General features: G+C 36.1%; 1 pseudogene across 1 annotated transcript; it reads right to left on the bottom strand.

Moving 5' to 3' along the window:
* Window positions 1–6,662: 6,662 nt before the first annotated feature.
* On the bottom strand, window positions 6,663–57,626 carry LOC149554046 (CDT1-like protein a, chloroplastic; annotated as a pseudogene). The gene is made up of 7 exons (XR_016353434.1): window positions 57,207–57,626; window positions 56,829–56,948; window positions 10,469–10,718; window positions 9,982–10,366; window positions 7,090–7,291; window positions 6,912–7,002; window positions 6,663–6,818 (listed from the first exon to the last, which is right to left on the bottom strand). The product of XR_016353434.1 is annotated as a CDT1-like protein a, chloroplastic (transcript).
* Between the last annotated feature and the right edge of the window lie 14,463 nt (window positions 57,627–72,089).

Here is a 72,089-nt window from a genome sequence, read left to right on the forward strand (position 1 = left end):
TACTCTTCTTTAGTCGATACTTCCCCCTTAGTGATTTTTCTCTTCCCTGCAACCTTAGTAGGGGTCTTTTTAGGGGTTTTACCTTTGCCTTTCCTCTTAATTATTTTCCCCTCTTCATCTTCCAACTCAAAACCCCGACTCATATCATTGTTGAAGAAATTCTCATCATCAAAGAAAACTAAATATTTTGTTTCCTTACCAGAGTCATGGTTCTCAAGAATGTGTATCCCAGTAGAATTAGCCTTGATATGATCTTATATGAGAACCATTAAGCCATTATGCAATGGGGGATTAGTGACGTCCTAAGACCAGATACCATTGATGCAAGCATTAAGCGAAGTAAACAGGTAAAATGGAACGAAAACTTTCTTACTGTGCCTTAAATGATTTAAAAGCACAAAAATAAGAGGAGCAAATTCTGGAAAAACTTCCATCCAAAGTGATATAGTACATTATCGCCCTCAACACTATCCTCTAAATTTTCTTAATTGAGCTTAGAGAATAGTAAGGCTTACCCATTTTAACCAAAGTTTCTTTCTCCTCTTCATTCTTGGGAAAGAGATTGAGCACAACCTCAAATAGTTTCCTGTCTTTGTAAAAAAATTATCCATTGTCGGAATGCCAATGACCTATGAGATCAAGTCTTCATTGACACTAACCTTCCTCACTTGGAAAACTAAGGACTCCTCATTCCAATTTTTATGAAAGAATTTTGTAACCATAGGGTTGCCACCATGCAACCTCTCCATAAACAAAGTAAGGCCCCCCTCCTCCAAAATCTCCCAAAACCTGTTGTCACTCATCCACTTCTCACAGGAAACAGGTTCCCTTTGCCATCTCTTCCCTCCCATGTTGATCCTATACCACCTCAAAGCTTTCAGAGTCTTCTTGCACTCAAACGTAAAGACATCACAAACCTAGAGCTCACAGTAAGAGCAATTGCAAAAAGCACAGTGAACAACCCAAGTTAAAAGAATGAAGCTAAGTTTGCTCCATAAAACCCAAAAAATGTGTAGATGAGAAGGGTAATAATTATCCCAATTGCCCTTGAACTCGCAAGCTTGCCTCGTAATCTTCAACATAGCACATCCAAGTACTTAATCACTCATTTCGTAGTGTTCCTTCTTTCCCATTACTCTTATCACAATTAATATGTGGCATAATCTTTAATGGAAGATTAGCCTCTTCTTGCCACCTCATTTGTCGATTAGATCTCATTGCAACATTGAAAGAGTTAACCATTGTATTGGATTCTCTAAATGTATGGAGAACATGGTAATTTTCCATAGTATTGAAAATGTCCTTAGCTTTTGATACAATGTTGGCAATGGTCCATGAAGGGCTAGAAAAACCATTAAAGCATCTCACTATATTATTTGAATCTCCCTCAATCCAAAATTTCCTAGGCCCCATCTCATTAGCTAGTTGAATAACTTGAAGGGAAATCATAGCTTTTGCATAGTGGTTGGTTTGATTTCCCAAGGGGAACACCACAACAACAATGCACTCGCCAAAATAGTTCCTTAACACTACTCCACACCTAGCCAATCCAGAGTTACCCTTATTTGCCTCGTCAAAGTTGGCTTTAAAGTAGTCCATAGGAGGAAAAAACCATTTACTCTTTTGTCTACTATTGGACATGGTAGAGAGAGAAGAAAGAAAGTTCCACCAAGAGATCCAAGAAGGAAGAGTGGGAAAACTAGAGCAATTATAGTTCTCATAATAGCCCGCTCTATTTTAGAAAATACAATTTGAGAGTTATTGGTTTTATCCATGAAAATTCTATTATTTCGTTCCTTCCAAATACCCCATAGAATGTGAGGGAGGGAAAAGGACCATGATCTTTTAGCCTCCTTGGAAGAAGAGAGAGGATGAGCCCATTGAGTCAAATAATCCAAAATGGCCTGGGGAAAGACCCAATCTGCACCAAAGCAGTTGAAGAAAAAAGACCAATGCTTTATGCTAATGATTTGTTTTCATGTGGTAATGATGATCTCATAGTTAAATGTAAGGAGTTAGCTTTTGGATTTGAAATGAAAGTTCTTGATCTATTGTGCTACTTCCTTGAACTTGAGGTACAAAAAATAGCAAATGAGATGATGCAGGGGACTCCCCTTAATACCATAAACTCATAACAAAAACAAGAAACAACAACAAATGCAAGAACAAAATATAGAGTTCTTATTATCACCGCAAATGCAGAATTACAGAATTCTCATTTACAATATGCTAACCCCAAATGGGCGCCTTCATTATAGTAATCTGCAAGACAGTGCTACGAACTATCACCTCGAGCTCCCCTAGACAATGTTTAGGCCTTTCTTAAATAGGCAGTTTTATGAGGCTCGAGAAGGTTCTAGATGCTCAAACTTAATACTTAGGGCCGACAAACCCTAACAATACACATAGACTCGACAAAATACATTTTTGACAAATTATTTTAAAAATTTTGGTAGCCCAACTTCCGAAGGCCATAACTCATGATTGTTGCTCTGATTGGCTATTATAACCACTTTTCAGAAACACCAGCTCCTAATCTACACACTTGGAACAATGCTAGCGCCCTTCCATCGAGTTTTTGGACCTCATCTGGGCACTCTAAGGCCTCCAACGATGAGCCTAAAGATTTTTTTGCAAATTTTTTCACCAAAAATCCGCAATAACTTCTCTGATACTTAAGTTGGAGAAATGAGATTTTTATGGTAGGCTTATACCTCTAAAATGAACCTTTTTGTAGAAAATGAGAATATTCCGAGCGTGTATGACAAACTTACTAAAATAGCAAGTTCCCATAAATAGTAACCACCCTATTTACTAGTCCTTATTAAAATAGAAAAGATTGAAAATAAAATATTTTTGGGTGATTCAAGATTGCCCTTACACTAGGATGGTCCTGCATCATGAGATCATGTTAGGTCAAGAAAAATATGCAATTGATATTTTGAAGAGATTTGACATGTCAGAGTGTAAATATATGGTAATTCCTATGGAAGCTAATATGAAAAAACAACACAAAGTTACAACCACTTCAGATTTCGTTGATCCTACTATGTTAGGCTATAAATAATATATTTGGTTAATATGAGGTATGATATTTGCTATGTTTTTAATACTTTGAGTCAGTTCATGTGAGAACCAAGTCAAATTCACCTTGTGGCAACCAAACACATAATGAAATATGTTCATGGTACAATCAAATATGGTTTAAAATATTCTTCATTTGTGGAGTTCAACTTACAAGGGTGGTTTGATTCAGATTGGGCAGGTTGTGTGCTTGATAGGAAGAGCACTTCAAGATGTTGTTTCAACCTAGGTTTAGCTATGGTTTCCTAGTGCAGTAGGAAACAATCTTGTATTGCACAGAGTACAATTGAAGCAAAATATGTTGCAACTTGTGTGGTTGTAAGAGAAGTTGTGTAGCTTCACAAATTGCTTGCAGGTTTGTCTGGGCAACTTTTGGAACCTACAATGATTCTTTGTGATAACCAAAGTTGTGTGAAACATTCAATTATGGTTCAAAAGAAAGCAATTGAGCTGAAGTACATTTCGATAGAGAAGTGGACTGCAAGCATTCTCACCAAGCCTCTTCCGAGAATGAAATTTTGTTACTTTTGAGATAAGCTTTATATCATGGAGAATGATGTTCTTGTTGAGAGAGAGTCTCAACTCTAACAATTCTCTGCATATGATTAATGAGTTCTTCTCTTTGTGTGATAGAAGTTTGAGGTTCAATCCCTTATTAATGAGTTTTTCTTTGTGAGAGAAATTCGAGGTGCAATCCTTCGATAATGAGTTCTTTGTGAGAGAAGATTGAGGTGCACTACCTTGTTACTGAGTTCTTCTCTACGAGAGAAGTTCAATTTGTAATTTCTTGTTAACAAGTTCTTCTCTAGGAGAGATGTACAAAATAAAATCTCTTATTCCACCCTCTAGGAGTAGCTATGGTGGTTCACCCTCTAGGAGAAGCCATGGTAGAATTCATGTGTGTGACTCCATGACTTAACTCTGTTTTTCTAATTCAACCTCTAAGAGAAGCTTTGGTGAGTATTGCTATATGCTGAGATAACATTTTTTATTGAGAAAATATATGATGAGATGTTTGTTGACATTCTTTTTATTTGCAAGTACATGCATTTGTCATGAGATGACAAACTGAATATCTCTCTTGCTAAGGAGTGTTAAATATGGTAGTTGTGATAGAGGTCATCTTACCTATGATGATTGCCTTTGATTCTATTCAACGATGTCTCTCCTCTCTGGTTCCTGTTGTTGATGTCTTCGTTCCCTTAATTGCTTGCTTTTGATGATGTTCGTGATCTTGCTCGATTTTGTCTCCCTACCTTGAGCTAAGGAATATGGCGTATGTTATGTGCTCCTTTATTTTTGATCATGTTCTTACTTTTGGTTTCGTGTAGTTCGACATCATGGTTTCTATATCTTTCATATGGATGATGACATGGCATAGTGCGATCTCAATTGGCATTGCTGGCAGGATGTGATGCAAAGATAAACTCAACGAAAGTAAAAACAAAAGGAACCAACACCAAAAAGAGATAGATAACAATATTCTTCTAATTGATTCATCAACTAAACAGTATATACACTTGCTCTCCTAAAGATTTCTTCTCCCTGTAACTTCATATCCAAAAACTTGACTATACCTAAACCTAAAAACTCTATTTATACTTGCTAGAATGGTCTACGAAACATTCTAGATTATTACAAAATAGGAAAACCGACCCAAAGAGATCTCTTGCCAAAACGGCTTACAGAATGTTCTAGATCATTATAGAATAGGAAAACCGACCCCACAATGGTCTGGGTACATCCCAAGAAAAGATCTTTATGTGAAAATGATGTAGAGATAAACTCAACGGAAGCAAAAACAAAAAAACCAACACCAGAAAGAGATAGATAACAATATTCTTCTAATTGATTCATCAACTGAATAGCATATACACTTGCTCTCTTAAAGATTTCTTCTCCCTGTAACTTCGTATCCAAAAACTTGACTAAACCTAAACCTAAAAACTTTATTTATACTTGCTAGGATGGTCTACGAAACATTCTAGATTATTACAATATAGGAAAACTGACACAAAGAGATCTTTTGCCAAAACGGCTTACAAAATGTTCTAGATCTTGCCAAAATGGCTTACAGAATGTTCTAGATCATTATAGAATAGAAAAACCAACCCCACAATGGTCTAGGCACATCCCAAAAAAAGATCTTTATGTGAAAATGATGCAGAGATAAACTCAACGGAAGTAAAAACAAAAAAAACCAACACCAAAAAGCGATAGATAACAATATTCTTCTAATTGATTTATCAACTGAACAGTGTATACACTTGCTCTCCTAAAGATTTCTTCTCCCCGTAACTTCTTATCTAAAAACTTGACTAAACCTAAACCTAAAAACTCTATTTATACTTGCTAAGATGGTCTACGAAACATTTAGATTATTACAAAATAGGAAAACCAACCCAAAGAGATCTCTTGCCAAAATGACTTACAGAATATTCTAGATCTTGCCAAAACAGCTTACAGAATGTTCTAGATTGTTACAGAATAGAAAAACGTACCCCATAATGGTCTGGGCACATCCCAAGAAAAGATCTTTATGTGGGTGCTCCTCCACCACTATGCTTCGTCAACTTATTGACAGTTGTCACAATAAAGGCCTCAGATTTTATTGTTGATGGTTGCTTCATCAATGTTGACTGCTGAAGGTGTCACTCCATTATGAACGATAACGTGTAATTTTTGTAACGCACAACAGATGCTCTCTTCGCTCTTTCCATGCAACGATTGGGAATTTTGTGCAACTGGCAAAAAGACATATCGTGTGCGATAGACTTGCCTTTTGTATGTCAAGATTATTTGTGTGTATTCTCATTCTCGTGTGGAGTTTTATGTTCTACTTTTGAGTTTGTGGCATTCATTCAGCAGCGTGTATTTACTGGAGGGTTCGTCTATTATTATTATTACTGCAGACAGTTTATAGTATACTCTCTGTGCGACCAGAATTAAGGAGATTCTCTGCGTTTTGTTTTGTATGCAATCATCTTAGATATCTGGGTATTTTGGTTAATTGTAGCTGGTCTCTGTTGTTTATTGTATATGATAATTGTACAATCATTGAACATTTTGGTTGCCAAGTTGATTAAGAGGCTTATTGACTGTCAAGCTGAGACATCAATAAGGAGAGATTTTGTAATTGGTATTGAACCTGAATAAAGGCATCATCGATTTCTGGGCTGGATTATTTCCCCCCGAGAGAAGAGGTTTTCCGGATAATTTCTGTGTTATCTGTTTTTTTTGTTTTTTTTCCCCATATGTTACAACCTCATATATTTCTGGATCTTAAATTTAACACAAGTAGAACATCAAACACTTGCCCAGTGAAGTTCTTAGATCTGAATTGTTTTTCACCTGTGTTCAAATTATCAAACAAATTGAGCTCATAATGAACTACAGCCATTTGGGTTTTACTTATCCTATCTTTTTATTGGAACTGATCTGTATGTTTGTTATAAATCATGGTAACAATATTCTATTGATTACAAATAAAGCATTTTGTTGAATAATTTTGGATATACTTTTTGAATTCACGGCAGCATCTATAACTTAGAAGATTGATTTACTGCCAAAAATCCACCGGTAGCTGGAAAATCAATAAATCAATGTTCCAATAAAGCCGTATTTTATGTGGGTTTACTTATTCATCCATATGAGCCTTTTGAGCTTGCTTTTCATCATACGTAGACAACACAATTTTTGAAAGAATGGTCCGTGAATCTATATTACTTTTTATGCTGCAGACAACCAAAAAAGTCGTATCAAAACACCGTCCACATACACAAATACAGAAAAAAAAAATCTGTATTTCATTTCACAAAAGAGCTTACCTATAAAGAAAATCACCACTAGCAGCTGTCCTTCCAGAAATCCATTCAGGAACCAATTTTTTAAGGAGCAGCAGCGGCTCCTCAACTTCACCTAAGGAATTTAAAACATGAAATGAGACACAGTATGCATTAGATTCCTTGCAGCATAAGAGCAAAATTTAAGAAAAAGACCACTCACTTCTATCAGTAACATCACAATGATTTGATATTATTTTGTGAATAAGTTCTTCCTGTGTGAGGACCGAGCGCTTGCTTGAATGAAATATATCACATATCATGTTAAAGAGTTTGGGCAAGCATGCAAGAATCTGCTGCTGACGCCTCTTAGCAGCTGATCCACCCAACCTACCCTCTAGATTGTTTACTTCTCTCTCATGGACCTGCAAATATATAAAGCTTCAATTGTTATCGTGAAACAGGATCGGACAAAAAAAATTAGGCAACTGATTAGAGGGTACACATAGCCAAAACAGACGTCAGCAGAACAGCTGAATATGTAATAACTCAAAATATGACCAAAATGTCTTTCAAGTTCATAAAATTAAGGTTTATATAATTGGAGCAAAGTTGGTAACCACTCGCAAACACAAAATGCACATTAATCATGTCAACAAACACATAAAAAGGTATAATACTGTCCTCATGCACCAATTTTTGGCAAAGTGTCTGTAGAATTTCTCACTCCGATTGGTTCAATACATGAAGTCCCTCTGAATCAGTGTTACAAGACTATGACTTGGTGCCCAGACTCGGCAAATTAAAAAACCCAAGAAATCTAGAGCTTTTAAGTATTTAAAACCTGCTTCATACACCTTTAATAAATAAACCTTAAAGACACAATATTGTCATCAAATAGAAGCTACCTTGATCACATACACAAGTATACATTGATTAAATAACTATAAACACAACTTTCAGCAGAAGGAAATAGCATAGATATGTATACAAAATTCATAAAATGTGAAATCCACGGCATCCAAACATATATCAAAACTAAGATTAGATGTCTATGGCTTAGTAGGTTGCATTACTTATCCCAACATCATGGCAAGTAATGTGCTAGCATCTAAGATAGGTTCTAGATGATAATGTAGTTGCAATATTTGTTTGTCTCAATGATTGGTGTACATATTCAAGTGAGGAATTTATTATTATTATTCATAAACATAGTTTGGAGACTGGACTTGGAGAGTACTTGGCAAGTCCAAAATTTTATCAATTCGAGAAAAATTCAGAGAAAACTCGACAAAATCTCGGCAAAAACTTGGCAACATAGAATGAACTAAACATTAAAATCTCTTAAAGAAGCATATTTGTTTCGTAAGACTCAATTACAAAATGAATTAAATTAAAAGTTGACTTCTTCAAGGAGAAAGTGCATGGTGCATGGTTTAATAGAAATTCAGCATGTGAAAAACACATTTTAACTAGCGTCTTACATGCATCGGCATTGTTATCCATGGTTTTTTTATAAAAACACGGGAGTTTTCTTGTGGGTACTCGCCCAGCAAAAAGATTAGAGTACTTGGCAACTCAGGGAGTACTCAGAGACTTTGCAAACTACATTTTTAACCTTCAAGGCTGCATCTCATTAACAAAGAGGATTGATTAAATAGAAATGGAATTTCTCCTATGCGTTGTCTATGTTGGGTGCGATTGATTCATTTTGCATTATAAAAAATGACATTTCTTGTCAACTCTAACTTAACTTGTATTAGCAAGACAAGGATTGTAGCATGCCAACTTTGCCTCTAGCAGTCCTTGTATATTAAACAAGTTTTCCAATCTATGAAACAAGATAGTCCTTGATTGTGGGTTTGACTACTAATATGAAGAGATTTGCAACAAGGGACATGTATTTTATAGATTTTTATGATCATGATTCATCATTGGCCTAACACTTGCTTAGAGTCATACTCTGACGGGGGTTCTCAGGCAACACCAAAATGGGGTTGAGGTATAGCACCCCTCACAGAAGTCTGCCCCAACAGAATAGAGGGACTGTGCCACTTGAGGGGTCTGGAGGTAGTGCACATGAAGCCCAAATGAGGACCTTCAAAACCATGTAGACCTTAATAGTGTACACCATTTTCATATTCTTTAAGAATCCTAGATAGACATGTCATAAACCAAACAAGCATTGAGTTTTGGTATGTTTTCTTTTAAATAAAATAAAAATTAGTGAGTTTTAGGCTCAAGACTCACTAAGACAAGTAGTCTGGTGAGGCTTGTCAACTGTCTCTGCTAGACTTAGTGAGAGTGCCTTGCTTCTGACTTGCCAGGTCTGTGCAAGCTTGGGCGATTCTCGTTTCTATTCTTGGAACACAACCCTAGGTAATGACACCTCCATTCTCAAGTTGCTTTGAAACCTAAGATGCTTAATCAACATCTACCTTGCAAGGATCAATGTTACTGTCCTTGAAAATGGTTGCAATCAACAAATTGATCTATTCTTTCCCACCTCCGTCAAAAACTTTGAGCTTGGAGAAAATTGAGGGGGACATTACTAAAAAGAAAAGTCTTCCTCTGCACTTCAGGCTTGCCCACTCCCAAGATTTGTAGATTTCATGCAAATGAAGATACTACTCATCAAATAAAACAAAAAGCAACACAGTTTTGCTCTCAAACATTCACAGCAAGTTTCCAATCTCTAGAATAAAGTGACATTGATCCTTGCAAGGTAGATGTTGATAGAGCATCTGATTATTAAAAGCAACCTACAAATGGAGGGACTTGATGTAATAAATCAATTAGAGTTCTCAAAACAGAGAGACCTTCTACTGCTGGAACTCTTATTGCTACTATTCTGGTTGATCTTGATTGCAGTTGTATTGTGATTCCAGGAAACAACAGAAAACGATGAGGGAGTGGAATTAGAGGAAACCCCAGGTATTGTAGGGGAAAAACAATCTTTACATATGGTGGAATTTGTATTCTCAAACTCTATGACTATTCTGCAGCGTTTTTATTCTGCAGCAGTTATTGGTGATAGACACCCTAAGAGTCTCAGATTGATCAAAAGGAATGTTTTCTGTGGCATGGGAAACTTCAAAATCAGGGAACAATCTACCTTGTTTGCTTTCTTCAAGTCATTGCTGATTTCAGAAATTTTAGTTTGATGAAATTCGGCTGCAAAACTACTCTTAAACCCTGCAGGAAAATGTGAAGTGGCAGAGCAGATAACAGCAGCATTAAACCCGTCTGATTTTCCTGCTTTGGAGATTTCAGAAGGCTTCAAAGTTTTATCTTGATCAAGAATACATGGTGAGTTTGAGAGATGCTTGTTCTGCAAGGATTCTTTTTGAGAAATGCATCTGGAAGCTTTTGGGGAAAAGAGAAGGCAAGTCTGAAGAAGCTACATATTCATCATGCACTGGAGGATGATTAGAAGCAGGAGTCAGCTGATATTTTTTATTGAAAGGTTCTGGCAACATTCCTTCTGGAACATCATCACCCTGCATTAAATCAAGACTGAAAATCATAACCTGAATAAAGTACAACTTCAAGAATTTTGACAAAACTAAGAAGAAATACACAAGTTCCATTATTATTGTCACCTCAGGATGTGATTGCACAAATTCCACCAGCTTTGTATGAAATGTCTTCCGCATATTTGATGTAGTAACTTTAGAGGCAGATGCAAAAACCTGTCTATCCTTGGCAATATTTAATGCATCATGCAAGAGAGAAATTTTTAGGTCTGCCTTCATGCAGAGAGTTTTCTCATCATGAATCATAGTATTCTCAAGCAACAGCCCATCTGGCAAAATGTATTTCATTTGTGCCACATGTGCATGTGTAAACTGCCTGAAATAGGGAAAGTTAGTTAAAAAGTTGAGCCATTGACAATGAACTAAGTTTTAAAAAAACCTGTGTTTCACAGTACCAAGCTACTTTTTGCTATTGCAATACTTGTTATAAATCCATTAAAGATAGCTTGAGGTGACATGCATTTCAATATGATTCATAAATCAGTCATATTACTTAGATTAATCCAGTGACTTGTTAAACCATTTACAACTTAAGGAAATTATAGAGGGTTTGATAAAAGACACCTAAGCTTGTTTCCATTTTAAAAAAATGCAAAACATTAAAAAATTTGATAATTTACTAATTCATAACCATATATTTGCAGGTCATCAATGAAAATTCAAATATAGAATTCATTACTTTTAATTAAGTTAGAACATTATTTGCATCTAATTTAAGTAACACATGCAAGAATTGTGATATTGCTATCAGGATTTGACTATGTGATTTTGAGTCAAACTCATTGACCCATGTTTCATGAGTTGATTCAACATGAATCCATCTCTCATGAGAATAAATGGAACCCTTAGCACTCATTGGATCTAGGCGATGTTCACAGGGGTGAAGCACCAGGACTTCCTAGGAGGTCACCCATCCCAATACTACTCCAGCCTAAGCATGCTTAACTGCGGAGTTTCCTCTATGGTTAAACCCAAAGCTTGCAACCCAATGTGCAAAACCTTTACCAAGTGTTATGCCTTATGAACCATTCATTAGAAAGCCCCTTAAACTCATCAATTGATAAGTAGGAGATAATTTCCATAGCAAGTCAAATTGTGATATCGCTATCAGGATTTAACTGTGTGATTTTGAGTCAAACTCATTGATCCATGTTTCATGAGTAGCGATTCAACATGAATCCATCTCTCATGAGAATAAATGGAACACTTAGCACTCATTGGATCTAGGTGATGCTCGCAAGGGTGAAGCACCAAGACTTCCCAGGAGGTCACCCATCCCAATATTACTCCAGCCTGATTGCGCTTAACTATAAGGCACAACACTTGGTGAAGGTTTTGTAAATGGGGTTGCAAGCTTTGGGTTTAACCATGAAGGAAACTCCGTAGTTAAGTGCGCTCAAGCTGGAGTAGTACTGGGATGGCTGACCTCCCGGGAAGTCGGTGCTTCACCCCTGTGAGCATCACCTAGATCCAATGAGTGCTAAGTGTTCCATTTATTCTCATGAGAGATGGATTCGTGTTGAATCACTACTCATGAAACATGGGTCAATGAGTTTGACTCAAAATCACATAGTTAAATCCTGATAGCAATATCACAATTTGACTTGTGGAAATTATCTCCTACTTACCAATTGATGAGCTTAAGGGGCTTTCTAATGAAGGGCTCGTAAGGCACAAAACTTGGTGAAGGTTTTGCAAATGGGGTTGCAAGCTTTGGGTTAAACCACGGAGGAAACTCCGTAGTTAAGTGCGCTTAGGCTGGAGTAGTACTGGGATGGGTGACCTACCAAGAAGTCCCGATGCTTCACCCCAGTGAGCATCACCTAGATCCAATGAGTGCTAAGTGTTCCATTTATTCTCATGAGAGATGGATTCATGTTGAATCACTACTCATGAAACATGGGTCAATGATTTTGACTCAAAATCACAGTTAAATCCTAATAGCAATAGCACAATTTGACTTGCTGTGGAAATTATGTCCTACTTATCAATTGATGAGCTTAAGGGGCTTTCTAATGAATGGTTCATAAGGCACAACACTTGGTGAAGGTTTTGAAAATGGGGTTGCAAGCTTTGGGTTTAACCATGGAGGAAACTCCATAATTAAGCGCGCTCAAGCTGGAGTAGTACTCGGATGAGTGACCCCTTGGGAAGTCCCGGTGCTTCACCCTTGTGAGCATCACCTAGATCCAATGAGTGCTAAGTGTTCCATTTATTCTCATGAGAGATGGATTCATGTTGAATCACTACTCATGAAACATGGGTCAATGAGTTTGACTCAAAATCACACAGTTAAATCCTGATAGCAATATCACAATTTGACTTGCTATGGAAATTATCTCCTACTTATCACATGCAAGAATACTAAGAACAATGAGGCAGGGTTGCAAACCTACCAAGGTGAGATGTACACTTGATAATTTGTTACAATACATATACACAAGTTAGATAGGCAAGAACGAGCAAGCACACTGAATGGTTTTCATTCATAATTAGAAAATCTAAAATTACATATAATGTATTATTAATTGGGGAAGTTTGTAGTTGGGATCTCAACCTAAAATTAAAATACCAAACATTCTCATTTTCTTTTTTCAATTCACATAATGGTGGGAAAGGATACTTGTGCATCCAGACCCAGTGGTTTGTTCTGTAAACTTCAATGGATTAATGAAGTCGACTACAACAATACACTTTCCTTCCCAAACAACTACCTTTGGCATGCACTGATTAGTCATACAATAGCAAATAAATTCCTTATATGCATGAGCCATGAAATTTTTGGAGTTTTATGCCATGTTTTTCTATGTGCATAAAATTAGATACAAATGAAGCAACAGAATAATACACACTAGGAGAAAAACATCAAAACCAACTTCAAAATAATAAAAAGAGTTAAACTAGAAAGAATAACTGTTTGTCATTGATTTAAAAATGCAAGGATGTTTGGAGGCACCTTCAATCGCTAATCCATTGGACTAAATGATAGTGCTCTTTCTTCTGACAACACCCTCTGTTTGCCCTATGCTCTCTAAGAAGAGCCTCTGAAAGCAGATTTTCAAACTTTTCCCAGCTTCCAGCTAAGCCTTCAGACTAGAACTCCGTGAAGATTCACTAAAAGATGGATATCCATTTCCTCTTTCTCTTCTCTGGGTGCTAAAATTGAAACCTGCAATGCAATTATATTATATTAAGAAAAGTCGACGTGTTTATTACAAAGATGTTCAACTCCTTATAATTAATGTGCAAGATGTAGTTAACAATAAATAACCAACCTTTATAATATGATACAAAAGGTAAATCTTCTAGCAACCCCTCTTAAAGCATATAGTACTTATTGAAAGTGAAAACGAGCTCCACGTATTCTCCAAAAGCTTCTCTTTAAAGAGTTCTTGGATAAAATAGAACTCTGTCAACTCATCTCATAACCCTTGTATTGGTTTAGCTCCTCAGCTGAATTCCCCAAATCTCATATTCCATCTTGAAGCTCCCAAATTATTGGACAGCCATCCACATTGACGTACATCCTCAATACTACATCAAGTTGTCTCATGACTCTCATAAGGGTATGATGTCCAAGATACACAAACTCTTAAACTATTTGGGCAGATATTCATATTGGGCTTTATCCACAATAGATTCCTTTTTACTTTCAAAGTCTAGTCTTCTTAATATATTTATCCTCCATCATGAATTCTTCACACCTGTCAACAACTAGGAATTTCAATGATGGCTACATTACCCACATTTGTCTTACTTTTGAGTTCTGTATTGAACATCATTGGCTCGTCTTCTACAATTCTAGGTTGCCTGACCTATTTATTTGGAATATAACAATTGTTCTTCTCTTTGATTGTATCTAGTCTTCAATTAGTATTTTTTGAATATAAAATATAATCAAGTTGAAAAATGTCTTTTGTAACTAATTTAGTTGTACCCCTTGCTTTTCAGCTAAGAGGTCTGAAATCATATATCCCAAAGTTTGATAAGGCATCCGATTGACAGTAACTGTGAAAACCCTAACCCAACTACTACTTAAACAACTCCAATTCCCTTACTAATCAATCATTTGACATTTTGTCAAATACTTTGCAAGCAATTTCTGTCACTACTGAAATAATTCCAAGTTGGCTCCAATTGATAATGCTGAATGATATGCTATATGTTTTTCAGTTTAATGTTTGTTCCAAACAGGTTTGCAAAGCCAAACAGACAAATATCAATGCAAAGACTGTTAATGGTTTTACAATAAAGTGCTACCTACTAAACACAATATCAACACAATGATTGATTGCAATGAGTAGTTTGCACAATTGTTATTTCTGATTACTATCTAGACATCAATTAATTTCGCATGAACTTGGGAAATGAATAATTGATTCACAACAGGCCTGTACAGATCAAACTTCTAAATTCCTTGTCCAATCTACTCACGCACCTTGCAATTCGCAACTCTCTTCCCAATGTCAGTGTTGGTGATTTGAAACGCTACAGGTTTCAAATTACCCCAATGAGAACAAGACACATCTAGAGGCAGCTAACTCCCATCTTCAACATGCTATTTCATACATCAAGCGAACTATAAGGCTAGACCCTTCTTCTACTTCAGCCTCTGCAAAACCTAGGCGGGTGGACCTCAAATTCAATTATATGGTACCAGTGCAAAACATATTCCTGAATCTAATAAGCAGATTTAACCCTTATTTCTCCTATTAACTCATGCAATGACATAGATCTGCAGTAGCTAAATGCAAGATAATGAAATTCATAAGTTGAGTGAGGGCATTCTGTTCTAGCTCTTTAACATGAAAGGGAAAAGCAATTGATTAATGATGTTGATCTCAACAAAGCCCTAAATATGCAGTAGTAAGAACTAATTGATCCTATAACTGATCAGTACCTAATTCATTAGGCAATTCTTTGAATCAAATACATACATATGGATACCTGAGACATATTCATATATTCAGATATCTGATCTATCCATTCACCTTGTAAATAGACATCTATGTTCATAAAGATCTCACTACTTACTGAATATCCTCCTGATGAAACCTACAACCTTGTCAAGGTAAATAAGCATTTACTTGGCTCTTTGTTCCAATAGCAAATTTATCCTGACATACAAACTTAAGAGATTGCAAGTGAGTTTAAGCTCTTTGTTCTTAAACACAAAAGATTGCAGATAATAGAGGAGGGAGATGAGAATCAGAATGAAACTAAAGAGATTTCTGCTCAATTGTATTCATTTCTTTGAAATTATACATTCATATGCATGAAATCAAAACATAGAAAAACCTAATAGATCTGAACTTTCTGTATTTATCTTCACTACTGTTGTTCATACAAGAGAAATTGCTGAAAAAAATGTGGTGTCACAGTAATGAAAACACATCAAAACTGGAACCATTGGTTTCACAGATCTGAGAAAACTCAAGATTGGAACCCCTATGGTATCACATCAATGAGTCTTTTTCTCTCCAAAAACTAGAACCCTTACAATGAGAAAGAAAGAGAATGATATAGAGGAGGAATTCCTAGATCTGTTCTACATCTAACATGTGTCCACTTGAAAAACCTCCTGAAAAAGTGAAAAGAATCTCTCTAATCTCTCTTTGCAACTGGTGAATCAAATCCTCCATCATAACTGAAAATTGGAGCCAAATTATACCAAAAAAGGCATAATATTCTCAAAATTGACCCAACAAACCTTTTACCATGCCTGTAACTTCATCTTCAATTTTTGCCCATTTCACTAAGAAGGCCCAAAATTTACATTTCTGCCTATAACTCGAACTAGTGAGCACCTGTACAAAAACAAACTCCATAATCGGAAAGTTCGTCTTCTCCCGGTTCCGACAATATATAATAAGCCTATATCCGCTTATCGGGAACTCCCAAAATCTTGATTTGAACTAGGCTTCAAGGTTGCATTTGCACAAATATTTGACTTTTTCAAAGGTTTGAACTATATTATAAATTCAAGTCTAATTTAAAATTTGGTTCTGCACGTAGTTTTGAGGAAAAATGAATAAAATATTAAAATTTGAAATTTTTAAAATTTTCCACCATTCTCCTTCGGGTCAAACCTGTTGACCAACCCTCGCCACGTGTCAACATGTGATTGGGTAACTACTGCTTCATCATCACACCCCTTCCATATGGACGCCACATGGCATCATTTGATTCGTCCTCTATTCTGCCATGTCAGCACACCATGTCATCATGCTACGTCGTCAATCGCTATGTCGCTATCCTAGTCAGCATTCTGCTACGTCATCAGCGACATAGCGACCTTGTGATACGTGTCACTCTGCCACGTCAGCACCTTAGTAAGCGTACCACATCAGAAGCCTTCGTCACGTGTCACTTCCTGACTTGTCCACCTTGTTGCCAACTCACTGCCACGTGTCAACTTTTTATTGAGTCGCCATGTCGCTATGTTAACCTCCTTTCAACTTTTCTTTGGCGACATAGCGACATCTGTCGGATGTGCCACGTGTCGCAATCTGGTGCATCAGAGATATCTACTCGGCACGTCATTGCCTTTTCATCAGTCTAATCGCCGGATTTTACACTTCACCGGAATTCTTCTTTTCCGGGAGGTCGCTAGCCGAAATTTCAACTTCTCGAGAGGTTGCCATGTCGCTAGCGGCGAGATCCTTCTGTTTTTCGATGGTGACATGGTGACCACCGGAATTCTCCAACTTTCTCCGAGACATTTTTATGACCACGTTTTTCGGCAACACTTTTCGGCAGCTCTCCTTTCTTTCCGACAAAAAATTTCTCGTATTCACCGGCCGGCCAAGTGAGCCCCTTCGCATGCCACGGCTTCCAAAATACTTTGTCTTTTAAGACATTTAACATACTGCATGGTTTAATATTTAAACACTTCAAATGCACCTCCACAAAGAATGTGGGATAAACGAGTTTTGACGCCATCCCCTATAAAACTCATTTTCTATTCCATTTATATCATTTCCCTGTCTTACTTTTTCGATGGACAATTGTCTGGAACCAAACTCTATAATCGTGTTCTCACCTTATAGACTAGAATTCTCAACATCCAGAAAATCACTGCGAATGCAATCACTAGAAGCATACTGACTCTTATCATTGTTATGATAAAAAACACAATGTTTTGATTGCTCAGCTAAAGTACCACATTCTTTTTCATCTAAGCTAACCACTCCAAGACATGTGGCTCCTTTTCTTCTCTCAACTTGTCATTTCTCGAGTTCAAGGGCATGAAGAATAGCGTCTTGACAACGAGCATGTTTTTCTCTCTTCTTTATCGGAGCACCCACAAGATTCTGCCTTTATGATGCAATCATTGAACTCTCCACAACAAAAAGCTTTTACTCGCTTAGACTTCTCAAAATTGTACCAATCCTAGCATTTGTCAAAATAGACGTTAGTGTGCTTCAAAATTAGAGGCCTTCCTGATGTATACCGCTTCCTTCCATTTAAAATTAGTTTGCTTTTTCCCTTTTTTTACAGTTGCGGCTTCCTTGAAGAATGTTGCCTCTTCTCGTGGGCTGCTCTTCTTTCATTTCTGCCTGCGGATTCCTCCTACACGACTTCTAACATATTTGCTGGTGAGTTTGAAACATTTGGCATCTTCCTTTTAACAGGAGCTGCTCCTCACGTGGTCTCTCCCTTTGCAATTTTCTGATCTTTCCTTATTTCCTACGCACGCAGGGTGCCCTGCTTCCTTCCTGTTTGACGTGTTCTTCTGTTGCGTAGGTTGTTTCTGATGCAAGCAATGGATGAATAACTAGGGCCAAAGGCTCACCCAGCTATCCAAACCACCCTGCAAGAGTTAACACAACGGAAGCAAACACAAAGAACATCAACCAAAGGGGGAAGAAGAGTGAAATACTTTTATTGATTCATCAAAATATCTTCATACATGCCCCGCTGTAAGGCCTTCTAGGTTACGGCCAAATAGATTCACATTCCAAGATCCAACTGCAAATTCGCACTTGTCGTTTTGCTCCCCAAAAACTTGCCTAACTCTAAGCCTAAACACTCTATATATACTTGCCAAAACGGCTTATAGATTATTCTAGAACATTACATAAGAGGAGGGTTGACCCAACAATGGTCTGGACAAATCCCAAGAAAAGATCTTAACATGAATGTCATGATCAAAATAAATCCCGCAAGTCGGCTCGTAGAAATCACGTCCAAATGCTGACACTCGGCATACACTGGATAACTCGGCACATGAAGAGTCACTTGGCATACACTGGGTAACTTGGCACATGAAGAGTCACTTGGCATACATTGGGTAACTTGGCACATGAAGGAACACTCAGTCAACACTAGATTGTTATAGTAACTCGGCATCCATTAGAGCTACAGTAACTCGGTCAACGCTATAGCTTTAGTAACTCAGCATCCACTAGAGCTACAATAACTCGGCATCCATTAGAGCTACAGTAACTCGGTCAACACTAGAGCTACAGTAACTCGGCATCAACATGCAGAATGAACAAAAATGAGCAGGATAACAAAGCAACCCAAGATGCTCCTGCATCAAACAACCGGGTTTGAAAGAAATGATTCTCCTAAATCATTGAGATGTCACAACTTGAGCTGAATCCAACTCAAATTGAGAAATCCATGAAGCATCTTCAATAGGTCTGTTCTTCCACTTCACCAAATATTCATAGTAATCTTTTTCTCTTGTGCTCTTGCCTACTTTCAGAGGATCTACATTCAAAAGATTTGTGTCCCTCTTTACCACATTTGAAACAATTACCATGAAATCCACCTCTAGAATAGGAATTACCTCTTGCTTGGTAAGAATTAGTGCCTCCTCGGTAAGAATTACCACTTTTCCATTCGGTCTTGTCTTTGTCATCATTCTTCCATTCAGATTTTCTTTTATCCTGCACAAAATTGTCAGATCTGCCACCTTCACCATAAGATCTACCTCTGCCTCTCTGGAATCTACCACCTCTACCTCTTTGTCTTTGTTCATGCTTCTTTGTCGAGATCTCCTCAACTTTCAAGGCATATTGATATGCTTCTTCTACACTTTCCAACTTCACAAAGCTTATTTCATCTTGTATTCCAGATCTCAATTCATTAATGTACCTGGCAATTTTCTCAACAATCATCCACATGTCCAAATCTGATGTCCAATCTATAGAATTCCTCAGTATACTCTTTCATAGTCATGTCCTTTTGTTTCAACTTTTGCATCTTTCTCAACAAGCTAACTTAGTAATCAGCAGGGAGGAATTTGGTCTTTACCTTGTTCACCATCTTTGGCCAAGTTCTGATCTTCTCCTTTCCTCTCCTTTGTCTATCAGTTTGCAAGTGCTCCCACCATAGTGATGCATGACTTTTCAACCTAGTGATTGCAATCTTCACCTTTCTATTATCAGGAGTGTTTTCATACTCAAAGAACTTCTCAATATCAAAGATCCAATCCAACACAACATTGGTATCCAATTTCCCATCATAAGGAACAACTTCTACAGCAAGCTTTGAATTTTCCCTAGACAACACTCGCAACAATCTTTCTTCATCTTGATCTTCTTCAAGTTCTGGATTATGGTTTGGTGTTGCTGCTTCATCATCACTTACATCATCAAGATGTGCTCCTCTCCTCTGGGCTATCTTCACAGCATCTAATCTAGCAGCAATTTGTCTCAACTGATCCAATATAGCATTATCAACATTATTTCCTCTACCACGAACCATCTTTACAAATCAGGTTCCTGCAAGATCCTAACCTCTGCAAATTATATGTCAAATCCGCAGGTCTGCAACCTTACAACCAAATCTGAATCAGAGTTCTACACGACCCAATCTCCACAAGGATGAACCTCAAGCTCTGATACCAACTGATGCAAGCAATGGATGAATAACTAGGGCCAAAGGCTCACCTAACTATCCAAACCACCCTGCAAGAGTTAACAAAACGGAAGCAAACACAAAGAACAACAACCAAAGGAGGAAGAAGAGTGAAATACTTTTATTGATTCATCATAATATCTTCATACATACCCAGCTGTAAGCCTTCCTGGTTACAGCCAAATACATTCACATTCCAAGATCCAACTGCAAATTCGCACTTTCCGTTCTACTCCCCAAAAACTTGCCTAACTCTAAGCCTAAACACTCTCTATATACTTGCCAAAATGGCTTACATATTATTCTAGAACATTACATAAGAGGAAGGCCGACCCAACAACGGTCTGGACACATCCCAAGAAAAGATCTTAACATAAATGTCGCGATCAAAATAAATCCCGCAAGTCAGCTCGCAGAAATCACATCCAAATGCTGACACTCGACATACACTGGGTAACTCAGCACATGAAGTCACTTGGCATACACTGGGTAACTCGGTACATGAACACTCGGTCAACACTAGATTGCTACAGTAACTCGGCATCCATTAGAGCTACAGTAACTCGGTCAACACTAGAGCTATAGTAACTCGGCATCCATTAGAACTATAGTAACTCGGTCAACACTAGAGCTATAGTAACTCGGCATCCACTAGAGCTACAGTAACTCGGAATCCATTAGAGCTATAGTAACTCGGCATCCACTAGAGCTACAATAACTCGGCATCAACATGTAGAATGAAAAAAAATGAGCAGGATAACAAGGCAACCCACGATGCTCCTGCATCAGTTCCCTTGGCCTTGCAACGGCTTCTTTCTTGGACATTGAAGCTCCTCCCTTTTGGGTAAAGCTCCTTTTTTCATTGTTGTTCTCCCCTTTTTTTAGAATTTGCAATTCTAAGCAGAGGTTAAATTTGGTTCATTCTCTTTAACGTCTTGTGCAAATCTGCAGTCAATCCCAACATCATCATTGGAAGAACGATCCGTAAAATTTTGTAAGGAACAAGTATCATATCCTTTTTGATTTCTACACTTTGGTATCTGTATTGACATTCTAAATAATTCCTTGGCATTTTTCTTTGTTATTTTCTTGACTAACTCATGGCAAAGTTGGTTCTCCATCTTTATATATGTTAATTACATCTCCAAGCACTACTCGATGTTTAGCTGGTAGAATAATGTTAGTCACATTATGTTAGAATGCATGATGGAATCCTCGGATGTTTTTCTTTCCCTCGTCTTCATTTGGTTAATTGAAAACTGCAAGCTTTTTCCAAGTCAATACTGTGGGATGTTCCCCCTTTTTTACAATGTGGGATTTCGTTTCTCCAAAATTCATCACCTACATAACTTGTAACAACCTTTTTCCAGATAAAATGTCTGATTATAGCAGCAACTGCCATCATTTCATAGGAATCACTAATTAAAGGTTTAAGTTTTTGTTTGCATCTCTTTTGGGTGAAGGTTTAAGTTTTTCCCCAAATTGAAAACAGATCATGGTTTGAGAATGAGGGATATTAGTTGTTGATGCTACCGCTCACAATGCCTCCACTCTTCAGAAGAAACCTTGGCACTTCATAATGATCAACATCATTTTAATCTCTAAATATCTTCAATTTCACATCTTTATAAATCTTGTCAATCTGGCGTAATTAGTCGGGCCCTAAAGTGGGTCCGGCTTATTTTTTTCCGTTTTTGAACAACTGAAATGCGAAACTGATCCATTCACTATCTGACACTAATTTAAATCAAAATCCACCACTGAACTGTCCTTAAAAACTCTTTAATTTTATTGGAACTTGTCAATTTCATGCCATGAGATCCTCTGACCGGCTTTAAAAACTGACACTGACACCTGACTGGGCTCCGAAATCAAACATACCGATTCTTTGTTCCACATACTTACACCTTGTCAAATCTCGTCTCATGACAAATTTTCAGTCAAAAGATATTGACCGTCAAAGTTGCCTTCTCAGAATTGCTTGCAAGAAAACAAGTCAGAAAATCATAAAAGGCTTTCAGATTCGGTTTCAAAAAATGGGTAAAATGATACTTGGGGAAACAAAAACAGGGGCGTTGCTTCACTATCACGAGGAGAGTATAAATCTGTGATTTGGGCTCATGACAAATAACAGGACGCATTTGGCGAGTGGTCAAAGTGGGCTACTCAGAATTTGCAGACTGGAAACACTAATAGAAAAGCATTTTTAGCAAACGGAATTGACCTAGGAAAGTGTGCAGATGAATTCGTCAAGACTTGAAAATTGACACTTGAAGTATTTTAGAGTACAATGTAGTGGTACAATCCATTCGATCTCATCTATCACGAATTTGGAGATATGACATCATGAATAGGGGTTCCGACAAATCTGCACTTTATAACACCAGTAAAAATCTAGAAATTGCATTTGGAATCGCATTTGAAAACTGATCAAACGGATTCGTCATAAGCTCAAATTTGAAACATAGTAAGTCTTTGACCTCTACAATGTAACTCAAAAGGAATTTTCTCAATTTGGTCAACTGGGTCAAAGTTATAACAAGTCAAACAGGGCTTCCCAGAATTGTGAACAATTCACATCAGCATGACATCAATTAATGACCAACTTTGTGGGATTCCAAACCTAGTTAAACGGATTCAAAAAAACTAAAAATCTGAAACATAGGTTCTCAAATATTGACACTAAACACTCCCAAAGAGGCGAGTCATGAAACATAACTAGGTGCAGGATATTCAATTGTAAACAAGACCTCTTGTCACTGTTTGACACTCCAGCAAAAATGCAGATTTGACAAATTCTCAAAATGGGACTTCACGGAATAGCTTGGAATGTCAATTTATAATCATGGAACACAAAGACGCACTAATTGAAAGGTGCTAGAAGCATTAAAAACCTCTTAGGCCTCAAATGGACAGCCAAGTACATATGCATTAAAAGCGTTTATAGGGCCTAATTTTCTCAATGGTACTCAAAATCGGGGCTTCAATTTTGAGTCCCAACAGTCAAATTGCAAACACCCAAGATTAGTTGCCTCAGCATCAAACTCTCGGGCCTGATGTGGTGACAACAGCTTGCTAACACAATAAATCCACGCCCAATCAGGATGTTGAAATGTCAGATCTGATCACTTCAATTCAACACAAGAAATTACAACTTTGAAGTGACTGAATGCAGAACCTATCTCCACAAAATGCAGCCGCCCAAGCATATGAAGTAGCGCCCAACTATAAGAGGTAATGAACACCTACTTGCAGAGATTTGTGTTGCCAAGAAACAAAGCTATATGCTGAAAAGGCAGGGTGAATGCACACCAAAATGTAGAAGAGAAAACAGAAATACTATGTACTCGATTTCTAGAATTCCCACTCTTAATTCTCAGCAATAGAACTCTTCCCAGTTGTAGTCAAAACAATAAGAGAAGGTCCCCAATTTACTTCAATAGAAAATTCCTCCTCAGCTACAGTAGAAATAGTAAGAGAAGGCAAACTTAGCTATACCTCAACAACTAAATAGCGGAACGATTGCAAATGCAATACACAATACTCAGAATTTCTCAGACTTATAATTCCGATCTCCCAGACACAGATAATCACAGATATGAGATTTAACCAATGAAATCACTATACATCAGCAGTGACTTCAAATGATCTTCAGGAACTCAGAAACCCTTATACTTCAGCAAAGGCACACAATTCCGAACTTAAGAAAAAGCCACAAAGGCAACAAAAGCAAATATATAATTGTCTTTCCCAATGAAATGAGCTTGTATCTATAACCTCCAGATTCCCTTTTGTTGCCAAAATGTAACTTCACTCAAGAAGCTTCACCACACAACATTAATTAGAAGATTCCATTAGATTCTCTCACTTGACTTGGCTTAACTAATTAATAAATGACACTTTCCAATGATAGCTCAACTCTCAGCTTAAATGAAATTATAAAGTTAATTTACAACTTTATAATAAGTCATTTAATAATTAATAATAATTTGGCCACTAAAAATATCATAACTCCCGAAATACTCATCATTTAATTATGTCGTCTAAAATAGGAATCATACTTATTTCTCCATGTGACCAAATGCACTTTTCAAAAATAGAAAGGGTCCATCTTGATCAACACCAACTTACTACAAATAGTAAGTACACAAAACTAAGCCCAAACAAAGTCTGATATGAGCCAAACAAAGACCAACTTGTAGCTTACTGAGATGTAGAGAAGATAAGACCCTCCCAAGCCAAGCCACTACCACAGAAGACCCTTCATCCACAATAATTAGCCTACGAAGATCACAATAATAGGCTAATCCTTGAAACTCCAATGCTGGGAAAAATGGGGACAATATTGTAAATGACTCTGGAATACTTAAAAGGCATACTATAGCATTCACTTCTAGTAGTTGTCTAATAAGAGATCTCAGATTGCTTATGTGGTTGGCTGTCTTGACTCACCATCTTCAATTTAAACAATTGAAGCTGTAGTGCCCACCCTAGTGACTTGGTTTATTATGTACTAGATTTGCATTCTGTGTTAGAGATGTGATGTTACTTTACATGAGACATTAGAGATACATTCTTATATGCATACACATAGAGAGGATTTACTTAATGTGATATTGATTTTATGGATTCTAATCTTACTAACCGATCGAACACCTATGTTACTATTGATATGATTTTATATTATTAGAATGTTATTTCTAGAAATGCATGTTGGTTGGTTGGTGATATAGGTGTGTGCAGGAACAGGTACTAAAGCCTCTAGCTGAGTATATATGGGTGCACATTTATATACCCGATATATATATATATATATATATATATATATATTTGTTGGATGCATGGATGTATGTATATGCTTGTACATTTTGACGTGTTTTCTTGCATAATTATATCACAATTTATAATGATAGAGTTAATAAATAATAATAAAATAAAATAAAGGAATTATTTAAGAGATTTGAACTTGGAACCCTTCATCATTTGGTTTCACCCTCCACCAACTCACCCTTGTAGTTCTTTAAGAAACATAATAGGAAAAAGTATTTTAACCCTTGTTTTAATGAAAATTAGATATGAAAAAGGTTGTGAGAATTGAACACTCAACCTCTTAGGAAGGATAGTGGAGAATTAACCATTGGGCCATGAGAATCCTTTGAGTAAGTACTTTGATGTAACACAGATAATCTATTAGTTAAAACAAAGGTTTGCTAAAATTTTAAAAAATTAATTAATTAAAGGTTGATTTATTTAACCAAACCTTAGGAGGGTGTCGTCTGCAATGGATATAACCATTTGGAAATGACACTCTCTCCCTATAAATAAGGGACTTCCCGAAAAATAGATATGGAGAACGATTATGGTAAAAACTTTGGAAAAGAAAATAGTAAGGAACGTTGCACCAAAAGCATAATTTGGGAAGCTTCATTAGACCTGGTTGGTATTGAGGAGGCTTGGAGATTCGGAAATCGACAAATACTTCTCCACCATTCTTCCAAGAAAAACAAGTAGGACAAATTATACATATTCCTCTTCCTCTATCCTTTAGTTCTTTGATTTAATAATTAATGGAAAGCTTCTTAGATTAAGGAAATATCATGTTTATCATCTAGCTGCTTGCATTTGTCCTTGTGTGCATGATATATCTTTGAACTTTGATTTCTTTCTTGAGACCATATTTTGGTTTTCTTGAATTGAACTTCTAATATGAAGCCGGTAAGAGATTCGGCTTGGGATTTCAGCCCAAAAATATGCTCTAAGTACTCCTCTATCCAAACCAAATTTGGAAGTTGATAGCCCTTATTTTCACTGTGCCAAAACTTTGGAATTTTATTGTGAAAATACTTTGAAATTTGTTGTTTTGTTAGGGTTCATTCTTATTTTGTTATCAGTTTTTTGGAAAACAACCCTAACTTGATTATTTTGCCCTAACCTAGTTTAAAATCTTGCCCTGGTAGGATAGTTTGATATCCTAAGAATTATGTCTTTACCCTATCATGGAAAGAATTTTTTAAAAATCTGTAATCATTTTTCACCTTTACCCTAGGTTTTGTTTCAAGCGGGAGATTGTATGTCATTTTTAAAACTTTCATCATATGATACGATCTTACGATCGGGGTTTTAGGCATCTAGTCGTGAGTTTAAGATTTCCCTCTCCCGATGTTAGGAAGTATAGGCTATCGTAAGGGTAAAGTGTCGAGTCTCCCGATCTTAAGATATACTATACGGTCGTATTATCATGGGTGTTTAAAATGAAGTTTTCAATCTTACGATCACCCTTTTGTTGTGCCATCTTAAGTGTCTCATGGAAAGAGTTTGAAGTTAAGTTATAAGATGTTACGACAAGAAGGCAATTGTGGGATTGTAAAGGCAAAAAGGGAGACCCGCAACCATACGAGAACAAAAGGATCGTAAGATTGCAAGGATATAAAGTGCAAGGCGTTGTGAGAGTTTCGATCTTATGATGAATGGAGATGGCATAATCGTAAAGGCTTTTCAAGGAGACCTCCAAAGATACAAAAAACTATGATTGTATGATCACAAGAGCAGATTATGAGGTTTCTGATGGCACAATAAGGAAGTGATCGTAAGATTGCAAGGCAAGAAATGTTAAGTGATCCACAGTAATGAAAAGTGGGGTTGGCCACATGAGCATAAAGATTTTTGAGACACATGGCAACTGGTATCTCCCGATGCTACAAGAGTAGTAGATCATAAGATCTCAAGGGAAAATCATGAGTTTTACAAAGCTACGAAACAATGCTAGATTGTATGATTGTAAAGATAGATGTTGAAGCTTTTGAGGCTACAATGAAGAAACAGCGTATGGTTGTCAACAGTTGAAGGTAACTTCCAAAGTTACGAAAGGGCATAGTTAATTGCGATCGTAAGATCGTAAGGCAAATGAAGGCAAGATAAGATGCTACAAAAAGGTTAATTAGTTGTTTATCGTGAGTTCGCAGCTATAGATGGTGATTATGTTTCCAATGATCCAATCTTAAGATAAGTTGTGTCTCGTAAGATCGTGAGAAACTTAAGGGTGAGCTACGAAGACACGGTAAATAGTATATCGTAGGATTGTAAGGGCCATTTTTTGGGCTTACGATAATGTGATAAGGGATGGATTTTCATGTGATCATAAGATCGTAAAGCCAAATTTCCCCGCCTGAAATGATATAAAGGGATTACATTTCAAAGTGTATCGTAAGATCGTAAACCCTAAGTTTGACATGGAAAAGTGAATTTTGTCTTTTGGAGCTGAAAAACGACAAAAAGCCCGCGCCTAATGAAGTTTGAGTAAAGTACAAGAGTTCCTAAGTTGGATAGTTATGTGGACACTCCATCTGAGGTGATAGAGAGCACTAAGTTTAAAGCTCGAGCATGCACGATATCAATGCACAAAGAAGGTTGATAAAGTACGCACATCATAAAAAACATTCTCTGAGCCAATAATAGGTTACTGTTTGCAGAGAGAAGAGATTTCCAACAATTGCAAAGCATTCAGTATAAAAGATTGTTGCTTTCAGTGCTAATTACAGGATTTTCCAGTGTTTTCAGTATACAATCAAGATGTCCGACAAAGAGGTCGAGGAGATTCAAGCTACAGACATGGAAGTAGCAGAGACTTCTACTGCAAAAGGAGGGAGGAGGCAGAAGAAACCAAACCAGTTTGCAAAAAAATGGATCAAGTTGTTCCTTGAGTCCTTGAATGCCATCTCTGCAAACGACCATGATTTTGGAGACCCCTATGCTTTCTGTATGGATGCTATTTGCCTTGGTGTCAACGGTCATGAATTGTTTAGGTATTTTTACCACAACAGGATAGATAAAATCCCTGTTTGTAACCCATGGAAGAAGAATCTAGCAAAGCTCATCTTTCCAAAAATATTCATCGATGCTGACTTGGTAAAGGCCCTTATTAAATCATATAATCCAGCTACCAAATCATTCAATAGGCAAGACAGGACCATTCTGTGTACATTGGACCGTGCCTCTTTCATTGAAGCCTTTGGATTGGAGGGAGCCATGAGTCAGCCAGTAGACCTAGTTGATCTTCAAGAAAAATTTGAAAGAAATACCAAGGCTTACACAAGGAAGTCTATGCTACAACACATCCCCATGGACCTCAAGCAAGTGGGTGATTACCCTAAGAAGGTGAATAAGAAGATGCCTCTGGACAAATTTAAGAACTATTTTGTGAAGACAGTGTATGGTGTCCACAAAGTGGTTGGCATAGATGGGACTGACATGGTATATGGGGCACAATTCATTATTGCCAGAGATGTATAGGACTCCTACAATGGTGGAGAATATGACTATGTGGAGTATATTCTAGAGAAGAAGGATAATATTGGACTGGCATAGAGTGGAGAAGTAGGAAATTTCAAGTTCCATCATTACTCACTACTGATGCACCTAATCCTATACAAAAACATGGGGTACATTAGCCAAGATTTCATTGATCACACATTTGATCCAAATGGAGATTTGTCAGTTTAGCTATGGACACGGGTATGGGATAGTTCTTATCACTACCTGACTTTGTTTCCTTTTTCAACAATTTTAGTATTGTTATCATGAAAATGTTGGACCCTAGTTACTTTAGGGCCCCTGGAATTTTGATAAGTCTTTTGAGACCAGCCCTGCACCCTAAAAATAAAAGGTTAGATCACAATTGGGGGGACATATTCTTAATTCCAACTTTTTCCCTCATGAGAATATATGGTTTCCTTTAGCCCCCTCATAATTACCCAAATTCATTCCCCCTAGACTGGTCATCATTGAATTCATGTGGCAGTTGATGATGGTAAACAGAAAATACCTAGAACCTAAGGTGCATAGAGGCACATTTTTGTGTAGGTACTTTAGGATAGGAGACTTTTCAATTGGAAAAGAATCCTTAGATCAAATACATTCTTTCCTCCACCATTTCAATTTATCAATTGCTCCCTATAGAATGTATGATCTTGATAATTGGATGAGGAATACCCTCAAAGAAATAAGAAATTATGTGTTGCCAAACACAGAGGAATTGCCACATGAGGACCTCATTCCCAACATTGTAGCTGAGGGGGAGGCAGCTGACAAACTTGCAAAATTTGATGATGTTTTGAGGTAGAGAGGGAGCTGAAGAGAACAGATCCAAACTTTAAAGGTTTTTACATGGATATCCCTTACCCACAGAGGATAAGGAAGATGGTGGTCAACCATGCTAAGATTGTGCCACAAATGCCAAAGGGGCCAATTGGAGAAGATGAAAGGTTGAACCTTGATAGCCTTGAACCTGATGTGACCCTGAAAATTGAAGAAGATGAGCATGTTTAGGCATCATGGGTTACCAAAGGTAACAAGAGACAAAAAGTTGTCCACATACCAGAAAAGGTAAAGCAGAGGACACTTCAACTCCTACCTGGTAAGAATTGGTATTTTGTTGATTTGAGACAGAGCTAGATACATGATAGAGTTAATGCAACAGAGAATACTCTGACTGATTTGGAGCTGGCAGCAGCAAGGTTGGATGATAGGATCATCCAAGCCCAACAATTCATTGAAGATGATGAATTCATGAAATCTACTGAGTTCAAGAGCTTCCTCTACAAGATTAAACAGAGTGAATTGGTATTGAAGATGAAACCATTAGAGTCAGATGAGGAGAAGCAGGAATTGATTGATAAGTTGCATGCTTATGATCCTGAAAGTGAGGTAATGACTCTTGAGGAGGCAAGAGATTTAGTGCAAAGGAGTGGAATGCTTCTAGTGCCTAGTTGGGATTTGGAGCAAGCATTTATGCTTGACCAAATTAGGAGATAAGAAAATGCCATATCATATGAGGCATATGGTGCTGGTAGACTACAAAAGGGATCAAGATTCAACATTGATTCCAAATCTCTAGCAGTATGGAGCATGGCTCCTGCAACAAATAAGCCCAAGGTAATGGATGTGCAGAGCATAGGTCAGGGCAACATGATAGTATGGACTTTACAGGGTACCTCAGGTACAGAAATCTCCAAGGCGATGAAACATTTCTCATTCATGATTGAGGCCAAAGTGGAGGAGATAGAGACAAGACTGGCTACAACATTCCATGACTATATAGATGTCAGGAAGTTATATGAAGATGAACTCAGAAATAGCCATGTCTACAAGCAGAAAATAGAAGAATTGGAGAACAAAGTTCAAGGGTTGGAAGCTGAAGTTGCATCTCTGAGAGAGCAACAAACTAATGCAAAACAATTGGCTAGTGTAGAGCAGGGCAAAGAACAGGGCATCTAGGAGTAACTAGCTAGTGTTATAGTAGAAATGAGTCCATAGAGAAAGGAGCTGGAAACAGAGGAAACAAAGCCTAAAAGAATGAGCATTGATGCTCCACCTACATAGCAAGGTGATGAGGCAAGGACAAGAGCATGATAGGCCACAGAGTGCAAACTCTGAAAACTATATCTCAACAGGCTCATTCTCTGTTTATTTCTTTACAAGATGCTGAGCATATTTTCAATGAAGCACTTACATGGCTATCACCCACTTTCAACCTATGGGGGCCATACACTTAATTTTTGGAGAGGTTAATTATGTTGATGGCTAAAAAGCCAGATTTGCCTAATAAGATTATTACACTAAAGGAGGGTTTGGAAGTAGTAAAAAAATTAATAGGCTTCTTTACTAGCGAGTTGCAAAGTATACAAGGGAAGATGAAAGTCTTATCACAGGGGATTGAGCCTTGCATTTCACCAATTTTGGATGCTAGCAGCAAGTTCAAAGACTGGCAGGAGTAGTCTGATTTTTTTAGTGCAGTGTTAACTCAAGAAAGGATAGCATTATTTTTTGAAGATAATAGTGATATTCCTTTCAATGAACTGATTGATTCTTTATTTAAAGTTGAAATAGACTTAAATAAGTTTTCAGTAGAATCAAAAGCTATAACAGATGCCAAGTGGATCAAAGTGACAAGAGATTTGGATGAGGTTAAGACAACCGAATGGCCCAGAAAAAGAGAAATATATGTTTGGGAAGCGGTTGGAGAGATTAAGGCACCGCCAGCAGGGAATAGCTAAAGATTTATGTGATTACAGGCAGTGAGAGATTTAAATAGGATCAGATATACTGAGCAGCCCATTAATAAAGTAAATCTCTCATAGATGGTTATATTAAATCTTTTCAAGCTTTTAAGGAAGTTAGAGACAAAATAAGCTAAGTTGCCGGATTCGTCCCCTGCTGCCCGGATTCGGGTCCGGGTCCGCACGGGTCCGGATTCGCCCCCGGGTTCGCTGCGGGTCCGAGCAGGGCCCTTAGTTTTGACTATGGATTCGTCCGGGTCCTTGCTAGAGTGAACCCAGACGAACCCACAGCGAACCCGGGGCTAAAAACAACTTTAAAGAGTGTGTTTTTTAAATTGTTTTCTTCTATAACTCTCAAAGGAACTTAATAAAAAACATTTCACTCATCTAATCCCTTATGTCAAGGAGGAGGACGATGATATAGCAGCATATGGGACTAGTGGAACCAGTTTGGGTTCCAATGATGAAGCTCTAGATATAGTTGCAGTTGGGGATGAAGCCATTGATCTCTCATTTTATGATGATCCAATTGACCCTTGAAGGGCATTTGATACTATGATTATTGATAATCTACTAAACACTTGTCATCTATCATCATGTTTCAAACTTTCAAACTTTATTATTTGATGAACTAGTCTTTGTTTTGCAATTTAGTAATTCAATGTATTATTTGATGAACTAGTCTATGTTTTGCAATTTACTAATTTAGTAATTCAATGTATAATTTTCTTTACAATCATGAAGATAGATTAATGAGCGAGTATTTAATGTTTTTAAATTCAAGTAAAATCATGTTTTGAAGGGACCCAAAACCCTTTGGCATTTGGCATTGATTAATGATCAAGCAACAATTGTTCATATTGTGAAATGATTTTGTTTTGCAACTATGCATGTTTCTCTTCTATTTGTGTGTCTATATATATATATATATATATATATACTCACGAACCCACCGACGAACCCAAATGGGCAAAAAAAAAATTGCCCGAACCCACGAACCGAACCCCGAACCCGAACCCGTCCCCGAACCCGAATCGACAACTCAGAAAATAAGACAAAAGGGATTAAATTGAAGACTCCTGCAATAAATGTCACATGCCGAATTTGCAACTACCTTTCTATTTTGGTTTGAACGCAGAAGAATGTTTTAATTGTAACTTTCTGGGCATGTCTTGCCTTTTTCTTTCCATTAGGGTTTTGACATCTATCCTCCCATCTGAAGCTTGTTGCAATCCTTCTATATAAGAATTTCCAAGATGTGGAGTAGAGGTCTGAAATCTATAGAATTTTCAAAGTTTTATGTTTATTCACAGTCGGTCCAAGTTTTTGTCAATTGTATGAATGTATTCAGTTTTGTGAGTCTAAGAATACAATGAACGTTGAGTGATTAAGATTGTCAAGATTCTGAGTTACATTTTGAGTTTATATCAGTACTATATTTGTTTTCAAGGAGAATTAATACAAAAGGAAGTTTTGCATATCTGTTTCTTTGAATTTTGTCTCCATTCTTATATATCTATGAACTTGGGATTGAAATGAATAAAGTTCTTCCATTTTAATGCAGCTTGGATGAGTTGTATATCTTTTATTGATTTCTTTTAATTCAAAGAGTTAAGTAAGTGCTTTCAATAATTGATAGGGTTTTAGGTATATGAGGGGGATGTCATAAGAATGCGGTTCAAAGTTAACTGTTGACAAATTTAATTTCAAGTCAATTAAATAGGTCTAGAGTCACTGATATTGACTCTGTATAAAAATGGATAAGGTACTGATCAATTAATTCAGTTGCAAGATGATATGTTCATATGGTTGCACAATGCATATATTAATCAAAAATCAATTTTCCATTTATGTAATGAAGAACTAAAATTGTTGGTTAACACTTATTTTGTAGTAGCTTTCCTTCTAGTTATAACTAGCTATTGTAATCAAGGAGTTTATTGCAAATCTAAGAAGAATATTGACCATTATCTGCCATAGGGGATAAATCTGAAAGAAGAAGTATCAGTGAGCAAGTGTCTGAATAATATATCAAAATAACCAATCATATTCAAATCCCTGAGGTGCACCTGCCTTGGCCTTGCAAAGTCTAAAGTGTAGAGAGTCCTTTGTACTCTATTTAAGTTTGTCCAAAGCTGAGATTGACCCTACTGAATATGGGATCTAGCTAGTCCTTAGGCTTGTTTTCATCTGCAGCATCCTAGTATTGGGTTGAGAGCAACCTGGTAGTTCCTAACAAAAACACCAACAGAAGTTTCGTTCAAGCATTCCTTATATATTTTTGAATTCTCTGGAATGAATGCGTAGGAAGATCGCACATATATGCAGTTCTACTAAGCATATGTGCAGCTCTGCATTTGACCTCCTTCTGTTCACCTATTAGTACAAATGTGGCACTATGATAAATGTGTAGTTATATTGAACAAATGCACAGTTATATTGCACAAATGCGCAATTCTGCTTGACATATGCACGACAACATTGATAAAATGTGCAGAAGGATTAAACAGATGTGTGACAACATTGAATGAATGTGCGGTTATATTAAACAAATACGTAGCAACATTGAACAAATGCGCAGTTATAAGAAACGGATGCGCAGTTTTACCATTTTGATATCCTACAGTCAATTTTCCCGCATGGTTGAGATGCTTTGACTTGTGTGACTTTGCATGGCTTGTATATTGGTTTTGGAGTAGGGTAGGAAATCCTAGGTGAGTGGCTCACCATAAGTATTAGGGCCCAAAAGTGGTTGTCGAAGGATCCTATGCCTAGAGACCAATGCCCTGTGCAAGCTAGCTCTATACATGAGTTGGATAATAGGTGACAACATAATAAAATGAATGCGTAGGGCATGAGTTTCACACATTAATAAAGATTAAGTTTGAGTGTTGTTAGAGTACTTGGAGAGGGGACAATCTGTGCAGAATATGGTCCCTAACTCAAGCAAAGGATCCCAACATTACTAGGTCATGCATATCTCATTGGAGTATTTGGGAAAAGAACATTTTGTGCGATAGGATGGTCCTTGTCTCAGGGGAATGATCCCAACATTGTGGGAATGTATAATGACACTCACCTAGATGCAGTTGAATCCCTAACTCTGCTTTTGCCTCTGGTTGTCCGTTTGCCTTGTGATTTCTTTTTGTGCATTATTCTTTGTGTGGCCTTGTGATATCTTTGTATTTTGATTTTTGGGGTATAAGACTTAGACTATCTTAGAGCCTAGGCGGATCATGGTTTTCTCTCCTAGCTTGGGGGAGTGGTTCCTTATGGTTCCACGTGGTTGGGTTGCAAAACAAGAGGCTTGTTCGTGGCTTGCATTGGAGTTCTTTCATAATATGCTTGGATGATGCTTGAAGATATTTAAGGATGTTCATATTTCTTGCATTGATGTAAATGATGTGATTTTATTCGATAAATAATAAAAAGGGGATTTAGATTGATGTATTTAAAAGAAAAGCCTTGTATAAGGGTTGGCCAGATAAGATAGAGAATTGGTTTATTACGATCTTGAAAAGTAAAAGCACAGAAATTGTATCTCTCTTTTATAAATTCCAGCTTGGTATATGTATGATGGTAGTTGCTTATGTTATCATATAAATCATGCTTAAGTTTATATTGATGATTCTTATGTGCATCTTGCTATAGTTAATATTCTTGATTACCCTTATCATAAGAATGGATTAGTGAAATATAATGATGTTATGACATTTGTATCTATATTTAAGAACTATATAACCTTCATGACAATAGAACTATTGTATGCAATAACTTAAGAAGTAAAGAGTGAATGTTTTAAGGGAACTTGAATAGGACTTTATGTCTAGGATTACATAAACTTAGCAAGTAGAAGATGTTTAAAAAACAATTCCTAATCAAACTTATCAACTTTATCCTATTGTTTTGGGTTCCCTTGGAGGGGCACTACAGAAGCTTTATAGAATACATTACATTAAGCATTTTCACTCCAAACAGTTTATTCAATTTTTCCCAAAATTCCTTGGATGATTTTCCTAGATCTATATGATCTAACTTGGAACCAGAGTGAGCAAGACCAATAATGACATTGGCTTGCAATCTCTGCTCTACCACTCCAATGGCTTATTTGCATTTTTCAGTAGTTTCTCATTCACATTTACTACTAATCAATCCCTCCCCAGTAGTTTCTCATCACTTTTACAAAACTAATTGTGTAGTCCCCTTCTTGCACCTAGTCAGTTTCGGTAACCTTCAAGTCTTTATTTGATTTTTCTTGATTGTTTGTGTTGTTTTCAGTTTTTTTCATTCTAGGTATGTTGTATTTCGAATTCCGCTCGTTTCAAGCTATCTTGAGCCTAAATTGAAGCTATATTTTAAGAGATAATATGGAATTAAGTAACCTGCAGGTGGGGTTTCTACGCTTGACTGCAAGTCTTCATTTCTTGTTTAAAAGCCTGCACTGTGGAAACAAAAGTCCACCAACACCTCTTAATGTCATGAGAGTGGGCTTTTTGTCAGTTATTACATAGCATCTAGGGGATTATTTATTTGCAAAATGGACTTAAAACTCCCCCATTACATATTTGCAAGGAAATATGTGAAGTTTGATGAGATTTTAATGCAATAGTGGGATGTTTAAGCCTCATTGCATGCCTTCTCTTTGGAGTTAAAATGCTTGTAAAGGTGGATGAGAAACCCGTCCTTCGAACAATAGAATCTTTTTAATAAACTTATACTTGTCGAGTGGGTTTTCTAAGCTTTTTTGCAAGTGTTATTTTTGTTTAAAGGAACACATGTTTTTAACTTGTAAAAATGATTAAAAATCCATTATAATAAAAATGGGCATGAGAAATGAATTGCAATTCATGATCAAAATCCCATTGGTTGTGCTTGAAGACAATTTTAAAAAGCATTACATATGTAGCTGGAGTTAAAAGCTCATTTTTATTACAAACATGTTTTTTAGACCATGAAACATCTTGCAAAGGCATGCATAAAGCCTGACATTGCTGTTTAGAAGTATTTCCAATCTTGTAATATCAATTCCAAAGCCTGTTATGACTGTTGTAAAGCCTTTTTATACTTGCAAATGATGTCAAAAAGGCCGTCATAGGTATTTTTTATGTTTGATGATCACAGACCAGCATTATTAAGCTTGTGTCGCAGCTCTAAAAGCCCGTCATTTATCAATGAAGTCTCTAGTTTCATGAATAAACACCCCCAGCTCATAAAAGCCCATCCAGGCAGATATAATTGGTTGTAATGAAGAGGTGATTATATTAAACTTGCAATGTGTTGTCCCATCTTTGAAACCTGAAAATTTTCAACATTTTGTGTCAAAGTCAGAAACATCGATGGTTGTAATCAAATTCATGGGAGCAGTTGTCAATCTATAACTTTCCATTGACAATTCAACATGTTTGGAAACTTCAACAAAGACCCAACAGCATCACAAGGCTCAACATAAGTGGGAAAGTTAAAAACTTTTAAAAGTTCATGAAATGACCAAAGGACTTGTTTTGTATTGATAATTTTCTATGTGTGTCCAATAAGGTCAACTACATAGAAGGTAAGATTTTTTCACAATCAACATTAGTATTCGTACAAACTTTCTATACTATCCAAAAACCACAATGAAATAAGGTGGTTAACTACTAAAGATTCACATGCTAATGTTTGGAAACTTGGCTAAGTTACTTAATATAGCTGACATCTCTCATGAAGTTTAGTATTTAAAGGTCAACATCTCAATTTTTCCTTCACAATAGAAAGAGGCCAATTTGAATGTGAGATTGGTAATTTGAATAAGTTTCCAAAGTTGTTTAAAGCTCCTATGACAGTTTGAAATGGAGCTAACAAATGAAAAGTTTGTGACAAACTTCATAATGCCAATGAAAGAAGGGGAGGTGGCATGTTGATAAATGCTCGGAGTAACTGCTTCTCCATCCATACTTCTTTATACACAAAGTGATTGTGTCCTTGGTTTCCAAAGGTAACTGAATGGAATGATGGAAAGACTTACAAAATGAATCATTTGAATAGGCTTGGAAACTTTCAAATGAAAGGGATCAATAGATAAATAGCCAACCTTGTGACTAGTTCCCTCTACATCTCAATTTTTCCTGGTGATGCTGCTCATAGGCACATAAAATCTTATGTTTTCCAAATATACAAGACATGGTTGTGATTAGAAAGATTTTAGAAAGCTTAAAGAAAAACCATTCGGCAACTATAAGTCCATGCCTTGATCTGTGAACCCATTTATTAAAGTATTGAAAAGACATGAAGGATTTTTAACCAATAGTTCACAGTATGTGGAAGTCATAGATGGTGCTGGACAACCATTAATAATAGCAGTCCACATAGACATGCATGCAAGTTTGAAGTACAAACGATACATGTGAATTCTTTTACAGAATGCCACAAAGATATGTCGGCTTCTACAATGCGATGACTATGATTTCCTACAAAGGTAGATTTATTGAAAGTGGCTTCAAACTTTAAAGAAAAGTGTTATAACCTTATCGTGAGTAGTTTCTGTTTGAGATAATTGAGTGGGCATTTCAAAACAGTCTATGGACATCCATCAGTGTGTAGGAAGAATATTTTTTCTTTGGGTTACGAGCTCCCCTCGAGACATGGATGCAAAATGTTAAATCAGAAACAGGTTCTCATGAACTGTTTTAAGGAATTCCTAAAAGAAATGTTGTCTTATTGAATCAATGAATATTGCAGGATATGTCAAAGGTGGCGGCATGATACATTATCACTGCAGGATTCTCTTCTACCTATGCCAAAGTGGGAGCTTTGAAATGATATGTAGATGTCATCAAAGCATAATAGAAGTCAGGATTATTATCAGAGGGTTGATTGAAATACTCTAGTGGGGATTGTATGCAAAATGTGGAATCACTGATGTCGCAAAGACATATTACTTCATGGAATGCAATGATTTCCAGATTTAGAGAAAAACAGTTTGTTAAAGAGATGATAGTATGTAGCCAATCCAAGAATCTATTCCATCATGCTCCCCATTTGTGTCAATATCCTCACGGTCTGCGTAAATGAAACAGTCCAAATACATCCTAACATTGTAAGTTTTGTTTGTATTTTAGCAATTGGATGTGGGTCGTCCATCACACAACTCCATGGTCAACCTTCATGCCCATAGTGAGGACACTGCAATATGTATGTGGAGTGTCAAAGTGTTGACAATGCATGCAAATCAATGTTTCTCAATATCTTGAGCCCTGGCCTATATTAGTATACAGAAGGGAAAATGGTTTGACATAGTATCTCAAAGTGATTTATTATCATGGAATGTGCCAATTCCAAGATGCGCGCAATACTTGTTTGTAAATATGGACTCTCAAATCGATATAGTTGTGAAGTTCAATGGTGTCTCTATTTATTTTCGAGTTTGATTTGTCTGCATCCATTCCTGATAAAGCGAGATTTGAAGCTCCAGGGGTGTTATTTACTCACAAAAATCCTCCAAGAAGGCATGGAAATCCAGATATTGTTGTATTTTAAAATGGCTTTAAAACATCTTCAAAATGTGCATTGATTTAAAAGTTGTGCATGCATTCTTCAATGGGATCAGCTGAGATAGGTTGTGGGTTGATGTTTTGGCAAGCTATCAGTACAGATATAAAAGAATCCCATGCAATAGAAGAAATGAATTGATATATTGTTATGAAAAGATGGCTAATTTAGATGTTGGTGACAAAGAAGCTCATTTGGATGATTTGGAATTCATTGAACAAGAGAGTTATGAATCATAGAAGTATCGATGTGTTTACTAACCTTGTAGGAGGAGAACATCTAACTTCCATCATGGTTATTGATAATGTACATGTATCCTTTCCAGTCTGTCCAAAAGTGAAGAAAATTTGAAATAGCACAATAGTCATTGGTTACACTCAAATTTCCTTTGGAACGAATAATTTGCTTCTTTCATCAAGAATCAACAAACCTTCCCAAAATGGTATCTCCTACTTATACATGATGAGCTTAAGGGACTTTCTAATGAATGGTTCATAAGGCACAACACTTGGTGAAGGTTTTGTGAATGGGGTTGCAAGCAGAGTGAGTTTAACCATGGAGGGAACTCCGTACTTAAATGCGCTCAAGCTGGAGTAGTACTGGGATGGGTGACCTCTTGGGAAGTCTTGGTGCTTCACCTCTGTGAGCATCACCTAGATCCAATGAGTGCTAAGTGTTCCATTTATTCTCATGAGAGATGGATTCTTGTAAATCACTACTCATGAAACATGAGTCAATGAGTTTGACTCAAAAACTACACAGTTAAATCCTGATAGCAATATTACAATTTGACTTTCTGTGGAAAATATCTCCTACTTATCACTTGATGAGCTTAAGGGGCTTTCTAATGAATGGTTCATAAGGCGCAACACTTGGTGAAGGTTTTGCAAATGGGGTTGCAAGCAAAGTGGGTTTAACCATGGAGGGAACTTCGTAGTTAAGCGCGCTCAAGATGGAGTGGTACTAGGATGGGTGACCTCCTGGGAAATCCTGATGATTCACCTCTGTGAGCATCACCTAGATCCAATGAGTGCTAAGTGTTCCATTTATTCTCATGACAGATGGATTCTTGTGAATCACTACTCATGCAACATGAGTCAATGAGTTTGACTCAAAAACTACACAATTGAATCCTGACAGCAATATCACAATTTGAATTGCTGTGCAAAATATCTCCTACTTATCACTTGATGAGCTTAAGGGGCTTTCTAATGAATGGTTCATAAGGCATAACATTTGGTGAAGGTTTTGCAAGTCGGGTTGTAAGCAGAGTGGGTTTAACCATGGAGGGAACTCCATAGTTAAGCATGCTCAAGCTAAAGTAGTACTGGGATGGGTGACCTCTCGGGAAGTATCGGTGCTTCACCTCTGTGAGCATCACCTAGATCCAATGAGTGCTAAGTGTTCCATTTATTCTCATGAGAGATGGATTCTTATGAATCACTACTCATGATACATGAGTCAATGAGTTTGACTCAAAAACTACACAGTTAAATCCTGATAGCAATATCCCAAAGCTTCTATATGCATAGATAAAGATTTATTGAATGGAAAAAGTGGACCTTCTCACCCATTTGGAAATCAAAGCTTAATTCTTATTGCACAATTTTCCTACAAGAATGTTGAGGAAACCACAATTTTCATGGTTATCAAGCAAAGACATCCAACTCTTCTTATTCCATACAATGTCCAAAGGATTCCAAGGCAATGTAAGTAATATTATAAATATTCTACAATGCTAAAAGCTTTCCAAGTCAACAATGAAAGATGTCAACCTAATAATGATGCAGTTGAAGAACATGTTCCCAAAGAGGTATGTTGGTGGTGAAATGGAGGACTTTGGTTCGAGAGAAGACTTAGTTCTAGCTTTATGAAGAATCAATTCTTTTATCTTCTTCTTAAAATATTCTAGCTTTATGTTCTCCTTTTTGTAAAAGTGACTTATGTCACTTATTTTAACTACAAGCTGAAAAATGAATGTTGTTTCTAGAAAAATGATGCAAATCATAGCTATGTAAAGACCTTCCATTTCCAAAGGGTACTTATTTAGAGTAATCACTTAGGTAGTTGTCCTACATAGTAACGCAAAGTGTTTATACTAAGTAGTTACTTGGGTAGTTGTCCTAACTAGTTAAGTGGTTACAAGTTAGTTATCAAAGTGTGCCTATAAAGACAAGGCATTTGTAATGTAAAAGGGTCAGGACTTTCTATAGAGGGGTTATTGTGGAGAATTTTGTTTTGGGTCTACACCATGTAAAACAATTTCTTTTGAACTTGTAAATTTTCAAAGGAATTAGGAAGAATGTATTCAGTCATATGTCTTGAATGTGTTCATCACTTATTATTAATTTCTTTCCATATGTTGAGTTGGTAATCATTTATGTAGTGGTGGAATACAACAGCCTTTCTATTTATGTGATTGGTTTGACATAATGCATTCATCTCTTGGTATCTTGATGTGAATGTTCAATGTACTAGAATAGCCTATCTTTTCATATGTCAAGATTTATTATCCTTATTTCGTCATCATTTTATTTGTACATAATCCCCCTTTGTAATCATTATCTATTGTGAATCTTAATTAGTATTTGTATGTCTACTATTGAGGTTTACGTTATCTATTTTCTTTAGGTATGTCTTACCTCATTTTTGTACTTTTAGGCTAAGTTATCGATTCAAATGCGGATTCCAAAGTGGATGCGGGATTTTTCTTTTTTCTTTTCTTTTTTGGGGGGGGCAGGGGGGATGCAGATGCACGCACGCGCGCATGTGTATTACGTGTATGCAAAGAAATCAGATAAGTAATTTCAGTTTTGTATTCTTACCTTCAAGACCAAAAGATGATCTACATTGTTTCTTTCAAGTATTTTGTTTAGATGCAAAACCCCTAGACAACAGCCCAAAAGGAGTTGTGGAATCAATTTTGTAAGCCATTTTAAAGCACTCAGCATATAGTATTATTTGGTTGAAGTTTTTACCCACAAAGAGTTTCTCTAAGGCATCAATGTCTCATTACTGTTCAAGTCTATCATATCACTCTTATCTTTCATTACATTTGTTTAATTATTTTACTCATGATTTTAGCCTAATAGAACCACACCACATGTTAAAAAAATATTAAAAAATGTTTGTCTTTCTTTTCTAGGAGAGGAAGCCTGTGGATGCTCTCGGGTGCCTTGTGGGTGCCATCTGAATACCACTCACAGGCACCTGGATGTGTCTGGATGCCTATCTCAAGCATCCAGACACATCCGGGTGCTTGTGAGTGGCATCCGGATGGCACCCACAATGCACCCATTCGACTCCAGCACCCGTCTACATCGGCTTCCGCATCCAGCCTCCAGGAGGCCAAATCGATAACCTAGCTTTTAGGTAAAAAGTGCATAGAAATACAAATACCCCAATCATATGAGGGAGTTGCCCCTCTTAAATGCAGAGGAAGGTTGTGATTTGATTGTGAATCTCTCTAACTATTGGCACGATTGTCACAGCGCACAAGGCAAACAAGGTCATTTTGAAGGAGGCATTTGCAGTGACAGGTTTGTTTACCCACAGAACGCCATCTAAGAAGCTTGTCTAAGGCAGAAATGAGTTGTTTTAGAAAGAAAAACACAGTTGCCGCTTGAAACGCAGGCTTTAAAGTCAATTGTATGTTTAGTGTGTCAATAAAAACACTTCCAGCGCTTGCATTCTTGTATAAAAGCTCATCTAGGGCATTTGCAGCATGTTTTTGCAAACCCAAAGAACGTTTCTACTTGCAGTGACTTTGTAGAAGCATATCCAAGGTAAGAACAAGTTATTTTGGAAGCTTGTATTCATCTTTCTAAACTGCATTTATCTCATAGAGCATCGTTGTTTTGCTTCCATTGCAAGTTGGGGGCCTGGGACAATCAACAATGTATTTCTCATTTAGGACAGTGAGTCCTTGAGGTCGAAAAAGACCAAAAGAACAGTATAAACTCATGTCATGCATAATTGTAACAAGTCATTTCATCATTGTAAATTCCGTATTTCTGATTTGAATCCGTACAACTATTAATCCGTAATTCTCGTATGAATGGATATATCATCATAAATTCTATCTTTCGGATGGAGTCCATTTATATCTTCATGAATTTGGATTCTAATATAATTATGTGCACCTTATGAATCTATTTATCGATTAAAACCAAAATCCATGATGGACATATCTCTCAGTCACTATCATCTAGACAATCTATAGCTCAAGGTATTGACATCTTAGGAGTGATACTTATTCATTTATCAATTTGCAAGACAATTCAACAATTTATAACACTATAAATCTAATGGATAATGTACAATCTTTTGTTTGGGTAAAATCAAATCACTATAGAATATGAATGTATGTCATCAACAAGAATGTAATTATTACAATAATAGAAAAAATTCTATTATTAGTTGATGGTTATCTATTTGTAATCTATTGTAAATATTAGAATGTTTCTAATATTTAATTAGCTATAGATAATTGTTAGTTTTCTATTAGCGAGAATAGAAAGTTTATATTCTTTATGATCATTTCCTAAGGAAATGTCGTCTCATTATTGACCTCTCGGCCTTTGTTAATATCAAGCAAGTATTTTACTAATTACTTCATAATATGGTATCAGAGTGTGGTTGAATTTTGTTTGAAAATAAAAATTTCTTATTGAAATTTCCAAATCTTTATTTTCAATTTTTTTTTCCTTACCTACTTCAAAACACCTAGGTTTGACTAGGGTTATTTTGAGACTAGTCTTTGCAAATCGTGATTGCATTTTTAATAGGGTTCTCTACAAATTGCTACTACTTTTTTCTTGAAGGCGTGATTGCGTGATCTCTAGGCTTTATGTTTTCTATGATAGTTTGCTTGCGCCGACCATCTTTATTCCAGACCTTAAGCAAACCCTTGCGTTTTTTATAGATGCATTTTTCAGTTGTTTTTCTACAAAAATGCTCCTGTAACACCATTATTTGGTGTCAAAATATTCATCTCCAATGCCCTCTCAAGCTAACAAGCTCTCTTTTGTGAAAAATCAAATGATTTTTACCAACAAATCACAATTTTTCTACCATTATTTTGGGGTTTTTTATAGCTCGGGTTGTTTATCTTCAAAACCTTAATTTTTTTATACCTGATTCAATTTTTTTACAACTTCTTGGTGGATTTTTCGAGAGCTCAATTGGGTTGTCATCGTATTTTTTGGGTGCCTTAATTTTCATGCCTCAATTTTTGAGCTAGCTAATCCTAAAACCAATGACATATTCTTTCTGGGTTTCTTGAGCTTTCTTCTGATTACCCCTTCGAATTTTCTGTGTCTTCCATTTTTTTGCTTCAAAGTATGTACCTTCATAGATTTTCATGCTTTTTCTTTGAAAAACATGCCATGGTGTCTTTGACAAATATTTTGCTCAAGCGCAACTCAAAATTCAATGGTCAGAATTATAGCACATGGAAGCAACGAATATTAGCAATCTTTGACTATCAAAATACCGATCAAATTGTTCCGGGTGTTACACAACGTCCGACTACCCCTACTGTTGATCAAGATACATGGGATTTGGATAATCGGGAAGCAGTGATGCTTCTCAAATTATCCATAACTGATGATCAACTCCCTCAAATTCCATTCGACAAGACAGTTGCCAAGATAAGGGCGCATCTTAAATTTTTTTATGAGAGTAATGAAAAAAGTAGAGCTTTCTTTTTTAAGAACACTTTGTTTTCTATTATCATTGATGAGCGCACATTGCTCCAAGTTCACCTAAATAGGATTCAGGAGCTCTGTGATCAGTTACTTGCCATTGGACACAAGATAGAGGACATTGTGGTCATAACCCTCAAAAGTTTGCCCAACTCTTACGAGCTCTCAACATCACTTCTACTAGTATTGATTTGAAGTTCACCGATCTCTGCACACTTCTGCTTCAGCAAGATCAATGGAAACAACAGTTCGATAGCAATTCCACCTCCATGAAGTAAGCCTTTGCTGCAAAATCCTTTTAGAAAGATAAAGGCAAGTCTTAGCAGTCTTCTCAGCAAAAGTCTTTTGCTCCAGCTTTAGAAGGCTCCCGGAAGAAGAACATTCAATGCAACTACTGACACAAGTTTGGTCACATGAAGGTTGAATGTTGGAAACTCTTAGCTGCACAATCGAAGCAATCAAGTTTGCAGCCCAAAGTGAACAGTACAGAGCACACTAAGCAAACATTTGCCTTTTATGCCTTCATGGCTAAAAGACTTGCAGATCATGTGAAGTTGTCTACCTAGTACATTGATTTAGGTGCCTCTCATCATTTCACTCACCATAGAGATTGGTTCATTGACTACCAACCTTATTTAGATTCTGTCATTTTTGGGGGCAAAGAAGAGTATACCGTTGTCAGCAAAAGCAACATCCAGATTCAGTCTGCTGGGAGAAATCTCATTTTCCTTGATGTGTACGATGTTCCTGGGATAGAAGTCAGTTAGTTATTGCGACATCCTCCATAGTTGGATGTCACCTTCATTTCATATCAGTGTACCATCACTGATTGGGCGACTCAGTCTACTGTTGCAACGGGTCTTGAGGATCATGGTCTTTTCCGATTTATTGATTCTAGTGATTCTCGGGACTTAGCTATGGTTGTTTGGCGGTCTTCTGTTAACACACTTTGGCATCAACAATATGGGCACTTAAATGTGCATTATCTCTCTCAGCTTGCTCGGGAAGAGATTGTCCTTGGTTTGCCAGAGATTCAAACTCAACAACTTGGAGTTTGTGATGCATGCCAAGCTGGGAAGCAACAACACACACCTTTCACCAGTGGTGATTTATAGCGTACTTCTAAGGTACTTCAGCTTATTCATGTTGATATCTGCAGCCCTATGGCCACTCCTATTCTTGGGTCCAAGTATTTTCTGTTGTTTGTTGATGATTTCAATAGAAAAAAGTGGGTATATTTTCTTAAAAAGAAATCAGATGCATTTACTATATTTCAGAAGTTTAAACCTTTAGTTGAAAAAGAATCTGGGAAATCTATTATTATCTCTTAGGTCAGACAATGGCGGGAAATTCTGTTCTAAAGAATTGTCTAGCTTCTTGGATACACGTGGCTTCAAATGCCAGTTAACCACACCCCACATACCACAATAGAATAGTGTAGTTGAACATCATAACAAAACAATCACCGAGATGACTAGATCCATGCTTAAACACAAACATGTTCCGAAGAAGTTCTAGGCAGAAGCAGTTAACATTGCAGTTTATCTTTTGAACCAGTCACCCATAGTGGCGGTCAAAGGTAAGACTCTAGAAGAGGCTTGGTCAAGTCGCAAACCCAAAATTAGTCACCTTAAGGTTTTTGGCTCCCTCGCTTTTGTTTGGATCCCTGATGCGTCACAGACCAAGTTGGATGCCACGAGTCAAAAACTCATGCTTGTTGGATACAGTAGTCTTCGCAAAGCCTACTGCTTGATCAACATTGAGACATCTCGTCTCTTCTACAATCGTGATGTAGTCTTTGATGAGCAACGAGGACCATTCATGCCTATTTCTCCTATTCTTGATCCAGCAGACCAGCCTATGAAGGCACATGATTTGGGAGTTAGGCTTCTATTAGATCCACCTAATGGGAGGGCTCTGATAGCTCCTGCAGCTCCAGTTATATCATTGATCCTTGTAAAGACACTTCTAGCTTCTCCTTCGGGATCACCTCGATTTGTAGATGCTTCACCTAAGTTTGATCCAGATTCTTATAATGAGGAACCTGATCACCAAGCATCTCCTGATACTAATATTGGTCATTCTCCTCTCCGGCCTAAATGGTGGGATAAGACAATTGTTGATCTTTGTGATGTGAGCTTGTTGATGGGAGAACTACTCGAAAAAATAGCAAACCTACAAAGTCTATTGATTTTTCTCATATGGCCAACATTCATAGTGTGTTTGAACTTCAAACATATTCGAAGGCTAAAGGAATTCCAAAGTGGGAACAAGCCATGAATCTGAACACCAGAACCTGTTAAAGAATAACACTTGGGTGCTTTCTAATCTTCCACCAAGGAAGAAACCCATTGGTTGCAAATTGGTTTACAAAATCAAATACAAATTTGATGGTACTTCGGATAAATACAAAGCTCGTTTAGTTACAAAAGGTTTTTCTCAACGTCAATGCATTGATTATGAGGAGACCTTTGCTCGTACTACAAAGATGAGTACAATCAGATTAGTCTTAGCCATGGTAGCACAGTTTGGCTGGAAGGTCCATCAAATGGATGTCAAGAGTGCTTTCCTAAATGGTGATCTCCACGAAGAGGTCTACATGACACAACCTCATGGTTTCAAGGTTGTCGATAAAGAACATTAGGTTCTTAGATTAGTGAAATCTCTCTATGGCTTGAAGTAGGCCCCTCGGGCATAGTACATGAAAATTGATAAGTGCCTCAATGATCAAGGCTTCAAGATGAGTTCTTCATACTCAAATGTGTACATCAAGATTACTGACAGTAACATCATCCTTCTAGTTATTTATGTGAATGATTTGATCATCATTAGCAGTTTGACATCTTTGATTCAAGAAATCAAACAAAACTTATGCCAGTCTTTTGACATGAGTAACCTTGGGCTCATGCATTATTGCCTAGGTGTTGAGGTTTGGCAACAATCATGTGGTATATTCACCTCTCAATCCAAATATGTCAGGGCTCTGTTAGACAAATTCCGTATGCAGAACTGCAAGCCTACATCTACACCCATGGAGAAAGGTCTCAAGTTATCAGCTAAGTTTGATTCTCCTCCTGTTGATGATACTACATATAAGCAACTAGTAGACAACCTTATCTACCTCTCCACTACTAGGTCTGATATTAGCTTTGCAATCAACTACATCTCACGCTTTATGACCCCAAGGTTGATCATTGGATGATAGTAAAGCGTGTGCTTTATTATGTGAAGGGCCCTTTAGATTATGGACTTCTTTACTCTCGAAGTTCTAATCCTAGCCTTAATTGGTTCATAGATTCAGATTGGGCAGGCTCTGTTGACGATAAAAAGTCAACTTCTAGATATGTGTTCAATTTGGGATCCGGTGTTGTCACATGGACCAATTAGAAGCAATAGGCAGTTTCTCTCTCCTCTACAGAGGCTAAATACAGAGGGACTGTCAAGGCCAGATATGAAGTTGTTTGGCTTCGTCAGATGCTTGCGGATATGCAGATGCCACCAACAGGACAAACTACTTTGTTTGTTGATAACGAAGGCGTTATCAAATTAGCAAGGAATCCAATCTTCCATGAACTAACCAAGCATGTGGATGTTCACTATCACTACATACAACAGTTGGTTGAAGACGAGACAACAGACTTATAGTATATTCCTACCACAAATCAAACTGCAGACATTCTCACCATGACTCATGGTCCTAATAAGTTTTTCAAATTCAGAGGACAACTTGGTGTTGTAGATAGATTAGCCATTATAGAAAATCTCCTATTATTAGTTAACGGTTATTTGTTTGTAATCTATTGTAAATATGAGAAAATTTCTAATATTTAGTTAGCTCTTGATAAGTGTTAGTTTTTATATTAGCTAGAATAGAAAGTCTCTATTCTTTACGATTGTTTCCTAAGGAAACATCATCTTATTCTTTTGTATATATTGATCTCTCAGTCTCTGTTAATATCAAGCAAGTATTTTACTAGTTACTTCGTAATAGTTGTATCATCTTGAATATGCCAGATCAAGTCTTCTTAGTGATAAGTTCAGTTGCATTTTGGGTAGGTTCTCATTTCTATCCTAGAAACGAAAATAAGGCTATTAAATATCAATCTTACTTTATATATATAATAATGGAAAACTGTTGGGAAGGCACTCCTTGTAGTTTTCTTATGGCATGCATTTTGGGTAGGTTCTCATTTCTATCCTACAAACGGAAATAAAGCTATTAAATGTCAATCTTACTTTATACATATAACAATGGAAAACTGTTGGGAAGGCACTCCTTGTAGTTTGCTTATGGCAATGAGTAGCAATGTTAGGTCAATGGACCATTATTATCAGAAAGGACCACAAGTCCCCGATGGATTGTGGAGACCTTAAAGAGTTGAAAAGAATCGATAAACAAGTTTGGTGGTGACAATAACATCACAAAGTACAATGCTTGAACCTATAAAACTAGTGTCAAGTTGCTATTATGCTACAGGTAGAAATTGTCAGTCACTAGAACTAGTAGGGCAATGTCTAGCTAGGAAGGTCATTCTCGTAGGTGAATATGTCTAAATGTATAATTGGCTATGATACTTGTGGGCTGTCTCAAATCTAACTACCATATAATAATATCAAATAAAAAACAATGATGGTTTATGTATGATGCTTATTTCTCTTTTTTCCTATTGATGCAAAAAATCCTATATCCTTGCAATTCTAAAAAACAATCCTCTCCAATATAGAAACAAAAACATAACACACTAACAAAAGAAGATCTCAAAATCATTCTCTTATTTTTTGTTGATTATTTCATCTCCAGAAAATAAAAACTCACTCCCTTATACCTCAACAACTCTCCTCTTTATTCATCTAAAACCCCCCCATCAACTCCTATGAAGAGTGTCAACTAGTAGCAGTTCAAACAGAGCAATCACAGAAAAAGAAACCCTAACAGCTCCTATGAAGATTGCAAACTAATAGCAGTCCAAAAAGAAAAGTTGCCTCCTAAATTAACTCCTATGGAGATTACTAATAAACAAAAAATCCACTCCGATAGATTAGTATATCATTATTTTTGGTTAATAACTTATGTTGAAACTTATTTCAATTTCTGAGCTAGGTTGAAAGTAGTTATAATTTTCTTTTTACTAATAGAATGAAATCTATGATTTTGTGAAATGCAGTGTATAAATGGCCTCTAGTCAAAGTATAGAAGACATGGAAGTGCATGACGGAAGTCAAAGTGTCAATTTATTGAAGTATGAGCTTGGGCATGAGGTTGATCTTCCTTATGTTGCACAAGGAGCACCTTTTATGGATTGCCCCTCTGAAACTACGGCACCATTTGCTAGGGGTACTTTTGATCCGAAATCACTTTAAAACAATTTGTTATTAAGTACATGGAAATGGAAATGGAATTTTTTTGGAGTAGAATGGCATGGCATCATTACTAGGGTTAATTCACACCTCTTTTGGACTGGATATGGTGTGAGTTCTAACAAATTCCTTGGAAATGTTGACAATGTAAAGTATAGAATTGAATTAAACAAATTGTTGGGCATTCTTAACAATAGTGCAGTTCTAGTGCCTAAATTTTTGGCTGGTAGACAACAGGTCCATGCATAGTTACAAGGGCAGCAAGATACTTCTACACATATCTTGCATCAAAGAGCAGGGAAATATTCAGAATCAGCTTCCATTCCTTCATACCTTCATAGCTCAGCATGAGACATCAGCAAAGGGAAAAGGAACGCAGGAATTTCTAGCACTAATAACCCCATTGCTGATTTTTTGAATGTGCACACAAAGGATCAGCTAGATGATGTAATTGGTGAATTTCTTTTTTGCCAATGGCATCCCATTGCATGTTACTCTATCTCCTTACTATAGGAAGATGATGTCTATGGTGGCGAAGGATGGAGTGCCATCATCTGTGCCACCTAGTGAGCACAAATTGAGGACCACAGTCTTGGATAGGTAATATAACAACGTTGGGATTTTGATGGAGACAATGAAGGCATGTTGTTGGATGGAGTTGAGTTGTAGTATTATCATGGATAGGTGGATGGACATTAAACATCGTCCAATTATCAACATTATCGTCACATGCAATGAGGCCCATAATTTTTGAAGTATGTTGATTGTTTAGGGTGTTGTAATGATGCTGATTTTCAGTTTCACATCCTTCGAGGGACCATTGAGGAGGTTGGACTACAAAATGTAATCCAAGCAGTGATAGATGTTGCACATGCGTTCAATTTTGCAAGGAGGCAAGTTGTGTGCATACCATGAACAATGCACTCAAGGACATGGGGAAAATTGATTGGATTAGATGAGTGGTTGATGATGGTAGATGTTTATTAGCAATCACCATACTTCACATGCACTCTTTGGGGGCTTCGTGAAGGAGTTCCTAAAACCGGGTAAGACTAGATATGCTTCGTATTACATTCTCTTGGAGAGAATGCTTGAGTTTCAAGAGCCATTGGAACTCATGGTTATGACGCAAGAATGGAATTGGTGGGTTGAGTCCAAAACAAAGCAAGAGAAGAGGGTGAAGGAGAAAATGACAAGTGATCAATTTTGGGCTGATGCAAAATACATAGTCTCCATTATCGCTCCAATTTTTTAGGTCATTAGATATGGTGATTGGGATGCACCTACTTTTAGAGAGTTTTATGAGTGTATTGATTCCATGCTTGGCCACTTGAGGGTTTTGCATGAGAGGGACCCCGACACATTCAGCCTATCATCCACTTCAGGTGGGAGAAGCTGAATACTTGTTTGCACATGGCTGCTTATGCATTGGGTCCTAAGTGGTACATGCCTAGGCCTGGTAGAGCTACACCACTTCAGGATGATGAGGTGAAGGTCAAGTTTTAATAATGCATTAGTAAGATGTTTGATGATGAGATTGATGATGAGATTGCTGCCCAAATATGCTTTAAGTGGATAGAATTTGCCACTCTTACAGATAATTGTTGATTCAATATTCATTAGTGTCTAGAGATTAGTAACTTTAAAAATTAATTTTACTATTGGGAATGTTTATGAGACATGACATTATGTTACAACTTATTATATTCCAAGAAATTCACATTTGGGAAAAAATGGACCTTAGGACTATGGCACAATTGTGGTAGAAATGCCATGGATCACAGAGGGCAAAGATTACCACACTAGCCACCCAATCCATTTCTCGGTTTTGTAGTTCCTCATCTTTATAAACTATGACCTATTCAAGCTTTTAAACTTTAATTTTTAGAGTTTTAGTTTTTTTAATTTTGAATTTTCTCACAATGAGCATTTATTTTCTATCTCAAGTTTCTATTTCCTCAACTGCAGAGAGGAATTGGTCTACATACAACTTCATCTTCTTTGTTAAGAGGAACATACTTACCTCTAAGAGAGTGGAGAAGCTAGTTTTTGTTCATAGTGCCTTGTGTATTGTAGATCATAAGACACATTGGTACAGAGGGAGCCTAGAAACATGATGGGATATAAAGCCAGAGGATCCATCTCAGATTGATGAGGATGAGCCTGCAACAAAAGCCAATGCAAGGCTGGTTGGTGTTCCTTTGACAGACCTTGACAAGGAGGATATAGAGTCCAACAGTTCTAGTAATGAGGACTTTCGCTTGGGGGATGATTAGTCATTAGAGGCCTCTCATTATTGTATTTTGTCATTTTGACGTGATTTTAAACTTTGACATTTGTAGAACTTTGTACTCACTTTGATATTGTTCATGATCATTATATCATGCTACTCTCATCATTGTAATCACGGTCATGTTTATGATATGTAATATTTCATATTTGAAAAATGATTTAATCATTTATATTAATCATCAATCATATCAATATGTTACTATGTTGAATGTTGAATGGTTCTTGTTTGTTTGCAATTCTGCTATGAACAAACTTCAAATATATTGTATTTGGTGTGTTATACCGAAACATCTTTTAATAATTAGCATTTTAAGTTATACTCAAAGAATTGTAATCTCATCCATGTCGCAGTGTAAACACAAAATAATTTATTGAAATTCCCAAAAGGATGCATGGGTGTAATGTCATTATCTACTTTCTTCTTGCATCAATAAGGAGCTTTTGTTTGCAGTACACAAATAGATTTGTTGAAAGAGCTTTGGCATCCCTTAGTACACAGAGAGGGTTGTTTCAAACACAATGCAAGGTTTCTTTGCAAACAAATTGCAGGTCAAAGAGGGTGATATCTGGAGAAAGGGGCCCATTTAAAATACTAATCGGTACAAAACTTGAGCCACAGGCCATATCATGTTTGGTAGGTAATGTCTACGTTGCTGGGAGAAATGAGTTTATGACAAGGACGCCATGCCAGATGCTCTAATGTCCAAGTATGGTGTGGGAATGACTTGCAACAGAGGAAAGGAAGGCATTAAAAGGTGATTGATGGATTCCAAGTGTCAACTACAAAGAGGGGTCAGATTGGAGGCAAGATGGAAGCGGTGGATTGGTGGCATCTTCTCTACTGCAATCAAGTTAGAATTGGGACCATTTTAACTTGGGATTCATCATATTTCATTGAAAGGGATGCCAAAGTCATAAAACAACAAAGTGGCATTTCCAACGTTGTTTTAACACATAGGGGCATGGGTCTATGGTTTAAGACGTAGCAATGATTGCACAAGAACCCTTTTAAGCCTAATGGGAATGTGCACAAGTATTGGCATTTCTTTTCTGCAAACGTAACATTCCCATATCTTCAACACCAATGCAAAGTGGAATGTGATTGGCATCGTCTTCTTTTCTTGTTGGGGCTATGTGCAAGCATTGGATCTGGTCATTGCTTGGCAGCATAAGTCCACGAGGACACCCAAGTCATGCACATAGGACCATTTCTCCAATACACGGGGTTTGCGATGAGTGGGGGGGGCAACTGTTGTTTGGAAAAAGCCACTATTTTGGGCGATGCCCATTTTTAAATAGGGGAAGTGATGTTTACCCATTCTTGGAGCCATTTTGTTTAAATGGAAACTCATAATACAAGGGGATTTCCCAGTGGTCAACACTACTCTTGTGTAGAGACTATGCAAACTTGTAAAGCGACACCCAAGTAGTTTGGAGGGGGCATGCACCAAGGTTTTAAAAATTGGAGTTGTTAGCATGTGACATGAGTTTTAAAGGGATTCGGCATCGTTTTCCTATAGGATGGACTTAATATGACTCCATAATTGATTTGCACAGATACAAATTGAAGGGTGGATCGCGCACAACATTTTGTTCCTTTTATCCTTGTATTTGATATACCCCACATTGCTCAGGGGTTGGGAGCTTTTATTGTTTTTATGTGCTAGTGCTCAACTACTAACATGTCAAAGAGTTGTGGTCTTTTAAAAATGAGTCATGCGCATGTGGATTCTACCTGGTGTAGGTAGTTGGATAGTCAATTTGGCGCTGATATAAAGATATTTTGAACCGATGAGGTGATCAATGTGATGATAATGCATCAACCCAAGGACAACTAAAGAGAGACATGTGGCACACAAACCAAGGTAATGAGGTGGAACTGGGCGACACATAGCGTGATTTTGTGATATCACAATTGACAGTGGGTCTGTGGTGATGTCATCACAAGATTATGAAAATGTGACACGTGGTAGTGCAAGGCCCAACAAGATGACAACAGAGACGACCAACTTGCAGTGATGTGAATAATCAGACAAATCAAGGGGCAAGATCAATAGCTATCATCATAGTTTGCAGACTCGGAGAGTACTCAGCAAGCCCAAAATTTTCAACTTGGCAAAAACTTGGCATATACTCAACAAAAAGCAACTCAGAAAGTTGTAAAATTTAAAATCTCTTATAGAAACATATAGTTTTTGTAGAATTCAATTACAAAATGTATTAAATTAGAAATTGACATCTCAACAGAGAAAATGCGTAGTTTTATAGCACTAACATCATGTGAAAAATGCAACTAATCCAATGTTTTCTCTGCATCGACACTTATTACCCACATTTTCTTACATCTATAAATATGCGAGAGTTAAACTTGAGATTACTTGGCTAGCAAAAAAGATTGAGAGTACTCAGCAACTCTAAGAGTACTCGAAGAGTTTGCAAACTATGGCTATCGTAATGTCCTAAAGAAAAATGCATGATCCTTAAGCATGGCAACATTATGAGATGCTAACATGTGACAGGTTGACTAGGTGATGTAGGTGATGTGGCGGCACGAGGTTGCTGACTGAACAGGAAGTTCCCGCGGCAGTGATGCAGCAGGTTGACATGACATACAGATGGGTGGTTGGGCCAATCAAGACCTGCCACGTCACATCCAGAAGGTGGTTAACTGGAGCTGATCAATTGCACAATTGGAGAGAGAGTCAAAAATTGAGGGCTCCTCACAAATTAAAAAGTATTTCTTGAGTTGAGCGTGCACATATAATAGGGAGATAGTAGATATTAACAAGCTTGCACAACTAAGCTAAATGGGAAATATTAAGGAGGCCTAAGGTGAAAATCATATAGTTTGCACATTAAATAGGGGCTGCATTTTTTTTTTAAATGTCTACACAAGAACGAATATTATGGACCAAGCTATATAGTATAAAGTGAAAAATGAGCCTGCAGGTTTGAAGTAAATATTAAAGTGAGACTATATAATTTGAAATAAAGTAGTAAAGTGCAGCTGAAATATTAAAAAGAAGTGCCCAACATATTATGATGATGAAATAAACTCACAACAAGGGCAACACAGGTGAAATAAAATAAAGTGAAGTTTGTTGTTGTAATATATTGAACTGGTAAAATATTTTACTGCACCAATGGGTATATAGTGAGCTACAGGAAGAGGAAAAATAACATTTCTAGAGCCATTTTAGAGGGCATTTTGGTGATTCTTTTTGCAGATCCATCATCTAGGTATTCTCCATTTTGGCAGAGGGTCTTCTTGTGTTCTTTTTCTGTTGTTTTGTGCTACTTTGGAAGAGTTTTACCAGAGGTTTTTAGCAGCTGTTTGGAGATCTTTTGGAGATTTTCTCTTCATCATTTCAAGTTGTTTGGAGTTTGTTGCAACAGCAATAATGAGGATTCATTTTCAGTTAAAGGGAGATGAAAGAGGAAGATTGTTTTCATCAGATGGAAGAAGATTGAATGGACAAATTGCAGGATCAAATCAAATCCGGGATTCTTCATCTCCTATTTCTTTCTCTCTTCTCATTCTTTAGGATTCCATATTTTGGAGAAGTATCCATTTTCTGTGATTCTACATTCCAACAAATCTCATGTGTGAGAAACATTGTATAGTTTTCTCTATGAGCAGGTCTAATGGATCTTTGTTGTGTTTTCAGTAGTTTCTTGAGTTTTGAGTTATATGCATTGTATATCAGAGAGAGCAGAGAATTAAATGAATAAAATTCTGTTTTAGCTCTCTCCATTTGTGTTAATCAGTAAGGTTTTGAATGAAATGAACCCAAGTTTCTTTTTCTTTGAGTGTCTTGTTATGAGATATGCATTTCATCTTTCATGCTTCAATCCAAGGTATTGATTAAAATGCTTGTAGAGATTGCATATTTACTAGTCTAGCATATGGATTTGATAAGTAAGCTAAACTAAAATTATTGTTACGAAATGTTGTAAGGCAATATTATTAAGAATATTATAACGTTTCTTTAATGGTCATCTAAGTTAGTCTTTAGTTTATTAGGTAGTTTCTATTTCCGTCTTTAGGTCACAAGTGTTTCTTTTAGAAACATCATCTTTGTAAATCTATATAAGGAACTTTCATCTCTTTTGTTTAATACTACAACAACATCGATTTATCATAACATGGTATCAGAGCAGGTCAATCGGATCTCATAAAATTTGGCAGATTTTTATAAGAAAAATTTGAGCCTCTTTTGATCTGGATTTTTTTCCTCAAAATTTGTTTTAGATTTTTAGAAATAAAAATCGTTAGAGGTAATTATAAAACTTTTGTGGTTTGTCTTCGAAGATTTTTTCTGGAAATCGCAAGCCTGGTTAAGAGTTTTCAATCCCGCAATTTCTTGGTTGGAACAAAATTCTTTGATTTTTTAGGGTTGCATGTTTCTTGCATGTGCTGGTTTACCATGCAAAGTCTCGTGTTGCTGCCCTTAAAAATTTATAACTTCAACCCTCAATCTTTGTTTTCAGGTCACTTTGCCATTAAAAAGGTCAAAGTTCATTAAATTTGAGTCTGTGTCATTTGGAGAGTTAAAACATTAAAATGTTTCTCTTGATGGTGTGAAAGAACTTTAAGATGCTCCTGATGTAATAGCATACCTGTGTCTCATGGTTTCCACTTGAAGACAGATGTTGCCAAATGTGCTGATTGTCTGGCGCAGTCGGAACAACCTGATAGCAGCCTCCATTGCATAAAAAAGCTCCGCCAAGCCAGAATACCTTTATATTATCAAACACCCAAATCTAAAAGAAAATTAGAATCACATCCATCCTTCGAGAAAATACAAACCCATAAGCCTATAGGAAATTCGATCACATCTATCCTTAAAAAATTTATAATCCTAGATTTCGATTAAATCCATAGGAAAATTATATTATCTATCCTTGAGAAATGCAAGGGCAGATTTTGATTAAATCAATGTGGAAACCACTATACCAATTATCACAAAAAAAAATGCAAACCCATATTTTAATTACTTCTCTGGAATCTCAAAATCTGCAGCCTTCGAAGTTTTAGCTTCAATTTGAACAGAGCCCCGGTCTTGGTCTTGGTCTTCCTCCTCTTCGTGCAGTGAGGATTCTAATTGTTTGGCTTCTTCAAAGATATCCTTCAGAGACTTAGCAATTCGTTTGCCTCGTCTCTTGGCTTCAGAAGAAGGTGGGGTGCATTTCCTCTCGGGTGTGAGAAAGGCCAAAGACGGAGGGATTGTCGCACGTGTATTAGTCAGGTGTTTAGCTTTGGGTAACAATGTACAACTGAGGCGAACGGGTTTCTTGCAAGGGAAGCCCAAAACAGACTGTTTTAAGTGCAAACGTGGAGAGGTTTTCGAGACCAGAGGTTTTTGTTTACTCGTGCTCCTGGTATGCTTTTTCGTGGCCGAATTTTGACCCATTTGGGCTCTTCTTTATCAGATATTTGCTCTCGAGAGAAGAATGTCAATGATGATATTTGTTTGTTTCGCTTCTACAATTTTCCTCCCGCCAACAATCCTTCCCTTTCTTTTCGATCTTGGTTCCAAATTTTATCGATAATATAGACGTTAGGTGACCGTTTTTTATCTTTCTTTTTTAAATTATAAGGCAGTTTGGATTCTAATGTACATATGGAGTATGTATGCCATGATGATTATAAATTAAATTTATATGTGAATACTCTTTATATGAGAATAAGGTTTACTTTCAATAAAATATTAGAGAATTCTTTGGGTCCCTTGTCTACGTAGTTTGAGAACAAAAAAAAATTACAAAATCAAAATGATTGTAACAATCAAGACTATTATTGTAAGGTACAAAATGGAGTTAAGCTATAAGTGACTATCAAAAGGAAACAAATAATAATAATAATAATAATAACAACCAAAACATCAAACCATATCAAAACAAAATGAATCTAGAAGAAGAGGATTGTAGAAATTTAAGAGCATTGATGACATCTAAAATCTCGTGATCAAAAGGCAATAACAAATGCTTTATAGCTACACACACGATCAAACATAAGTTGTAAGGTCTTAAAGGTCTCTCTTAAAAATTAACAATTCTTTTTTAAGAACTCTAATATCAAGAATGGAAGTTGACACTTGGAAACCAACATGAACCATATCATTGACCCATTAATGGCTCTTTGAGAGTTCAACCTACATCTTCCTTAGTAAAGAAGGAGTCTTAGAGGCCCCCTCAAAAAGGGTGCATTAAGGGAAATCTTAATGGTGCCTCAAATGCCAATCATGGCCTATCAAGAACAAGATACATTATGAGGGACAATAGAGGCAACATCTAGATGATGGCAGTAAAATGATTACAAGAGGGAACCGATAATGAAGTGGAAAGTATGGCGACGTTTAAATGATGTTATCAAAGGTGAATGTAGAGTCTTGTATTTGAATAAACACATTTACAGGATAAAATCAATGCTTGAAACATTCAAGGATTTCATAATGAAAGAGGCAAATGAAGTAGTACACAAAATGCCAAAAATTTGGGTCTCCTTCTTAGACAAAGAGAGGAGTTGGTTGAAGAATCTAGGGTCATTCAAGTAGAAATATTGATTATATGGATTAAAAGGATCAATAAGAGTTTAGACGGGATTTCATGGGTGTCCAGGCAGTATAGTTAATTAAAGGAGAACAATGAATAAGGAAAACAAAATGATAAGTGTTTGAAGCATAATCAAAAATGGGAAAGATATCCGAATACATTTTGGATATGCTTATGGGTTTAAAAATATGTTACAAGTTGGACAAATGAATGATGAGGCATCATATCCATGTCACATGGAGTAGAGGTGATTTTTGGACACGTGGAAGGATCCAAAAGTTTCCAAATTTGTGTAGGGATTATTTCAATCAAACTGGAATGGTCAATGTTGAAAATGACATTGCAAAAGGGGAAAATACAAAAGTGCATAAAGGAAGGAACAAATATTCTCATTCAATTCCCCAAAATAGATATTAGCTTTCATAGGTAATGTTACTATGAGGGGAATGAGGAATATCTTCAAATTTGATGACCCTGGCTTTTGAAGAGGTGTGGAGACAATGCTTGAGGAAGAATATTTGAAGACTAGCCTTTTTCCACACAAAAATCTTGACATTTATTTCATCTTCTTTTTCTGGGCACTTCAGTTGGGGAGAAGATAAAATGCATTAAAGGTAATGAGATAATGCATAAAACTAGAGTGGGATGGAGAAATGATAGCCATTCTGGGAAAAGCTAAGTTAGGTATAGAAACTAAAGAGTGACCTTTTTCTACACACAAATCTGGACATTTGTTCCATCTTCTTTTCTAGGCACTATAGTTGGGGAAAAGAGAAGATGCATTGAAGGTAATGAGATGATGCATACAACTAGAGTGGGTCAGAGAAATGATACCCATTTTGGTAAAAGATAAGCTAGGTACAAGAATTGTAACATAGGAAGGATCATGAATGGTTGTGGAGGGGTCAAACCACAATTTCCAACCATTCCTAGTATTTAGTACCTCTAAACCAAAGGAGAAACATATAGAGGTGGTATAGGGTGGTTAAGAGAAATTATTAGTGTATTTGCAGAAAAGAAAAAAGAAAAAAAGGAACAAGAAAGACAACATAAAGAAGGATAGAGGGTGATAAAGAAAACACAAAGGAAATTAGAAGTTGAAGGCCAAAACATGGATGGAGATGCAAACAGAGTGAAGTTGGTTAGGAATCCCAAGAAAGGAAGAGTAGACACCAGAGAACTAATTTTCATTCTAAATGAAACGGGAAGGAGATGCTAAAAAAGGATGGACTAATTGGCTTGTGGGTTTTCTTTAATGTCTAATATGTTTAGTTGATAGGTATATAACGATACATTGCCCAATTTTGATTGTATAATGGGATTACGAACTTAAATATAATCAATTGATTAGATTATTTAATTACTTTGGGCCCCAAGATGCTTTATGATACAAGACATCAAGACATCAGATTTTGCAAGAAACCTTAAAAACTAACTTACAAAACTTACTTATTAAAATGAAAATTAAGGATTGAGAACTTTGATGTGAAAAAACTCAAAAATTAAAATGCTCGAGAATAAGTGGATTGCATCTCAAAATGTTCCTTGGAGAACATAGGGTATGAATTATACAAAAACTCATAGGGGTTATCTTATGATTTTACCAAAGCTAAAATTGAGCTCAAGAGTAAGCTATGGATAGGGATCTTCTTTGGTTCATTCTTTGAAACAATGAAAATAGTGTAATCTAGATCTGTAAGTGCCTTCTCCATCCATTGGGCTAACTGACTAAAAGAAACTCAAATTTTTGCAACTACACTTGTTGGAAAAGGGAAAAACTAACATATCCTAAACCAACCAAAGAAAAGCCTCCTAAAATAAATCCATTATTGCTCTTACCAAAGGAGTTTCCTTTCTTCAATAGCTTGCAATGCCTTGAATGATCTTAAATACTAAGGTACATGATAAAACACAAACAATTGTATTGTGAATTGATGCACAACTCCTTGAAAGGAATGAAGAAATTCACTTGCCTCCTCAAACAGATTATACACATTGGTGCTTCAAAATGAATGAATGAAAATATATTTCCCTTACTCAATTACAAATGCATCTTCAAATTCCTTTTCTTTGTATTCTTATGCATGAGAACAAATATGACATTTGATGATCTCTATTAGCTTCTAACCAAGATAGATGTGTTAGAGGACATACCCTTGAAAGGAGAACTCATAAATCTTATTTTCACTTGAAACCTCAACCATGAGAACATAATGATTAGAATGAGTTACTAGTGCATGAGCATCCTCATATTAAAAATACTCAAATTGGGATTTTTTGGTCTTTTTTCTTCTATTGTTACTAGTGAAGGTTGCATGTACTAAAATGATTGTTATTGTGACTATAATTTTGTGACAAATACTGTGACAATACATTTGATATTTTTGGATGATGAGGGTTCACACTTTTCATGGCTTGAGAAGGCATTACAGAGATGTGTATCGGTTCCTGAAACTTGATCGAGGGGTTGGCACATCCTGTTACAAACTATACTGCAAATGGTTACAACTATCCTCAAGAAACATTGACCAATCAAATATTCAATTCCCTTAAATTGTGTGGCTCTAGACCACTTGGATGTAATGTATATAATTTCCTCATGTCATTTTTTGTGGTAGGATTCATTGAGGTGGTAGTTTGGCATTATTTTCATAGTGTTTCATTCTAAGTTCTAATAGGATGATGATAAAAAAAACATGTTTGAGAGTCCCCGTGTGGAAGTGATTGCTTTGGTTATTGTAATAGATTAGGATTTATGTTGAATGTCCTTGAAAGGATTAGATACAATAGGTTCCCAAGTTTCTAAAGAAGATCCGAAGATTAGGGTCTAGAGGGAAGCTTGAGTCAAGTTATTGTAGTATTGAAAAATACCTTATTATATGATTTGGTGTGCTAGATAGGTCCTTCCTCTATATTACTTAGTATTAGAGAAAATGATATCATATTGAGAAGATACAAAGATTTTATTTTTTAAGTAGAAAAGAAGTCAATATGTCAAGACACCTCTTGAATATGGAGAGAATATTCTATGAGGTGAGATAATATCTTACCAAATAAGTAAGATACATGGAAGGAATAATTGATGAAAGACTTTAAGTAGTTGAGATTAATAAAATAAAATGAGTGGTCAAAAGATATTTAAGTGACCAAGAAGAAGAACAAGAACAAGAAGTGGGTGAGGAAAACAAACCACTAGAATAAAATGAAGGAGAAAGAGATGTTAAAGAGATGAGTTTGAAAGGTTGCTGAAGGTTGTAAAAAAATTACAGTTTTAAGGTTAATATGGAACTCCTAGTATATTCAGGGAGTCTGTATGGAATAGAAATCCTAGAGATAAATAAATAAATAATTTGATTTTGAAGAGATACCTGAGGGGAAACAAGTTAAATTGGCAAGGACTAAATTGAAAGGGTATGCATACCTATAGTAGGACTATGTTCAAGAAGAGAGAAGGAAAAAGGGTAAGGTAAAGATCGCATGTTGGTATATAATGGTGGCAAAATTAAAGGGAAATTTTCTATGTAGCGATTATGTCATTCAGTTTTTAAAAAATTTGCAAAGTCTAAAGAAAAAAGTCATGGATGTCAAGACCTACACAAAAGAGTTCTATAAACATACAATTAGATCAAACCACATAAAGAAGATGATATTGGTGAAGATGAAATGTATTTGAATGGGATAAAGTTTAGCCTATGGGATGAAATGAAACTCACATGTTCAAGGACCATAGAAGAATGTTATCAATCGGCCTTGAAGGTTGAAGAAAAGTTTCTAAGAAAATAAGAGAAGTAGAGTATATGTAGGGGAAGGAAAAAATACATAGGAAGAGGGTAGTCCCAAAGGTATCAAGGAGAGATAATTCACTCTCAGGAATAAATATTAGATTTAGGTAGAAGATCTAGAGGGAGAAGAAACAACTCTAAGGGAAGATTTGGAAACTAAAGAGGATGATCAAGTGGATTCACCATGAAACATTACAAATAAAATAATTTTGTAGGGTATAAAAATTCCCCAAAGAAAAACTACTACTTCATTGAAGTGAAAGAAGAAATCAGATTGCACAAGGTAAGGACAATGAGTCAATTATCCATCATACAATGTTTCTCTAGAGAGTGGAGATTTGTTGTTGATGAGAAGAACCTTAAACAAACTAGCCATGGAGAAAGAGCCACCACAAATAAAGGCAATCTTTAGTATTTCCTACAATTACCAAAATGAATGTTTCAAATTTATTACTGGCTACGGTAGTATTGACAACTATTTTTTATTGAAATGACAGAGAAGTTAAAGTCAAAAAGGTTACCTCATGCCACTTCATTCAAAATATCTTGACTAAATAAAGGGTGACGAGTTTTAATGAACAATAGGATTTGGTTAGAACACTATATATCATCACTATGGATGTTTATCACATACTCCTTAGTAGACCATGGAAATATGATAGGAATGTTGATCGTCATGGAAGAAAGATCACATTTTCCATATAGAATGATGGAGTTTCTTATGCCCTAATAATAAAGATGAAGATTAAATAAGTAGGATCTAGTGTACTATTAGTAGGAGAAAAGGAATTAATAAAGACCATGAAAGAGAAGGAGATAGGGTTATCAATCATGATCAAATCAAGGAATGTCATAACAATAGAAAATAATGATGATTTGTCTATGGAGATCCAAGAGTTAATGTTGAGAAAGTGTTATAGAATTATGGTATATGAGCTCCCAAATTCCCTACCACCAATGAGGGATATTATACATCGTATAGACTTCATACCAAGGGATAACCTACCCAATAAATAATTATAGAAGTTGGCCCCACAAAAAAATGCATGAATTTCTCAAGCATTTCATTGGTAAGTTTGTATATCTTGATGATATTCTTAGTTTTCAATTTAAATAATGAAGAAAATATGCATCATTTGGATTTATTTTTGAAAGATTGAATAAAGAGAAACTAATGATTAATATTAAGAAATTCAACTTTATGAAGACAAAGTTGGTGTATCTTGGTTTCGTGCTTACAAGGAGTACCATGAAGTTGAATCCTAGCAATGTGGAAGTGGTCCTAAATTAGCCTACATCCAAATCAGTTATTGAGGTCAGAATTTTCCATTGTTAGGATTTGTTTTAAGGGTAACTTATTAGAAATTTCAGTCATGTACGTGATCCAATCATTGATACCATAATGGGTAATAAGAGAATAATATTATATGATCTAGTGAGGCTAAAAAGAGCTTTCAATAGTTGAAGTAGAGGATAGTACTTTATCCTATTTTGGTTTTAGCTGAAATTATTGGGTTCTTTACCATTGAATATAATGCTAATGGTTACAATATAGGGGTTGTATTGAGTCATGACAATAGACCTATTACATTATTGAGTAAAATCTTAATGAGGATGAGAAGAGATACTCTTCCTATGACCTAGAGATTTGTGTTATGGTTCATTCCTTATAGAAGTGAAGACACTACCTTCTTCCCAAGGAATCTATAGTCTATAGTGACAATCATCCCATTTGATTTCCTGATAGACAAGAAAGTTGCATTCATTGGCATATCAAGTGAGTGGGGTACTTCCAAATTTTCACCTTCATAATTGAAAGAATAAGAAGAGACAATATAATAAAGTGGTCAATGTATTAAGTAGGAGATCCTTGATGATGCAAGAAGTCTAATTGCAAAGTGTAGGTATTTAATCATGAAAGAGTATATGCTTTTATGATTATGATTTTAAGGAGATTTGTGCCTTATTTAATCAATGTAATAGTATTTCTTGCTATATATCAATTCCAATTTTCTACTTCAATAAGGTGTTCAATGTTTAAAGGGGCTCAGCTTTGTGTTCCCAAATATTCAACGAGGGATAATTTGATAAATGAAAAGAATAGTACTAGTCTTGTGATATTGCTCTCATGATTTAATTGTGTAGTTTTTGAGTCAAACTGATTGACTCATGATATATGGGTTAATCAGTTTGACTCAAAAACTACATAGTTAAATCTTGATAGCACTATCACAATTTGAATTGCTGTGGAAAATATCTCTTACTTATTATTACTAGTCTTGATGATCATTTTGGTCTTGATAAGAGCTTGGAGCAACTAAGGAGATGATTTTTTTCCTAAGATGCTTGAAGTGATGTAAGGAATTTTTTGAAAGATATGTACTATTTGTCAAAAGGCTAAAGGATGTAGCACTTAGATTGTATAATCCTATTCTAAATTGGCCTTGAGAGTCTATTAGAATAGATATTTTCATAGGTTGCCTAGAGCACAAAAAGGTTTTGATTCAATGTATTTTTTGGTAAATAGGTTCTTAAAGATGGCCCCACTTCATCCTGTGCAAGAGTACCAATGTCGCATCATATATTGCAAGCCTATTCTTCAAGTAGGTAGTACAAATTCATGGTTTACCTTCAAACATTATTTCAAATGAGATGTAATTTAATTGGTCATTAATGGAAACCATGTCAAAGAAACTTAGTATGAACATTCATTTTAGCTATTCCTATCACCCTCAAACTAAAGATTAGATTGTAGTGGTGAATAGGAACCTTGGGAACTTACTTAGATGTATCAAAAAAGAGCATTCTATTCAATGGGATCTTTACTTTCTTTAGGTGGAATTTTCTTACAATGACCCTATGAGTAAAATTGTGAGTAAGAGTTTTTTTTAGATTGTTTATGGTTTGTACCCAAGATCTATATTATTGGAAGGGAAAGGATGAGTGTTGAGCATGAATGATTTGTTGTGGCTATAAAAGAAACTTATCAACCTATTAATGATAACTTAAAAATAAGTGTGGAATAATACAAGAAAGGGATGATACTAAAAGGAGAGAAGTCAATTTCAAGGGTGGAAACTTGGTTCTATATAATCTTAGTTCTACATCATTCTCAAAAGAAGAGATTTCCTAAAAGATAATACTCCAAGTTGTGCATAAAGAAGATAGGGCCTTGTAGGGTTGTTCATAAGGTCTAGTGCTTATGATATCTAACCACCCACTAGTACACTAGTATCTCAGCCATATTTAATGTATCTAAATTGTACCCTTTTAAAGGAGGTATTATTGCAGGCAATGATACAAGTGTTAGACACAACTAATGTTATTGAAAGAAATGTGAGATTGTTAGACATAAAGTGATTTGATGAGGAACAATGTCATGTAATTGTCTATGTATTGTATATAGAAGAGTTATATCAGTTGTTATATTATCATTTATGTCAAGTTGATTGTCAATGCTAATTCATGTAAGCTAAAATTCATATAAAGGATATGGTGTTGAATGGATAAATGAATAAAGTTAGAAGATGGAATGAATACATGATGTTGTGTATGTGATATTAATTGGACAACTAATGAATTGGTCTATGGAAAGATAATAATGGTTTGATTTTTTTATATGGTCTGATGAAGAGTTGAGATGATGCACACACAAGTTATTTTGGTTGGTAAAGAAAGGAATGAAGTTGTGAAGTGAAAAACAAAGTAATTAGTAATATACACCAAAATAGAAATGGATGTCGATAAAACAAGAAATAATAAGGTTAAGAAAGTTGGAAGACAATGTTAACTAAGAAAGCATAGATGTTACTAAGAAAGAACAACAATTACCAAGTGTAGTATTAACCAAGTGATGGAGGTGTTCAGTGAAGCTTGAACACAGTTCATTAAAAGACGAATAGTTTATGAAATACCTAGTAAAGGACAACATCAAGTGAAGATATATAATATTGTAGAAGATTATAAAATAAAGAGAATTTTAATTAGCAAGATCAAAAAAGGAAATTCACAACACAAGATCAAATGGTGAACATTTGAGGTGTGTACAATGATCGAAGACAATGTACATTTTTGATGTTAGAACATTTACTCAAGTGTCTAGATTCAATGTAAGTGAGTTGGAAGGTGATCAAACAATTGTGATTAAGCGGAAAAAAACTTTTATAAATATGAAGAAGTGACAAAAATATATCTATATAAGGAAAGGACAAGGCAAATATTGTTGGTCTATTTGTTGATAAGGTGGTGATAAAGTCATTGAATGAATTGATCATACTGAGTAGATCTAAAGTGAAAAGTGAAGAGGATTGATGATGTTAGTGTATGGACTATTAGTAAGGAGACTGTATATGAAAAATAGAGATCTAGACAAACAAGGTAGTTGCAAATTTATCAGATCATTTCATAGTTACTTGCTAACTATTGTATTAGATAATCTCTTAATTGAGTGAATTTAACAACTCTATTTGTAAATCCTTTTATAAAGTGACATTCAATGAATGTTTGTAAGTCCTTTAGATGGGTCACTAATTGAAGGGTGATAAGGTATACATGATCTTTGGTGTAAATACCCTAACAAGGTCTTGTCTAGCAAATGTGAATGTAACCTTTAATAGGGATGGTCTTAACCAAGCTCACTTTAGAAGAGTGAATTATTTTGGATGACTAGTCCCGGATGGGTTTTATCCTAACTAGGTTTCCAAGTTAAAAAATATTAGTGTCAGTCTATGCACACATATTTTTTTGGTATTTCATGTTTATCTTATGCACTCTGCACTTGATTGTTGATACTTAGTAGGAGCTACAAATTTGTCTATAAGTTTAAGATTTAAGAAGTCAATCTATTTAATGATTTGATTTGATGATAACTTTAAGTTGTTATAAGTGTGGTGAATTGTTAGAAAGGACATGAGAATAATCAATTCACCCCCCTCTCAGTTATATAATAACAAGTTCACAAGAAATTTTATTTGAGCAATGGATCTAAAACCTACCACCCAACATATCTATGAAGTTGGAGTGCATTATCGATAAGAGAAAACTCAAAAAAATAAACTAGAATATTATGCTACTTGGTTATGTGGTAGGTATCCTCATGGAAGATTCTTCTTGGATGATGAAAGATGAAATTATAAAGCATGGATACATAGCTGCAAATATGTACTCAAGTAGGAATTGAATTTTCTTTTTCTTGGGAGTATGATGCAAGAGCGCCGCAATTCTAAAAATCATCAAATAGGGATATTTTATCATTACAAGATAGGATTTTTGTTGCACCAAAAGATCAACATATTAATGCTCTATACAACTGCTAGACTTATAGAATCCATAGGAGGTAGTTAATCTCTTGTCACTAATCTCAAGGGGAGTGTTGACCATTTTGCCAACAATCTCCTCCTTAGCATTACCCGAGGAGATTCAAACCCATGACCAAGATTTGATACCATTTATTACAAGATAGGGTTGTCATTTCACCAAAGTATCAACTTATCAATATGTGATACAACCACTAGAATTATAGACTCCATAGGAGACAATTGATCCCTTATCATGATTTTTGAGGGGAGCACAAACCATTTTTCCAACATTTATCTTGTTTTGTATTGTTTCATGTAAATAAGGTCATTTTGAACCAATGATGAATACTTGGAGTCATTTGTGAAAGCTTAAAGTAATTTGGATTAAATATGTAAATGTTTTTCAAATTTTATCAAAATTATTATGACAACATCTTGCTTTGTAATGACAAATTTTCAAAATGTTTTTAGAAATCAGTTTGATATCGGTTGGAAGTTGTCAAAAAATATTAATATCATAAATATAACTTGTACAAATTACCTTAGGGTGGAATTGATTTTTTTGTAAGTAATTAAATTATTTTGGAGAAGATCTATGCATTTTTTATTGTAAAAATTCTATTCTTTTCCATTATGGATTGTACATATCATTCAATGATATGAAACAAATTGTAAAGTGAGAGGACATGAAAATACTCTATTTTATTTCTCATTTTTATCAATTTTCATTTATATTTGTGTAAGTTATATAAGTTTTACAAAAAAATGCTAAAAACCCTAGGTAGGGTAACCAAAGAGTAAAAAATAATGTAGTTTTCTTTTTCCACCACTCAAAAATCCTACAAATGGGTAGAAAACCCAATGAACATGTGTTATATCATTTTATAAGCTTACATACTTCAAAGTTGAAGTTTGAAGATGTTAGAAATTGTTGATTTTTCTTCTACAAGTTTGTAACATATATTGTGATGGTAAAATGAGCTTTTAACTTTTCATGTTTTGATAAGGCATTGGAGACATGTATAGGGGTTTCGTAGACTTAATTGAGGGGTCAACACATGTTGTTGGAAACTATATTGAATATGGTTATGCTTCTAGTAAAATGTTGAATTACTTGTTGTGTGGCTTCAATAAAACCTTATGAAACCACTTGGATGCAATTTGTAGGAGGCCCTTAAGTCATTATTGTGGTAGCATTTATTGGGGTTGTAGTTGTTAGAAATAGGGAATACTGAGAGTGTGGTGGGGGTGAATTAGTATTCCAACACTTTTTACTCAATTGTGAATATTAGAAGTTAACTTAAAATATGGATATAGCAATTTACAAAATAGTAACAATAAGCATCCGACAAAGAAACTCATAACACCACATTTTGTTAACTAGGGAAACCCTGTCTAGGCCAAAACCCTGGTGGGGATGGTACCCACAAAATGATCCACTAATCAAAAGTACCTTATGAAAAGTCTTAATCCTTTTACTTGAGTCTGTTACATACATATAACATGTATTTATCCTTCTTATAGGACTAGACCTTTTTGGAGGCCTCAACCCCGCTAGGATTTGTATTACAAAAGGTGAGCTCACTACTCTTTAATAATACACAATTTTATGAGTAGTATAAAGATTTACCAAAACTGTGACTATGTTGATATCTCAAATATCTAATGAGTCCTTTTCTTTTCCTTGTATTTGACAATACCAATATATATATATTCTCTTCTCTCAGCATCAAAATACAATATTTACAATATAAAAAATGGTTTTAACATCACCATCATATCATAACATAAGCACTTGTGACTTTTCTCATCCAAAAGATTTGCATTTATATTGTGGTCATTAAGTTTTATGTCTAGTCAACCTTGCATCTTACCAAAATATTACCAAAACCTAATATTAGCATCTACTAGGTGAGAGTTAACATCTATGATGTCATCTCTATATTCATAAGTCCTTGGCTTGACAATTAAAATCAATTCCCTCCAATGAAGCTCGTTGATCAAAACAATATGATTGTTCATAGCTTTCCTGAGTCTATACTTGAAATTTTTCTCATAGTATCTTACCCAAATCATATATTTACCATAAGAATTCTTAACCTTATATAATATTTTCATTAATGACATCATCCATGCTATTACCTTGGCTGACTTGCCAAAAATCTCCCCCTTTGGCATTAATGGTAACATGTGAATTTTTTTGATAAGTATCATAGTGCTTTTCAAAATTTCAAAACTTTACAAAAATTGTGGCCATACAAATTGTGGATCTTATATACATATATTATGTGTATACTTTAATATTATATTCTATGTTTTTTACTCCTTATGACTACTCCTTTCTTCATTTATATGCCTTGTACATTTGGCAATGTCATACATTTTTTCACTATCATCACTACCCCTTGACATCAATGACAAAGGTGTGTCAAAAATTTATCTATGTGACAAAAATAGGGGTCAATATGCCTCATAAGATCTAAAACATTTCTTCTCAAATTTGCATATTTTATATCCCATGATTTCTTCACTACCTCAGCTATATGTACAACACCACAAATGGCATATGAAGTTGTCTCTTCTCCATTTAAGTCCATAGGTCTGAATTTCTCATATGATCTCTGTTAACCATATTTGCCTCCCACCAAAAATTTGAATTCAAATACTTGAGCCCACCCAACAGTCTTTAACCATCTTTAATATTATTTAAATGCCCTGGAAATATGAGAGATAAACAAACAAAGATTTTATGGTATTTCCTATTTTCCTAAATTTGTTTCCCCTAGCCCGCAACTTTCCACATCGTCAGATCTTGCATAGATCTACGGTGGGCACTTTCCTGCTTTCTCAAAACAAGCGGTCTTTACATAATGCGGGGAAGCGTAGTCGTGATGTATGGCAAGTGGGTCTATGTTCTTCTTGTGGGCTACAAGTTGGGAAGCTACTGGGTGAGCTGGCAATTTGATTGGCGGGCACTTTCTTGCATTCTGTGTTTTGTCAGACTTTCTGACAATGCGAGCAAGCGCTAAATCGCCACGTGTCCTCACGGGCCCAAAGGAATAAAAGTTACAGTTTAGGCGTTGTGATTGTTGATTTAGCAAAGATCAAGGGCTGGTGCTTGCCCACAATATGAAAGTGCATGAGTTTTAAGTAATGTGGGCAAGCCCCTTTGTGACACGTAGCTGATAATGACATCATGCATATGTTCTTCTCAAAGAAAGATCCACCTACCAATGTAGAAAGATCTACGGTGGGCACTTCCCTACATTATGAAGATGCAAGGATGTTAAGGAATACGGGCAAGCACCTTGCTGCCGCGTGTCTTTGTGGGGTCAAGTTGATTTCATAAGCCGCAGGGTGATGCCAAGTGGGGCTAGGTCATGCTGAGATGTATGCTAAATAGTTTGTGGGCCTAGAAGTATTAAGGGCAAGTGCAGTATCATGAAGATCTTTCATGATCGTTGATCTTATAGAGATCAATAATCAACACTTTCCCACATTACAAAGATGCAAAGTAATTAAACAATATGGGAAAGCGCCTGAAGGACACGTGTCCTTGTTGGTGTAAATAAGTATTTACTTATTACACTTACTTAAGTTTACTTAGGTTTATGCATTATTTAATTATTTTGCATTATTTTATTTGTGAGACACTTAGGGGTTTGTACACTCTTGTGAGATGTCTTGATGACATCACAGGGGGACCACACCTCTTTTAAGCACATGTTGTCTACAACATAGGAATCTTCTACACACATATGAAACTTTGGCATTCTTATCCATGCATCTAGAATGTTGGATAAGGTGCTTAGTTGTCTTATCTTTTGGTTGTTTCTAGAGACATTCTAGGTGCTTCCTGAGACGCCTTTATGTACAGGTACTCCTAGTGTACTCTTAATTATGACATATTGAATACATTGTCATTTTGATCATACTATTTTTCTCTTTGATCTACTGTGTGCTTGTGTTTGATTTCTTAGTTCCTAGGTGAATTTTTCCCTTAGGCAAATTCCTACAGTCCTTATGGGCTTGGCTAAGGCATTAACAGTTAAGGCTGATGGTTATGTGACATCGCAGTTAAGTTTGGAAGGTGGCTCATTTAATTAAAAAGATGTGGTCAACCGCGTGGAGACTTTATGGGGTGGAAAAATGATATGAAATTATTGGCCCACGTGGCCCATTTTGGTTGTAAGACTTAGTTGACCTGTTGACGTTGCTGACTAATGAGCTAGAAACAAAGGAAATCG

This window comes from Cupressus sempervirens, chromosome 6 (assembly GCF_028749045.1).
Source record: "Cupressus sempervirens isolate cs-2001-9-10 chromosome 6, ASM2874904v1, whole genome shotgun sequence".
Taxonomy (NCBI): Eukaryota; Viridiplantae; Streptophyta; class Pinopsida; order Cupressales; family Cupressaceae; genus Cupressus; species Cupressus sempervirens.